General features: G+C 30.0%; 4 protein-coding genes and 1 long non-coding RNA gene across 5 annotated transcripts; 3 read left to right on the plus strand and 2 right to left on the minus strand.

Moving 5' to 3' along the window:
• Positions 1–28,918: 28,918 nt before the first annotated feature.
• Positions 28,919–31,106, minus strand: LOC130951804 (uncharacterized). Its single transcript, XM_057880541.1, has 2 exons — positions 30,987–31,106; positions 28,919–29,911 (listed from the first exon to the last, which is right to left on the minus strand). The coding sequence occupies exons 1-2, from the start codon at positions 31,039–31,041 to the stop codon at positions 29,457–29,459; spliced, it is 510 nt and encodes a 169-aa protein (XP_057736524.1). The 5' UTR covers positions 31,042–31,106; the 3' UTR covers positions 28,919–29,456.
• Positions 31,107–33,552: 2,446 nt separating this feature from the next.
• LOC130948366 (putative disease resistance protein RGA4) lies at positions 33,553–36,591 on the plus strand. The gene has a single exon (XM_057877084.1). It carries the CDS (start codon positions 33,553–33,555, stop codon positions 36,589–36,591), a length of 3,039 nt encoding a protein of 1,012 aa, XP_057733067.1.
• Positions 36,592–44,437: 7,846 nt separating this feature from the next.
• LOC130951115 (putative disease resistance protein RGA4) lies at positions 44,438–47,816 on the plus strand. The gene has a single exon (XM_057879732.1). The coding sequence runs from the start codon at positions 44,622–44,624 to the stop codon at positions 47,673–47,675; it is 3,054 nt and encodes a 1,017-aa protein (XP_057735715.1). The 5' UTR covers positions 44,438–44,621; the 3' UTR covers positions 47,676–47,816.
• A 642-nt stretch (positions 47,817–48,458) lies between these two features.
• LOC130948251 (uncharacterized) lies at positions 48,459–51,508 on the minus strand. The gene is made up of 4 exons (XR_009072989.1): positions 51,070–51,508; positions 50,920–50,989; positions 50,700–50,805; positions 48,459–48,723 (listed from the first exon to the last, which is right to left on the minus strand). It is a non-coding gene; the product is annotated as an uncharacterized LOC130948251 (long non-coding RNA).
• Positions 51,509–66,258: 14,750 nt separating this feature from the next.
• LOC130947959 (putative disease resistance protein RGA1) lies at positions 66,259–69,581 on the plus strand. Its single transcript, XM_057876674.1, has one exon. It carries the CDS (start codon positions 66,401–66,403, stop codon positions 69,440–69,442), a length of 3,042 nt encoding a protein of 1,013 aa, XP_057732657.1. The 5' UTR covers positions 66,259–66,400; the 3' UTR covers positions 69,443–69,581.
• Positions 69,582–72,089: the final 2,508 nt, after the last annotated feature.

The raw sequence follows: 72,089 nt of genomic DNA on the forward strand, positions 1-72,089 counted from the left end.
ACAAATAAGAAAATGTTTCCCAAAGATAGCTTAGACATCTTTCTAACAAGTTTGTGTGAATGAATATAATTCTTATTCTTGGTTTTCTTTTGTCTGTGCAAATCTAAGGAGCGAGCGAGGTATACATATAATAAGTGGCAGAGATTATTCATTTAAGTCTAAATTAAGAGAATTTTAAATTAATTATGATACTTTATTTATAAGAATACTGTGTGTATACTAAAATTAATCACTAAAATTTGTCATTCACCAATATATTTGTAAATAAATAAATAAATATGTATAATTTAATTATTTTTAATATATTTATATTTTAATATATATTTTATAGTGATAAATAATTTTAGTGTATACGTAATATAATTATTATTTTATTATATTTCTTAACGGGGTCCATACACACAACGCATTTAATGGACAAGAATTTTTAAATTAAATTATTCAGAAGTTATACATATATAATCAATTGAAAAATTTACATATATAATTTTGTAGAGTAATTATAACAGTTGAATTAATACTTCGGCCTCAAATAAGTGCCTAGTTATAATTACACACATAAATTAAACGCATAATTACAATTTCGGATAAATAATTAAAACTAAGTGTACGATATTACCCTTGTGAAATCATCTTTTTATACACGGGGTAATGTTTAAATTCGTCCCTGAAAGATCACGCGATCTTCATTTTCGTCCCCGAATGATTTTTTTAATCAAATTAGTCCCTGAAAGATAAACTGTTAGTCAAATTAGTCCTTCCGTCAATTGGATGATGACGTGTCACGTTAAGTGCCACGTGGCATGATGACGTGACACGCCACGTGACAGGTCAATGACACGTGACACGCCACGTGACAGGTCAGTGACACGTAGCATGCCACGTGTCACTTGACATGTAAAAAAGTTTTTTATTAGTCAAAATAATCCTTGAAAGTCCAAACGTAAGTCATTTTCATCCCTCAAATTTTAAAAATTAGTCAAACTAGTCCTTGTATAACTTTTTTTTATTTTTTCTTCATAATATTATATTTAAAATATTTTTTGATACTACTAATTTTAATAGAAATGTAATTGACAAACAAAACATTAATAATTGTATCTTTTCTTCTTAAAAATTTTTTCAATAAAATTATCTCTCTCCTTTAATTCTTCTCAAAATCTCTCTTATTCTTTTCTATTCTAAAACCTTTTTCTTACATTATTACATTTTGCTGGAATTATATATATATATATATATATATATATATATATATATATATATATATATATATATATATATATACTCAAAATTAAAATGTATGTATTTATTAACCTAAACAAAGTTATATGCTCAAAATCAAAATTTATGTATGTTAACCTAAACAAAGTTATACCACTATTTTTTTTCTACTACATCTTTTTTTTTCATTACAGTATTACTTACATATAAGATGTAATGGTAGTAATATTTAGAGTCAAAATTCAAGAAGATCCACAAATTTTGCTTCAATTCCAAACTTTACAAAATATTGAAAATTTGTTGCTTAATTATTATTATTATTATTATTATTATTATTATTATTATTATTATTATTATTATTATTATAAACGAATTGCTTCTTAAGCGTAATACGTGCAAAGATCATAATAAATTTTTGTGTGTTTCATATATTTGAGATAGATTATATAATTTTTCTTTTAATTTCACAAATTAATGAGATAAAATGAAATAGGAAACATTATACCTATGCATAACACAGGCTACTCCGTATTAGTACATTATTTAAATAGATATGCTTCGTATTAAAATAAAATTCCTTTTGTTTTAAATGAAATATTTAAAAAATTATATTAAAATATTAAGATTCAAAGAAGTGATTCCATAAATCAGTTTTTCAATTATTGAGTTTTACTATATAAATTAAATAATAATAAAAATTATAATTTAAAATTTAAAATAATTACTATATTATTTAGTAAATTTTAAAATATTAAATTTTTAAATATATAATCAACAATAATTTGATAAACTCATTTAAATAAAAAAAAATCACATAAAAAATTATAATTTAAAAATATAAAATTTTAAAATGCAAATGACAGAATAACTTTATAAAATTTAATTATTTTTATTATTTTATGTAAAGAGAATTTTGTTTATTAAGGTTTAAAAAATAATATTAAAATTAGTAGTATAAAAAATATTATAAATTTAATATTATAAAAAAATTATATAAGGACTAGTTTGACTAATTTTTAAAATTTGAGGGATGAAAATGACTTACTCTAGACTTTCAAGGACTATTTTGACTAATAAGGCGTGTCGCGTCATCATGCCACGTGGCATTTAACATGACACGTCATCATCCAATTGACGGAAGGACTAATTTAACTAACAATTTATCTTTCAGAGACTAATTTGATTAAAAAAATCATTCGGAGACGAAAATAAAGATCGCGTGATCTTTTAGGGACGAATTTGAACATTAACTCTTTTATACACTTATTCAAACAACATTTTTCTTTATTTTTGCCTTACTTTTGAACTAACATCATTAATTAATTCTCCTATTTTTTTTTAGTCAAAAAACTTTCACCCCTAACATTTATCTATTAATTTTCCCTTTCAAGTTACACACACTCTCTCTCCTCCCGATTCTATACGGATATTGATGGAAATAATTAATATTTTTTAAATTTCTAAAACAACCCTTATTCGAGACCAAAAGTAACAATAACAATATAGCATCCTCCTATTAAAATAAATAAATAATCATCTACTTGAAAAAAAAAGTAGATTTGTTTCGGTATATATAGTTGTTTTTAATAATTCGGTTTATATACCAAATTTTATTTTTAATAATAAATATTTTAAAATTAATATTTTTTAAAAATAAATTCACACAATATAAGTACAAAATTGAATATCTGATTATAAAAATATGAAAATTGAAGTTTTTTAATTAATATATCATTTATTCAGATAAAGCGTTATTTAAATACCAAAATATGGTCAAAAGTTTTTATTTATGAACTGTTACGAAAAGGTATATACCACTTAGTATTTATGAAAAGTTAATTTTTACGAAGCAATATATGCTTATGTTACAACTTACCAAAACACACAAGTTAACGTTAAGTTAAATAAATACTCAACTAACAATGAATTCTAGTGTTTATGAAAGGCTATAAAATTTTAAAGGTTTTTAGAGTGCAAGCTTGTGGGAGAAGAACCTATGCAAGAAAAACGAGGGCAGAGAGTGTAGAATAACTAAAATCAATATTGAATTGCAACACTAGCACATAATAAAAGATATTAAAATTACATACATAATTAAAGAAAAATATATTATTTTGATAGAAAAATTAATTTTGTAAAATGTAAAACAACTAGGTGTAAGTAGAGACAAATCATTAAAGATAAATTTGAAAAAAAAAAAACAGCGAATTGCTTAATAATTAGCATTATTATAATATCAAAAGACAGTTATGTTATTCATGAGTATGTTATAAATATACTATAATACAATTCTCTACATTGTTATTAGTATCACAATTTAGAGCTATGCTAGATTAAACTTATTTATTATTCATCTTTTCTTAAGAGACATTTCTTATATATTTAGCTTTAAACAATAATATAATATAAATAAAATAGTAAAATATCGTTTTTATTTTTAATATTTGGGTGAAATTTTAAAGTTATTTTTAATATTTTAAACATGTTATTTAATTTTCTAATATTTTAAAATTGTTACAATGCGACACATTACACATTATACAATTTGGTAAGTGTTAGAGATATAATCATTAATGTTGTCTTCTTCTATCTGTAACATCCTCACTATTAGAATGTCGCGCTTCTAACTGCGCTATTCTGATAGCAAGAAGTATTACGACTAACTGCATATACTTAATATTAAAATAGGAGCATTTGACTCGATACCGTATCGCTGACTTCATTGAAAACCGGAAATAAATACTTTACAAAAAAAAAAACAAACAGGCATAGGTTCATATACAAGAATTCTTACATAATAGCTTCTAACATAATATACATCATACAACTCCTATCCCTCTTACAAAATTGTAATAAGAAAGACTAAGGAAGAAAATTTATCTAATTATCACAACATCATATAAACCAATACGCGGTATAACTCTCCATAATGCTCCTTCCTCCGATTCCTAAAAAGGTAAAGCTGTAGGGGATGAGAACCTAACCACACAGTCTCAACACGGAGTTTCAGAATTGTCATAAGAAGATATTTAATAAGAGAACAATTTTCAAACTCAGTGATTATCATTGCCTTATGAATCCTTTTAAAAAACCAATAGCTAATCGTTCAAAACCTTTTCAAAGAAACAATGTTTAATCTTTCAGAAACCCAAAACCTTTCTTTTCTTATAAGAAAATCTCAATCAGAAACCAACCACGCAATCAATCAACACATTCCTCAATTCAGCACCAAAGTTCATTCTCAAAAATAGCACACCAGATCAAACACAGGTAAAACAGACAAGGAAAGCACAGGTTTAGGTAGTAGTTACAGCAAATAGTTCAGGTAGCAGTTAAGAATAGTTCAACAATTAGGCAAACCAAAACAGAATTCAAACCCAAGCAAATCATACAAATGCATATGATGCATGCATGTCCTATGGCTAACGATAAGCTCATCTGTTGGTTATCCAGCCAACCCGACAATGCAAGTCCAAAAACCTTAGACTGTCCCCCGACGTGCAATCCCCTGAGTTTATGCATAGTTTTTTCTCATAAGTATATATCAAATCGCTCAATGGAGGTACCATTCCCAGAAATTTATAGTGTCCGGTCACCCTTACGTCGTAGGGTCAATAAAGTATTGAGTTTCAACCTGGAGCAAGTGGTGGCAAGCCACAACATCTACCCAAGGAAACTTGTGTCTCAGATAATTCAAATTCATAAGCCATATGAATAATTCATTCATCATTCATCAATATCTAAGCCATTCTCAATATCATCATCGTTCGTCAATCCATATCTCATTTCCAAAATTCATTCAAAAATCACATTTCAAAGTCGATCCTTATCATCCTTCTTTCCATTCCATTAAACAGCAATCCCAATCCAAACCATAATTCTTTCCTTTCTAAATAAATCAATCTTAAAACATATAATGTTTAAAAACCAAATCCTTTTAAATAAATACTCCAAATGAAACTTCCAATTTTATAAAATTTCTTTTCGGGTCCCATCCAAACATTTCTCAAACCTTTTCTCAACCATTTCCAAATCTCAATCATTTTCTAAAATTCAACTATTTTCAATATCAAATTATTTTCAAATTTAACCAATTCGAATAATAAAACTCTTTAAAATCAAACCAGCTCAAATATTAAATCATTTATAAAATCAGACTAACTCAAAAATCAAATTGCTTCGAGAATCAATTTATTTTCATATCTCAAATCATTTCCAAAAAAATCGACTCATTTACATTACCAAATAAATTCCAAAACCAAGAAAATCCACTTTTCATAATAATCAAGTAAATAACATTTCAAACCAATTTCTTTTCAACAACCATACACCACTTACGCAATCAAGCAACCAATAATTTAGTCTAACAAACCATCACATCCACAAGACAAATATAATCACAGAAACATATCTTTTTGTATCAATATCTATTTATAACAATTCTATAATATAAAATAGATTTTAAGAAAAATCCCTACCTCAATTAGTTGCAAGTTGCATAATTAAACCCATTAAATCTTTATTCTCATGTTAATCGACAGCAATCGTAGAAATTCCCAAGAAACCACAGGGATCATGGCAAAAACCACATATCTGACATAATTTAGAATTAACATGGAATTGATATTGAGCGATATTAGAACATAATTGATAATAGAGTATTGCGATAAACAAGAATGGAATCAAATAATCTTACCATGATAAACAGAATAGAACAACACAATAACAGCTTCCAAATTGACCAGACAGCAGCTCCGATAGCGGCCAAAAACTCTGATGGTTCAGCAACAACCTCAATTTTTGACATGCAACCCCATAAAATTAACCTTACAACATCTATACATCAGAATCCTTAACTGCAGATAACTAGAACGATTACAATACGAGCTTCAGAGCACAGACAGCTTACTGTGAAAGGAAGAATGACGGAAGTGGAGCAGCAGCTCTGACGACAATCTCCTACAGCAACAGCACCATTTCCCGGCAGCGAGAGGCACGGCGGCGCTTTTCTTCCTCGGTGCATCCCTGAGTCGCACATCTTCTCTCCCTTCCCTGGACGGCAATGCACAGCAATGACAGAACCATCGACGGCGACGACAAGGCTCAGCGACGGTGGCGCGCACGGCGACGCGGTGGTGACGCAAACAGCTCGCCTCCTTCCTCGCATCACACCGTCTCTGTCTCTCTCAATCTCGGCATTGCTCTCCCTTTCTCCTTCAAGCTTGACGGCATCGAACCCACGGCGGCGGCGGCGGCAGCGACAACGAGGATGAACACGCAACCACAGTAGTAACGGCGCTCCTTTCTCTCCTCTCCTTCTCTCCTTCAGCTCCCCACTCCTCTCCGTCTTCCCTTTTCTCTTTCTTTTTTCTTTTTCCTTTTCTTTCTTTCCTCTATCCGTATGTGTTGTGGGTGTGTCTGTGTTAGAGAAAGGGAAAGGGGAAAATGGCGGCTAATTTAGGGAAAATTAGGGTTAGGATTTTTGTTTTAGCAATTTAGGGTTTAATTTAGATTTTGGTTATTTTTAATTAAATTATGGTATAGAGTGTTAATTTGAAATCTAATTTAATCTTTAAAATTATTTTAAAATATTATTTATTGTATTAAAATACTAATTGGTTTAAAATCAAATTCTCTAATTAGATTTATAAGATAATAAGATTAATTTTTTTTATTCCTAAAACTTGAAGTATTAAATCATAAAAATATTAATTATTTGAATTAAGTCACATAAATATTCTTGTCATTCCATAACTACTAATTTTGTAATTTAAATATAGAAAATAATTCAATAATTATAAAATTAGGTAAAATCAATTATCAAAACCTTATTTAATTTTTTATTTAATTAGCTTTAATAAAATAATTTCTGAAAATAAAATTTTCTAATGAATAAATGAATTGAAATTAATTCATAATAAGATTTATTTGAAAATTTTGGGTCTTACACTATCAGTTTAAACTTTTGAGATGAGTGGTTTCATAACATGGTATTAAAGCTCTATGTCTGAATAGTTAAGAGTTCAATCCTTGGTAAATCCCAAAAGTAAAAAAATAGCATAAAAAAAATAAAAGAAAAAAATAATGTCTAAATAAAAAATCAAGCAAACCTAAAAGAAAGGCTCTTACTTGAGAGAAAGTGTTAGAGATATAACCATTTATATTGCCTGCTCTTATCAATTTAACTTTTTGGATTGAGTAATTTCATAACAGTAAAAATAATGCTTTACAACCAAGTTAATTACCCCAACCAAATCCAACAAAGTTCATATAACCTAATTGACATCCACACACCACTATCTTTAGTTGTCTTTTGACGGCTTCTTTTTTTGTAGAATTCTTTTTTTTTATAGATTCTTCTGTATTCTTCCTCTTCTTTTCACCCCTAATACTGCTGCTGCTGCTTCTTTTTTTTTCTCCTCTTCCTCCTCCTCTTTTTTCTTCATTTTTCTCTTTTATTATCGTCATTGTGCAGCGCTACCTTTTCTCATTTGAATTTCTTCCATCTCGTCTTTCTTTTTCTTCCTCCTCTTCCATCATCATTATTATCATCATCATTGTTATCGTTATTATCATTATTGTCGTCTTCTTTTTATATGTATAATAGTTCAAATCCAAAATGTACCGAAATTCCATAATGATGATGACACACAAACAAATTCAATTCAAAATAAATTCAAACCATAATGTACCAAAATTAAATCCAAAATATACTGAAATTATTTAATGATAATCCAAAACTCCTCTTCCTCCCATCCTCCTTCTCCATTATCATCATCTTCTTCTTTTCCTCCTTTTCTCCTCCTCATCTTTTTTCTTATCTTTCTCCTTCGTTATTGTCGTCGTCACCACCACCTCTATCTCTTCCTCCTCTTTTTTTTTTTCATTTGAATTTTTTCGATCTCTTCCGTCTTTTTTTTCCTCTTGCTCTTTTATCATCATCATTATTGTATCATTATTATCATTATTATTGTCTTCTTTTATATATATAACAATTTAAATTTAGAATGCACCGAAATTTTTTAACATAACAATACACAAATAAAATCAGTACGTACTTATGAACTTTATAAATATAGATAATTCATTACATCTAATAAAATGGAGAGATTCTCATTACCAATATATTACCATAATATAAAATATCTAAGTTTCAATTCTTTTGCTTTTTTCAACAGCAAAGATGCTTCTTTATTGATTAATAACTTTATTTATCACTAGGGTTTTTATTTGTTTTTTAATTTTTAATTTTTTTAATAAACAAAGGATAGAGGAAGAAACTTGAAGCTTTAAACTTCAGAAACCAACCCTTTTCAAGTGAGTTTCCAAAGAATTATTTTTCAACAATTATATATTCATATAATAATATTTTTATGTAAAAATAATAGCCGAGAAATATTTAAAGAAATAATATAATTGATTTACTTACTTAACAACATAACAAATATCGAAATCTCAGCAATTATTTTTACATAAATAGCCACCTCATTATGACTTTTAATAAGTTTTAACATATATGCTTGCATGCACAAAAGGATTGATGTTTTAAGCAAGCTCCACCGTAGCTATAAGGACCATATTTTTCTTCACAATTGATGCGACAATTACTAAAAGGGTTGCCTCTCTTGCAATCTTCGTCAACCCAAATCTCTGTGCACGTCTTCACTTCTTCTTGTGCGGCCACTATACTTATCATCCACACAACTACAAAACATATATTAATTAAAGGAGAACAAGGAGTTAATTCTTAATACTTTTAATGTAAAAAAGATTAGTTACAATTAGTTTAAAACTAACAAAAATAAAAAAAAATGTGTTGATCACCTTATTTTTCTTAATTAATAGATTATATATTGTTTTAAATTGATCTAATTGTTATAAAATTATTTATTTCAAAAACTTAAATTAATAAAAAGAGACAATATAAATAGTTACATATTTAACATTTTCTTCCAATAAAAAGTTCTCTTGAATTTGTTGGATTTTTTGTATATATATATTTTTTATTTGTCTTATATTATTTTTTTAATTTTTAGCACTCATCAAAGATTTAAATATAAAATTTTAATATTATATTATAAAATTACTCATCTCACAAATTTAGACTTATAAAAAAACGTAACATAAATAATGTATATAATTATTTATATTATTTTCTTTTATCATTTTAAACTTTGAAATATGTATATAGTTTTATGAAAATAGTAATACAGCTTTATTTTTTAGTAAACAGCAGACGGTACTCAATGATTGGGTATGTTTAAAACTCCAAAACTATATCTGGAATTGAATTTATAATTTAAATTATAATCAAAATTTTGTCCATATTTTTTTATTTTATTTTTTTGTCATTGAAGTAAATGACGCGTGGAACGTTAATCCGTTGAAAAAAATTAATCGCAACTTTAAAATAGTAATACAGCTTTATCTCTTAAGGCCTTAACATTAGAATTTTTTAAAAGATCATGATAAGGATTTAAATATGTATGCACCGAATGGAGCTTTCAACAAGGTTAAATTTCATATTTTATAGTTATTTATATATGTTTTAAATTATTTAAAGATTAAAAAATATTTATATTTTTCAGTATACACTATATAGCATTTTTGGAATGTAATATATAAATTAATTTTAAAAATAAAATTAATATAATTTATTATAATTTTGATTATATTGATTTTATTTTATTTTTCAATCTAATAAAATTTGATTCAAATGATAAAAACTTACATTATATTAATTTAAATTTATTTTTTTATTTATTCGGATTCTAATAATTATTATTTGGATTGGATCAATTTATTTTGGTTTGAAAAAATTTAATAATTTAAAAATTTTAAATTACAATAATTTTTAAATTTAAAATTTGGATAAGATGCAATTTAAATTGAAAAAATTTTAAAATTTAAAACCTGAATGAAAAAAATTAATATTCAAATTTTGGACAGACATAATAATAAAAATTCAAAGACAAGCAAAATATTAGATATATTAGTATAATAAAATAAAAAGATAACCTAAATTAGTTTGTAATTTTATTTAAAAAGTACCAATTTTATTCACTTTTTATAAAAATAATATGATAAAATAATTATATTATCTAAAATTTGACAATAAAAAAATTAATTTGTCCTCTTATATTATTTAAAATTGATTTATCTAATTTTATAAAATATATAGCATGAACTATTATGTTAGTATTTATTTATTAAGTATTAATTTACTTGAAACAAATTAAAAATTAATTTGGAGTATTATTATTGCATGTTCATCCGTTAGTTAAAATAAAATAAATTTAGTTAACATTAAAGTAATGTTTTTTTTGTCAATTACTTTTTTAAGTTGTTCAAACTAATTTAACAATGCTTTAATTATTTTTTAAAAAGATATATTAAATTTATGTGTGTAATATTCTAAAAATATAATAATATTCTAATAATAAATCTTATTTTTTAAATACAATAAAAAATAAATTTTAACATTAAAAGGATTAAAAAAATATGAAAAGTGTATCTAATATCTTTTTCTCTTTTATATACATACCATCTTTAAGAATGAATTTCATTCGTGTTGTTTTATATTTCTTTTTTTTTCCTTCATAAAAACAACATTTCATAATTAAAGTGTATTAATTAACTATAATTGCACCTTTTCTTTCTTACCGTTATCTTAGAGATTTACAAACACTTCAGCTACGTGCGTGTTACTTTGCTTGTGAATAAAATAGAATATCTAAAAATTTATATCTATATCTTATAATTCACCCACTAGAAAATTTTTTTAAGGAACACAAAATACATAGAATCCACTTTAATTTGTTTTACTAAGGTTTGGCGAATTGCATTTTTGTAATATCCTTTTTAGTCATTTGTTTATAGTTTTCTTTCTTATAACTTTTTTATTCTTACTGATTTATTCATTTTGAATATATCAAGCACAAGTATTGAGCGAAAGAAAACTTATATATTTTAGCATTTCAAATAAGAAATAATGTACCTGAAACCAGAAACACAAATAAGAAAATGTTTCCCAAAGATAGCTTAGACATCTTTCTAACAAATTAGTGTGAATCAATATAGTTCTTATTCTTTATATATATATATAAGTGGCAGAGATTATTCACTTTAAGTCTAAATTAAGAGAATTTTAAATTAATTATGATACTTTATTTTATAAAAATATTATTTGTACATTAAAATTTGTCATTTATCAATATATTTATATATAAATATATATGTATAATTTAATTTATTTTTAATATATATTTATATTTTAATATATATTTTATATTAATAGATAATTTTAGTGCATACATAATATAATTATTATTTTATTATATTTCTTAACGGAGGCCATACACACAACACTTAGTGGACAAGAATTTTTAAATGAGTTAATAATTAAATTCGTCCTTAAAAGATTACCATTCTTTAAATTAATCCTCAAATAATTTTTTTAGTCATATTAGTTCTTGAAAAATAAAACGTAAGTTAAATTGATACTTCTATTAATTAGAGGATGACATGTCACGTTAATTCTACGTGTCACTAGATGATTGATTGACGTGTCAGATTAGTGACACTTAGCATGTCACATGTCACTTGCCATATAAAAAAGTTATTTATAATCAAAATAGTCTTTAAAAGTTCAGACGTAAGTCATTTTTATCCCTAAAATTTTAAAAATTAATCAAATTAGTCCTTATATAATTTTTTTATTTTTTCATAATATTAAATTTAAAATATTTTTTGATAATACTAATTTTAATATTATTTTTAGATCTTAATAAACAAATTTTTTTTTACGTAAAATAATAAAAATAATTAAATTATTATAAAATTATTTTGTCATTTGTATTTTAAAATTTTACCGTTTTAAATTGTAATTTTTTTTTATAGTAAATGTAAACAAATTTATCAAATTATTATTGATTATATTATTTAAAAATTTAATATTTTAAATCTCACTAAATAATATAATAGTTATTTTAAAATTTAAATCTTTTAAATTTTTAAAATTATAATTATTATTATTATTTAATTTATATGGTAGAACTCAATAATTAAAAAATCGATTTGTCAAATCACTTGTTGAATCTTAATATTTTAATATAAAATATTTATATGATAGAACTCAAATTATTGTTGAATCTTAATAACTAGTATAAAACTAGTATATACTAAAAGTTTTAATATTTTGTATTTCACTAAATAAATATAGTAGTTATTTTAAATATTTTAATCTTTTATTCAGCAAGTGATCCCATAAATCGATTTTTAAATTATTGAGTTCTATCGTATAAATTAAACAATAATATAAATTATAATTTAAAAAAGTTTAAAAAATTTAAATTTTAAAATAATTACTATATTATTTAGTGAGATTTAAAATATTAAACTTTTAAATATATAATCAACAATAATTTGATAAACTCATTTAAATAAAAAAATTTCACTATAAAAAAATTTACAATTAAAAAATATAAAACTTTAAAATACAAATGACAAAATAATTTTATAATAATTTAATTATTTTTATTATTTTATGTAAAGAGAATTTTATTTATTAAGGTCTAAAAATAATATTAAAATTAGTACTATCAAATAATATTTTAAATTTAATATTATGAAAAATCATAAAAAATTATATAAGGACTAATTTAATTAATTTTTAAAATTTTATAGATGAAAATGACTTATATTTGGACTTTTATGGACTATTTTAATTATAAATAACATTTTTACATGTCAAGTGACACGTGACATGCTAGGTGTTACTGACCTAACACATCAACCAATCATTTGGTGACAAGTAGCACTAAACGTGACACGTCATCATCTAACTAATGGAATGACCAATTTGACTTACGTTTTATCTTTCAAGAACTAATATGACTAAAAAAATTATTTGAGTACTAATTTAAAGAATGAGTGATCTTTCAAGAATCAATTTGACTATTAACCCATTTTTAAATTAAATTATTCAGAAGTTATACATAATCAATTGAAAAATTTACATATATAATTTTGTAGAGTAATTATAACAATTGAATTAATACTTCGGCCTCAAATAAGTGCCTAGTTATAATTAACTTAAACGCATAATTACAATTTCGGATAAATAATTAAAACTAATTGTACGATATTACCCTTGTGAAATAATCTTTTTTTACACTTATGCAAACAACAATTTTCTTTATTTTTACCTTGCTTTTGAACTAACATCGTTAATTAATTCTCCTGTTTTTTTAGTCTAAAAACTTTCACCCCTAACATTTCTCTATTAATTTTCCCTTTCAAGTTACACACACTCTCTCTTCTCGATTCTATACGAATATTGCTGATGGAAATAATTAATATTATTTAAATTTCTAAAACAACCCTTATTTGAGACCGAAAGTAACAATAATAATATAGCATCTTCCTATTAAAATAACCATCTACTTGAAAAAGGTGGATTTGTTTCGGGATATATATAGTTGTTTTTAATAATTCGGTATATATACCAAATTATTTTTAATAACAAATATTTTAAAATAAATATTTTTTAAAAATAAATTCACACAATATGAGTACAAAATTGAATATCTGATTATAAAAATATGAAAATTGAAAATTTTTAATTAATATATTATTTATTTAGATAAAGCGTTATTTAAATACCAAAAAATGGTAAAAAGTTTTTATTTATGAACTGTTACGAAAAGGTATATACCACTTAGTATTTATGAAAGGTTAATTTTTAGGTAGCTTTATATGCTTATGTTACAACTTACCAAAATACACAAGTTAACGTTAAGTTAAATAAATACTCAACTACAATGAATTCTAGTATTTATGAAAGGCTATTAAATTTTAAAGGTTTTTAGAGTGCAAGCTTGTGGGAGAAGAACCTATGCAAGAACAAAAATGATGAGGGCAGAGAGTGTAGAATAACTAAAATCAATATTGAATTGCAACACTAGCACATAATAAAAGATATTAAAATTACATACATAATTAAAGAAAAATATATTATTTTGATAGAAAAATTAATTTTGTAAAATGTAAAACAACTAAGTGTAAGTAGAGAGAAATATTAAAGTAAAGATAAAATTGAAAAAAAGAACAGCTAATTGCTTAATAATTAGCATTATAATATCAAAAGACAGTTATGTTATTCATGGATGAGGTATCATTTTACATATGGAATTGCCAACCTTTACAATTTCATGAGGATGTTATTAGTATACTATAATACAATTCTCTACATTGTTATTAGTATCACAATTTAGAGCTACGCTAGATTAAACTTATTTGTTATTCATCTTTTCTTAAGAGAGATTTTTTTATATATTTAGCTTTAAAGAATAATATAATATAAATAAAAGAATAAAATATTATTTTTATTTCTAACGTTTAGGTCAAATTTTAAAGTTATTTTTAATATTTTAAATATGTTATTTAAGTTTCTAATATTTTAAAATTGTTACAATGTGATGATGCATTACACAATTTGATAAATATTAGCTAGAGATATAATTATTAATGTTGTATTCTTCTATCCGTTTAAGTTTTTGAAATGAGTGGTTTTATAACATGGTATCAGAGTTCTATATCCGAATAGTTAAGAATTCGGTTCTTGGTGAACCCCAAAAATAAAAAAATAACATAAGACAAATAAAAGAAAAAAAAAATAATGTCTATATAAAAAATAAGCAAACCTAACAAAAAAAACTCTTACTTAAAAGTGAGTGTTAAAGATATAATCATTTATGTTGACTTCTTCTATCAATTTAAATTTTTGGGATGAGTAATTTTATATTAGTAAAAATAATGCTTTACAACCAAGTTAATTATCCAACCAAATCCAACAAAATTCATATATCCTAATTGACATCTACACACCATTATCTCTAATTATCTTTTGGCGGCTTCTTTCTCTATAGAATTCTTTTTTTTTAGATTCTTCTGTCTTCTTCTTCCCACCTCTAATGCTGCTACTTCTTCTCCTCTTCCTCCTCCGTTTTTTTTCTCTTTTATTATTGCCGTTGTCACGACTACCTTTTCTCATTTGAATTTTTTCCATCTCCTCTTTCCTTTTCTTCCTTCTCCATCATCATTATTATCATTATCATTGTTATCGTTATTATCATTATAGTTGTCTTTTTTTATTTGTATAACAGTTCAAATTCAAAATGCACCAAAATTTCATAATGATGATGACACACAAATAAATTCAATTCAAAATAAACTTAGACCATATATAATGTATCAAAATTAAATCTAGAATATACCAAAATTATTTAAAGATAACTCATCAAAACTCCTCCTCATCCTCCTTCTTCTACATTATCATCATCATCATCTCTTCCTCCTCTTCCTACTCCTCCTCTTCTTTTCTCATCTTTTTCATTCGTTATTGTCGTCGTCACCACCACCTCTATTTCCCTCTCCTCCTTTTTTTCTCATTTGAATTTTTTTGATCTCCTCCTTCTTTTTCTTTTTCTTTTTCTCCTCCTCCTCCTCTATCATCATTATTATCATCATCGTTGTCTTCTTTTTTTATATGTATAACAATTTAAATCCAGAATGTACCAAAATTTCTTAATGATGACGATACATAAACAAACTCAGTTTAAAATAAGTTCAAACTAGAATGCACCGAACTCAAAACTCTTCCTCCTCCTCTTTCTTCTTCTTCATCATTATCATTATCATCTTTTTTTTTGTTTGTCTTCTTTTTCATATTTTATCTTCTCATTATTCTTCTAATTTTACTCTCTTAACAAGAATAAAAACAAAAAAAATAAATAAAGAAAAAGAAATGCATAATACTGCAAAATCACTAGGAAGAGGAGGAAGAAAAAAATACAGCAACAACAACAGCAATAAAAGAACGACGGTGAGAAAGAAACACGCGAAGAAAAAGAAGAATGAGAAATACGAAGAAGAAGAAGAAGGAGAAGAAGAAGAAGGAAGAGGATAGAAAAAAGGACGCAGAAATATTCACGTAGTTAGAGCATGTATTCACCCTCTCACTAATAAAATTGATTTTTATTGAATTTAGACTAATTTAGTTGGATTTAGTTCTCAAAATAAAAGATTTAGATATATAACATAATTCATTTGATAAACATAATACAAATTACACACAAATGTACATATACTATTTATTTAATTTAAATATAAAATTCTATCATAACGAGACCATATATAAATAATAAATCTCTGACGAGATTTTTTTTTGGCTGAACTTTTATTAAATTCATCTTTTTTTTTGGTTTAAAAGAAATTATTATGCCAAACTTGACCATGCATGGATTTTGGGAAATAATCACATACCCCTACACTTCATAATAACTAGTCTTAGGAAAATTCTCCACGTCATCAATATAATTACCACCAGGGAATTTTTTTTTTCATTTTTGATAAACAAATTAAAGGTTAATAGGTTATATATCAGGACACTCAAACATGCATGCACAACGGGATCGTCGTTCTTCACAATGTGCAGAATAGGCCATAGAACCATATTTCTCTGCGCATTCTTTGAGACAATTTTCAGACATGTCTTTTTTGCAATCTTCGTCATCCCAATCTATTACACAGAGGCTCAATACTTCTTCATCATCATCATCGGCCACTATACTTTTCATCCACACAACTACAAAATATTGAAACAAACCTAATTAAAGTAAATTTCGCTATGTATGTGTATATTTTTTATAATAAAAATTATTTTCATCCGTTTTTTCTTAAAATAACCAATAAGTTTTTTTATTAATTAAAAAATAATTTAAATACGTAATTATTAATTAATAATCATATTTTTATAGTTATATCAAGAGTGTTTAGTACATATGTACTATTCTGATTAATAATAAAACGTTATATGTATTTTATAAGTAGGAAGCATAGAGTATAGAACATGACAATGAAAATATACTCTTTAATATTTGGGTGTGTTTAAAACTCCAAAATTATATATGAAATTGAGTTAATTTGAATTAAAATTAAATGAACCGATGAATTATACATAAAAAAGATATCATGTATGTTTATTGGAATTAAACATGTAAAATTCAGAGATCTCTCTATCATCATCATTTGCCGTGTGTGTCACTTTTTTTTTAATCTCTTGTTTGTAAAATCTTTTTTTTGACTAAAGTATCGTTTTTGTCCTTAACATTTGGGGTAAGTTCTAAAGTTGTCCCTAACGTTTCAATCATCCTATTTAATCCCCTAACGTTTAAAATTGACTCAATGTTGTCCTGCCGTTATGGATCCATTAACAGAATTGACTGCAGGACAAAATTGAGACGATTTTGAACGTTAGGGACTTAAATAGAACGAAAACGTTGGGGACAAAAACGATACATAAAAATAAATTTTAATTTTATTTTATTCTTCAATAATATCAATTTTTTACTGCATATAGTATTCAATTATTTTTTAATCACATTACTTTCATTTTAAATAAATTTATTTTTTTATAATTTTAAAAAATTTTGATACATTAGAGACAAAAAGTATAATTTATATTTTATTTAGAATGAAAGTAATGTGATTAAGTGTAATTTACTTAAATGTGATTAAAAAAATAATTGAATACTATGTATAGTAAAAAATTGATATTATTGAATGATAAAATAAAATTAAAATTTATTATTTTTATGTATCGTTTTTGTCCTCAATATTTTCGTCCTATTTAAGTCCCTAACGTTTTAAAATTGTCTCAATTTTGTCTCGCCGTCAATTCTATTAACGGATCTCTAACGGCAGGACAACATTGAGTCAATTTTAAAACGTTAGAGACTTAAATAGAACGATTGAAACGTTAGAGACAATTTTAAAATTTACCCCAAATATTAGGGACAAAAATGATACTTTACTCTTTTTCTTTTTAAACACAGTCAAAAGAGGAGAAAATTACGAGATATGAAAAAATAATAATGAACCTGAAACCAGAAGTACAAGTACGAGAATGTTTCCCAAAGATAACTTGGCCATCTTATATTTTTAACAAGTTAGCGGAATACATATAATTATATATTCTTCTTTATGTTTTTTGTGAATGCAAATCCAATAGAAGTGAGAGAGGTATATACAAGTGGAGATTCATTTCAAGTCTAAACTAAAAGAATTTGAAAGTATATGTTATTTTATATTTTAATTTGGGCCCATACATATATATGTTGACTAAATTTTTAAAGTAGTCTTTAAAATTTATATTGTACACCAATTTTGTCCCTAAAATTTTAGTTCCACTGTATATCAAGAAAAAACTACAATTGTCAAAATAGTAATTTTTTTGGTGACTTAAAAAAAATATCAGTAATTAATTATCTGTCGCTATTTTCTATTTTATTAATAATAAATATTAATGATCGGACACTATCACTATAACAATATAGATTATTTTTTAGGGTTATATGTGTAAAAAAAGAATTAAAATTTGTCAAAAAAATAAATTTTGACACTATTTTAACTATGAAAATATGTTAATAAAAGTTTTGTCAAAAATAGTATTTTTAACATATAAGTAATTGTGAAAAAAATTTAAATCTTATTTTGATAAATATTGGCTGTCAAAAATAATTTGTTAGAAAAATTTGAGAATATATTTTCTGTGATACTTGTTAATCGTCAAAAATATTATTTATTGCAATACTTATTGATCATAAAATATTCTCAACAAAAATTTTTAATAAAGAATGAGATGAGATCCTGAAACTGAAGAATAAATTGAGATTTTGAAGATAAAGAATGAGTAGTATGATCCCAAACTGAGAGCAGTGTGATGTCAAAATTGACAGAGTCCAAAGAAGAAGAGAAATAGTGGAATAAATTAAAAACAAATGAATGTCAAAATTGAGAAGTAATTTTCTACGCGGTCAAATTATTCAACAAGAAAACATAGAGAATTTGACATTTGTGATATTTGTCAAAAATATATATTAATTTTGACATTTAATTATGGTGTTAAAAAATAAAATGTTAAAATAACTCTCTTTTCTTGTAGTGTATAGTGATCTTTCGATTTTTTTTTATTAAAGATAGGAGACTCGAATCTGTAACCTCTTAATTAAGTATAAAGAAATTATGCCATTTGAGCTATAACTCATTGACTTAATTTATTATATATTTGAGACCAAACATTAACAATATAATATCTTTATATTTCGCTGTTAATAATAATTGATTACTATTCGTGGTTTTTCGTAGTGAGCTATTCACTTGGATAAATTAAAGTAGTGGATTTGTCTCTGCATATTGGATTTGTTAAGGGGTGTTTTGAAAATACTTATTAAAAATGTAAAATAAAATCTTTTAATTGAAAGACTTATTTTTTTTGTGTGTATTTAATAGCATAATAATATTATCTTTAGTATAAAATTTCAACTAGCTATAAAACCCGTTTTCAATATATCTCTTATTCAAATAATCAGTTACATATTTAAGAAACCAAAGAGGTAAAAACTTCATATTTATGAAAGGCTACGAAAGTATGTATCGCTTAGTATTTATTAAATTTTAATTAACAAAGCTAGCTATTAATAATAATGATTCTTAGTATTTATGAAAGGTTATAATGATGAAGCTATAGAGGTGTACATGAATAACGTAAAATCGGATTTGATTTAATTTAGATTCATCTTAAAATATATAACGGATTTATTTGTTAAATTTTAATTCGATTTTAAATTCGATAAAAACTAAAAATCTTCACGTCATAAGTGTATCGGGTGAAAATTAGACTGTTAATAATAATTTTATATAATAAAATTTATTTAAAAAAATATAATAATAACTAATTATTCTCTAAAATTAAAACATAACCACAATTAATATTAATATTGTCTAATAACACCAAATATTTAAGTCAATATAAATAACACAAAATATTATGCATTAGTCTAAAATATTATATTTTTTAAATATAAAACATAAACTTATAGTCTTATAATGACTAATAGCACAAAATGTTAATGTTTACATATTTAAATTCTACGAAAGAATAGCTATCATCCATTAATTGCCCTTAATATTGTCAACTTGTTCCTTGTGATGTAGATGTATTAGTGAAACCTACAAAACATATAAAATTACTCATTTTTCATATAAAAGATTATTATTTGAAATAAATAAGTCACAAATAATAATAAATATATCATAAATATATATTCAATCTTTTGACTGCTATCAAATTGATCAAACTCTTGATCTTCACCTCTTTGTTTAGAAGGGAACAACCAATAACTTTGAGTGCATATCAAAGTTTCAGCCATTAACAATGACAAATTAATAGTTGCAAAAGATATCAAGCACACATCCACTGGTGCTAAAGCACAATTCAGAAGCAACAGTTGAAATCGAAATACCTAAGATATCATGGACTATGAAAGAAAGAATCCTGCATTTTAATTTGAAGTATTCACTTTTCACCAAATCAATATATCAAAATTTTCATATTCCACAATATCATCTGCTAGATATCTCTCCACATCTGACTTGCTATCTACATTAGTCTTCTCTCTCTTTTTTATTTTTTTTACATATTCACTCTATTTTCAGAAATGCTCGTAGCATCAACTGAGACTTTAATATTGTCATCTAAAACATTTCTAAATGAAACTCCATCATCTTCCCTTCCTTTATCGTCTGCAACCCCTCTTTTCATAAAACTTATACAAAGTATTTAATGTGAGTTTAATAAAATTAATCATGCTAGCTAGTAGACACTTTATTGTTATAAACATCCTACAGATACCAACAGAGATAATCTAATTTGTACCGAAGATCCAATAAAACAGCAACAAGTAATAATAGATTAAATTTGTCAACTGGTCCTCAATATTTATCATATTTATTTTCATAAAACATCCATAGGTTCTAACAATTTAGAATGATTTTGGTTCCAAGATGTTAATTGAGAAGTAACAGATGCAATTTCATAAAAATATTTGTTTGATGTAATATGTAAGGAAGATGAGAAATTCAAAGTTATCTCGTAGAAGATTCTCAGAAACTCAATGAATAATCTAGCATGTTGCCAATCAAGTGGTGTAAGTAGACCAATTTTTTTTTTCTCACTATCCTCTCCAAACCATCTAAAAAAATTAAATTCTTGATCATAAAGTCGTCTATCAAAAGCTTTTTCAAATTTCTCAACATATTCCAACATTAGATATGTAAAATTCCACCTAATTGAAACATCCAAGCACACAAAACTTTTTAAATTCAATCAACTCAACTTTAATATAGTCTTTAAATTTTTTAGTTCTTTGAAGAAAAGACTTAATATACCTGACAGTATTTTTAATGCTTTTAATTGAAGTCTGTTGTTCTTTAATTCCTTCATTTACTATCAAATTAAGAATATAAGTACAATATCTCACATGCATATATTTTTTTTCATACATTAACCTACTTCAGACACCTAATTTCTTTTGAAGATAAGTAATAATTCTATCATTTGAACTTGCATTATTTAATATTCAGATGTTCCAACATTAAAATTCCTAATTAGAAGAATAATTATTTACCTAAGTGTGCCTTAGAATGTTTAGCCTCTGATAATATGAATCACTAAGTCAGATCCGAATGACTCGAGCCATGGTCCAGTCTGAATTTAAATTTTTTACCAGATTTTATTTCTTTTTTTTTTAGGTCAGCCCTGGACTTACCTGGTCCAAATTGCTTTGAACTCGGACCGAATTTTTAAGCTGATCCAGACAATGTACACCCATAAATAATGAAGCTACGCTGTTTAGTGTTTACAAAAGGCTAATAACAGTAGACATTATTGTTACTCCTTTAATTTATAAAAAAATATTGTATTTAAAAAATATTTATTAATATAGATAATATAAAAACAAAAATATTTGGTTAAAAAATAATTAGTCAAAAATTGTTTATTTTTTATTTTATTTAATATATTCTACAATAAATAAATACTAATAAGATAAATTTATGTTATTTTTTTATTTTTTTAATATTACGTACTGATATAAAAAATAGGATACTGTTAACAAAATTTTTAAGTGTACTTATTATATATGTAGAATTTTTTAACCATAATTTTAAAAAGACAAAAAATAATTTAAATTTATTTTATTTAATATTTATTAATTATAGTGACAATTAATAAATATTAACTAAAATAAATTTAAATTAATTTGTTTGATTTTTTATTGTCTCTTAAATATGATTATTTTTTAGATTTATTTATTTTATATTTTAAGAGCATATATTAAATTTACAAAATTAAAAAAATTTAATTGAAAATATAAAAAAAATAATTTTTCAATAATACATTTATTTTATATTTATTAAATAAAAATATTTAAATTTTTTTACTAATAATAAATTTTATGATAGACTCATGTTAGCTAAATCTTTTTTTTTTTTACCGACTGAAATAATTTTCCACTTGTGTATTTTTATTAAGTACCGTTAGGATATTTGTTGACAAAAATATTAAAATTATTTGACGTTTTCGTATCTGATCTTTAATTTATACATAACTCTTAAAAAATGGCCTTTAAATCTTGACCTATAATACAAATAATCTATGATCATTATGGAACTAATTAAATTATACTGCTCATCATCTATAGTTATATATACGTAGAAGAAAAAGATAAAAATATCAATTTATTCATTTTAAGATTCTCTTACGCGCTAAAATGAATATCTATAGTTATATATACCACCTTTCATCCTCTCAAATGGCACTCACAAAAGATATTGAGCTTAATTGAGAATAATCCAAACTTGTTAGAAAGATGACCAAGTTAATTTTGGCAAATATTTTCTTGCTTATTCTTATGACTTCAGGTTAATCATTATTTTCTTATCTCAACCATTTTATACCTATGTTTTATCTTTGTTTTATCATCCATATATAATAATATTTATGAGAGAATAAAAATTATTTTAAATTTAAATATGTCTTATTTAATATTTAAAATTAATAAATATTAAATAAAATAAATTTATATTATTTGAACTAATTTTTTATTATTTCTTTAGTATTATCGTTTCAGACCTGCTAGCAAAAATTCTATCTAATTAATTAAAAATTTAATTTTTAAAATTAAAATTAACTTTTTTTAACTTATTATTTATGTTGTTCACAAAAAAAAAAAAACTATTTCCTATACTTTCTCAAACAACAAATAAGCAAAATTAATTTTATATATCTCCAAGAACCTACTAACAAGAATCGAAGAATAAAACATCAATTAATTCTAACTACTTCACCAGCGAGATCAGATTGAGAATTCAGAATTTCTCAAACTAATGGTTTAAAATAAGTTAATTTTAGTAATCAAAATTTTCTCCATCAATCACTTTGCAATTTGTGATTTGAAGTTCCTTGTTCTTTCTTATCCCATGCATGTTCATGTCTTTGTTTTAAATCTACATATTGAAAGCTTAATCCTTAATGTTCTATATCATAAAATATCCTTATTTAACTTTTTGCTTCAATATTTTGCAGTTGTATTAATGACAAGTGAAGAAACTAATAAAGAGACGACAACGATGTGTAAAGAAATTTGGTTTGATTATTTTGATTGCACCAAAAAAAGCTGTCAAAAGGAATGCAGTGACAAGCATGATGATGATCCTCACGCCATTGGAGAGTGCATTGCGTATCCCCATTGTTTATGTACCTATGCATGTTGATAGGGTCAATGGTAAAAATATTTATTAAGAATATATAAATAGAAAATTTTAATTGAAAAACTATCATTTTATGTTTTTTTTTTTTAAATTAGAAGTGAGATTCAAATTTAAAATCTTTGAGTGACACGGAGAGATGCCAATTGAGTTATATATAGCTTGTTGGCATTCTTTTATGTATTTAATATTAATAAAAAATGTATATTATCATATATTATCTTTACCGTAAAATCACTAGCTCACTGTGAAAACAATTTTTAATATATCTCATTTTATTCAAATAAACAGTTATTTGAAACGAACTAATTATATAAAACTTGGCATTTATGAAAGGCTATCTGGCTATGAGAATGAGAGTATGTATATATCACTTAGTATTTATGAAAGGTTAATTATCGAAGCTATATAAGTATATTTATTGTTATGTTCAACAACTACACCGATAATGAGTCCTAGTATTTATGAAAGGTTATGGCGGTGAAAAGTATATTTATGAAGAATTATCTTTAAAATAATTATCAGTACAAATAATTAAAAACAGATTTAGCTATTTTGTATTTTAAGAATATAATAATAAAATTTTTTTAATAAAATATTCTCTTTTATAGTCTTCTTAAAATGCATTTTTATTAGGACACAAAATAGTAAGGCCTTTTTCAATAATAATAAACATATATAATATATTTTTCTACGAAATATTTTTATTTTTTTTAACAAGTGTCCTAAGATTATTTTTTCATTTTTTGCAAAATCCTAAAAATTATTATAACTATATGTATATAGTTATTGATGTTAATCTTTTCATATTTGTATATATGTAACTATTTAAAAAATGTCCTTTAAATCTTGACCATTTATGATAAAATATATGAATAGGATGATTATGGAGCTAAACTGTACTGTTCAAATACAATAAGTGTACGTGTGTTTGGGCACAATAAAAAATATATAGAAGAATAGATGATATATTAATTTATTAATTCCCAAAATCTTTTATGTCTGGCTATATATATCACCATTCATCTCCTCAAATGGCATATACTGAACATGAGAGAATTATTCATACTTGTTAGAAAGATGACGAAATTGAATGCGGCAAACATTTTCTCCGTTCTTTTGGTTTCAGGTTAATCATTTTATTTTTCATATCTCAATGCCCATTTTTTATGTCTATATATTTGCAAATTTAATTCTTTTATGTATATATATAGTCATTTCACTATATCTCTGTTATAGTTGCTATAATATTTTAAAAAATATTTTTAAAATTAAAATGATTTTTTTTATTATTAACAATATTTTTTTAAAAAATTACTAAAAGAAAATATTATCAAAATATAAAAAAATATTATTTTAATTTTAACAACAGTTGTATAACTATTGAGTTATCATAAACATGCTAGAATTTAATATATATATATATATATATATATATATATATATATATATATATATATATATATATTCACAATTTAATTGTTTAAAATAATTAAACATTTTCGCACTTGTGTATTTATGATTTCAAGTTCGTTATTTTTCTATCCCATGCATCTTGTCCTCATTTAAATCTATTGAAAGCTTAATGTTGTATAGAAATATAGATCATAAAATATGCTTTATTTTAACTTTTTGTTAATATATACATATTTTGCAGTTGTGTTGATGACAAGTCATGTGACTGAAGCTGTAAAGTTGTGTAATGAAATGTGGGCTGATTATTTTAATTGCAACAAAAAAAATTGTCAAAAGGAATGCAATCGCAAGCATGATCCTTATGCCGTTGGAGTTTGCATTGAGTATCCCCATTGTTTATGCACCTATGCATGCTGACATATAGTTTACAGTAATCAATAAGATTGACCAACGAAATATAATTGATAGAAGCCAAAGGAAGAATTACCCAAAAAAAAAAACCTAAAATTGTAAAATTATTAAGGAATTTCCCTCCTTTAAGAACTCATCGTTTCTCTTAATACTCTTGTTACCGCAGTTACGGAAAAAAATAAAATAAAATAGCATTTATATTATGACAATTTTAAAGAACCGTCATAATATTTAGATATTATGGTATTTTTTGTTACTACTGTATGTAAATAATTTTATATTTAATGACAATTTTAGTGATTATGACAATTTTAAACCGTCATTATCACATATATATAAAGAAAAAAATTAAATTTTCTAATTGAAACACTATGCATATACATATGACGGCTCGCTCGATTGATCTTCCTTCTATCTCTCCCTCGTCATTCTTCTGTATCCGTTACTACTATTTTCACTCTCTACCGCCGTTGCCTCTTTAACGGATTTGAAAGTTCCAAACCACACACGCACTTTTTTTCTCATAGTCGCTTTTCTATTAGAGCAATGTTAGGGGGTCAGCAATTTTTGTGATTGTTAGCCATCAATTAGTCATCAATGATGATTTGATGGTGTGAGATTGGTGTGAGATTTCATCCAATGGCTCACATTCCTCTGCTGGTTACATGCTGGCCAAAATTCAACAAAACTGCTAGTCCCCTAAACTTTTCCTTTCTATTATCGAAGTTGTTTTTCTATAGTTGCTATCCCTGCGATGATCTCGGATCCTCTTTTATTTTCTGATGACAATTTTTTCCAGTGACATCTCCTCCGACGACCTCTTTGGGCAACATCTCCTCCCGCAGTAATCTTCTTCGATGACGTCTCCTCTAACTTCTTCAACGTTTGGTGGAGTGGAAGAAAGAATCCCGGCAAGCATCTTCTATCATATAAATTCACTTAGACCAAATTATATATATTACATCCCCGCCGTGGCAGAAAAAATTATAATTTTTCTTTCTTTTTTTATTGTACTGTAATGTTTTGTTGAAATTAGAATAAAAAAAAAATGTATGCGAAAAGAAAGATAAAAGTCTGAGTATAATTAAAAAAAATCATGTTTATATTAGATACTTTATTTATATAGAGGTTATTATTTTTTATTTTTAATACTAAAAAATTATATATTATATTTAATATTTTGTTTATGTAATATTTTGTTTATGGATATTGATTTTTTATTATTGTAAAATTTTAATAAAAGAATTATTTGTTTATCGCGATAAAAACGATGGTAAAGACGGTCTTTTTAAATGATAAAAAAATGTCATTTTTATTTAGTAAAAATAGCAGTATGTAATTTATCATTTTAAATAACATAAAATGTCCTTTTAATCCGTTAAAAATGTCATTATCAGAGTAAAAATGATGATTCAAAAATATTGTTTTAACTAACAAAAATTGTTGTTTTAATCCAGTAAAAACAACAGTTTTAAACGCTGTTTTAACCAACCAAAACACCACTATATTAGGGTAAAAATGGTTCATAAATGTTATTTTAACCAATCAAAAAAGTCATTTTATTTGAAAATAATGGTAATTTGAACCGCCGTTTTAATCTATAAAAAAACTGTCGTTTTAACCCAAAAAATTGTGTCGATTTTTTAAAACTTTCATAATAATTAGAATGACACCCAAAATTATGTTGCTTTGTAAACCACCGTTTTTAGTAATAATGACAATTTAAACTACTGTAAATACTGAAAAATCACCATTTTTATCAGATTTTTTTTTTTTTAAAATGGCCTATGGTGTATTGTGTTAAATTTAATTTGTTGATCAATGTTCAATTATTCATGATGAATTTCATATTTTAATAACATGTTTTTTTCTGTTTTTTACCTAAATAAGTATTATTTCAGATTTTATTATTATTTTTTTAAGCTTGGACCTTTTGAATGAATATTACAAATAGCAACGGAATTTATTCTCATAAATTATAATTATTGTTAGAATATATTTTAAATAATTATAATAAATACTAATTGATACTAATATATTCTAACAGTTATAATATACTACTAAATAAATATATCATATACGTACATACGTGTAAACATATCATGTATATATGTATATACTTGTTTTATGATATTTTATGTGAATATAATTTAATCGATTTGAGTTGGTCGAGTAATCAGCTCATTCGTCCGCTTAAATAAATATTGGGGTTCAAATTCTACTTTGTGTATGCAGCAACTCATTGACTAATGATAAATTTTTAAAATGAAGCTAAGATCTGCAATAAATTAGTCATTGACCAATTAAAAAAATACTGTAGACAAAAGAAAAAACTATATCCATTTAGATTTCTTTTATGAAAATTGTTGGGAGCATGATCGCCTATATATTATTTAGATTATCTTTTTTGAAGACAAAAATATTTTTAGATTTTTTTTTTTTTTGTTTTCTACGGTATCTCCCAGTCCGGCAGGCTAAGGACTAATCCGCCGCGGTACTGAGCTCCATTTAAGGGTTTGCCGCTGGCCAATGAGTCACTGCATGCACAAGGCGGGATACTTTTAGATTTTTATTCAAACATAAGTTATTTTTTCTAATGAAAAGAATTATGTAACTAAAATAAGGAAGTTCGGGTGAGTCATGTGCCAGAATCAATACAAGTTGCTGATGTTTTAACTAAAGCTTTAACTACTAAGAGTTTTTTGGAGTTTCGAAGCAAACTGAATATAGCTAATGTAAAGATGCTTCTCAGCAAGGATGAAGATAGATTCAACAGGAAAGAAATTGAGAAGAAGTTAGAAGAACCAAAGAGTAGAGAGCATAAAAGTGTGTCTAAAGAGCCAACAAATAAATAAAGAAAGAAAGTCAGAAAGCAGAGATTATGATAGAGGTTATGAGAAGATAGAGCTAGTTGAATTAGTTAACACTCAATAGTTAATATATGGTAGAATATTTTGCTAATTATTCATCTTTAATTTTTTTTCTAATGAACTTTTTATTATGCCAAATTAAATTTAGTATTTATGATGAATATATAATATTTGTTTAGATATCACGCAAGAATTATAAAACTATAATACTATGAATACATGTATAGTTTATTTATTTTTAATATATATCTTGTATTTCAATATGTATAAATAATTGATATTATATACACATATATATATTGGACTAACTTAATTTATTGGGATAATAATTCATTCCAATATTTATATTAGATAGAGATATTTTCATTACAATTGAGGAGATTTTGGGAAGGAATCAAGTGAGAGAACATAAGATGAGAAGACACCACATCCAACTCAAAACTTTAAAGTGTTAAGTTAATGAGTCTCTCATCTTATAAATTCCTCACTCTTCCTTGTTTTTTTTGATGTGGGATTAACTTCAACACTCCTCACACTTGCAACACTAACAATGCTAGCATCACAATTAACTTTAAATTTTGAAATATAATTATTAAAAGGTGACTACTATAAAAAAAAATTTCTGGACCATTGAATCTCAAAACTTCTCATCCTCATCCTCATCACCCTTCTTTATTTATTAATAACTTTAAGTGTGCTTGAATTTCGGAAAATAATTGTATAATTAATAGTCTCATACTTCTGCACTTCATAATAAGTAGTCTTAGGCATTATTACTGAATTCCAACATATAATAATATATTGAGAATTTAAATTTTATTTATATAATTTTTATTTCTTTTCTAAAAAAGTGTGTTAGCCAAATCCTTATTAATTATCACTAGGTTTTTGATGTTCTCCTTCACCTTCAGTAGGTTTTTGATGTTCTCCTTCACTAGGTTGTTTATGTTCTCCTTCAGTAGGTTTTTGATGTTCTCCTTCTTTAGGTTGTTTATGTTCTCCTTCAATAGGTTGTTTATGTTCTCCTTCAATAGGTTTTTGTTTTTCAATCTCCCTCGGTTTATGAAGGGGAGGTTTTTTCTTCATTTTATCCTTAAATCTTTGAAAGAAAGGTTTTTTTGGAGGACATTTATACAAGCATTGACAAATCTCTGATCCCCAAAATCGTCTAACGCACTGTCCTGTAATATATTTGCGACCATATTTTTCTCTGCATCTCTCGCTACAACTCAGATATAAACCTTTTTTGCAATCTTCGTCATCATACGAAATATTATCTTTACATACATCGGTATCAGTATTCACTGCGCTTGCCTTCCACACAACTACAAAAAATATATATAATATAATCTTTAACCAAGCTAATTAATTATTGAAAGATTACATATTATTTTGAATTTATCTAATAAAAAAAGTTATATTCTAGTGTGTAGTACACTATAGATTATAGAACGTAAAAATGAAAATATAATGTTTAATTTGGGTCTGTTGGAAACTCCAAAATTGGAATTAAATGAATTGAAGAAATCAAATATCAAGGTTAGAATTAAACCTGTAATTTAAAATTAAAATATCTTTCTCTTGTGGTGTGTGTTACATTGAGTAAAGTAAATGGTCAAATTAATTTTAAATTAAAAGATCATCTGCTTTTTAAATTAGTTTTCGAATTCGTCTTTTAAATATTTTAACTTAGTCATGTTAGTTTTTTTATCACTTTTATTTCTAACGATATCAAAATTTGCTAATGTGACATATTAATTCTGAAAATAATATAAAATATATAATCTTCAATTCTTTCATTTTTTTCTTTTAAACGGCAAAGCATTTCTTTTAATTGGGTTTAACTAACATGTAATTTTAAAATATATATATTAGAATTATTATTAATAAAAATTAAAACTTTTTCATATATATAATAAATATGTTGAGAACTTAAATTTTATTTATATAAATTTTATTTTTTTAATTTATAATTTTAACGTATACTCTCTAAAAAATATGTTGCCTACATCCTTATTAATTTCATTTTTATTTCTATTCTTAAGATTTTGACAAAGAGAAGATAGAATAATGATTATTTGAAAAAGTGACACGCCTTTAGTTTAGATTTTTTTTTATAATTTTTCAGTATTTTCTTCTAACTTTTTTTTTACCAAAAATAAAAAGATTTAAACTCGCAGCTTCTTAAGTGAGTATGAAAAGACTATGCCATTTGAATTATAACTCATTGGTATTACTTTCTTCTGCTTACTACTATATTTATTTATTTGAAAATAGAAAGAAAAAAAAATATCCTTTTTAAATTTCTAGCATTTCAAATACATACACTCAAAAGAGATAAAAAAAGGGGAAAGGGGGGGGGGGGTGTTTAAATAATTGAGAAATGGAGAAATAATGAACCTGAAACCAGAAGCACGAGTAAGAAAATAATGTTTCCCAAATAAAAGTTGGCCATGTTTCTAACAAGTTTGCGTCAGTTTCTTATTCTTGTTATCTTTCGTGCTTGCAAATACAATAAGTGAAAGGGCTACTGTATATATATAAGTGGAGAGTCATTTATTTTATGTCTAAATTAAAAGAATTTGAAAATAGTGAAAACTCCAATATTATTAATTTAGTGCTAAGAAATATTCGATGAAAACAGTGTAAAAAATTTTCAATGTCTCACTTTATTAAATAGTCAGTCATTTATTAAGAATGAAAGAATTATAAAACTTGGCATTTATGAAAGGTTATGAAAGTATGTATCAATTAGTATCTATGAAAGGGTAATTAACGAAGCTATGCAATTTGTTATGTTCAACAACCACAACCTAATAGTTATGAAAGGTTATAACAATGAATTTGTCCCGCTTGGTATTTATAAAAGGTTAGTATTAAATAGTAAAATTCTGATGATTAGTCTTTTTAATATTTATTAGTCTGCACAGTAAAAAAAAAAGAAGGATTTTGCTAATATACTATTTAAGAGCACTTTTTAAAAATAGTAAAATGAGAGTTTTTATTTAAAAAGTAAGATTTTAAAATTTTCAATAATATTAAATACATATTATGCTTTAACCTTTTCATATCTTTTAAACAACTCTTTTAAAAATGTCCTTTTCATATCTCATGCATTTATATGTCTATGATTTATCATTCATTGCAAACTTAGTTTCTTGAACTAAATTTTTGTCATTTATTTTTCTTACCGTACAAAAAGTTTACGTACAAGAATAAATGGTAGAAATTAAAAGATGATCTACTAACTTTTGTTAGACTTTTCCTTTCTTTTAACACTGGCTGCACTGCACTTTGCATTACAATTTACAAATAATTCCTTTCCTACAGCCATCTTCACTGGTCAAAGCAAAACCAATCTCTAATCTTTGTCTTTCTTTCTTCGAATTTTATGCACAAAATCTTCCAAGTTTTATGCCGTTGAGGTATTTAGGACTTTGTGATCTAAATATAAAGACCATTCCTGATTCTATTCCTGATATACACATATTCCCCATGTATATTTGTGTCCTTAGTTTATACACTGCTTACTGATTTCTTTTTCTTTTTTTATGTTGTGTATTTACATAATAGTCAAGTTATTTCTCAATATTAGTAGAAGGGCATAATGGAGAAAATAAATGTATCCAAAGATGAGTTCTTTTTTTTTTTTTTGTCTCAACTCCTTTATTAGTAATATAAAAGTAGAGATGATCTAATCTCTACCAAAATGTTTACAAATGATTATTTATTCATTTTTTATTTGTGTGTTCTAAGTTATACTTTTGTTAGTATTGAACTGTAAGTAGCAATATGATTATCAAAATGAAATATTTTAGCCATTAGCACCCTCTATTTCCATATGATAACATAAAATGAGAATGTATTGTTTTGGCCATGCAGAAAAAGAAAATGATGGAATAATAGATTTGTCCCTTTTAGTAGTCCTTTTTGTGAAATTATCACTTACCAGCATTTTTGTTGGTAGTGCTAAAAATTTGTGTCCTTGATTGATCTTATGTTAATTGGTTTTCTAAGGAAAACTTCTAAAACAATGATTTTTTAAATTTCAAAATTTTTATTATACGTTGCTAATTGTCCATATTATTCTTGATGCTTCCCGGTTCAATTCACAGTTAGAGCTCATCAGAGTAAACTAGGTCTCCAAAAATGTTCAAGTTTTATACGAAGAAAACTTTGGTGTATACCTGGGAATATAGTTTATCTAATTAAAATACAAACATGCAGTTAGGGATGAGAAATCTTCTATAAAATTTCAGACAATGCCAAAAAAACATGACAGACATAAAATGATACCTATAACTATACTCGATAACTGCATATAGGTTGAAGTGTTTAGTAAAGTTGGTGCATACATGAAAATATATTTATAATCTCCTTACACAGAAATGGATGTCACTCCTGAAAATTCGTGTTCTCTTTTCCCAACAAATTGTTCAGACAATAAAGAAGAACATCCAAATTGGAATAAATGATTAAACTTTCCAATTTTTTTTTTCTAAAATTTAATTCTAATTCAGCATTAAGAAAAGCTCGTGAAGATTACTTAATTGCAATTCTCTAGTGTTCAATAATTGAAGTGTTCTTATCCCTGTTAGGATGCGTGGGACCTCCAAACGTTATCAATATACTGTGGAAATTATTGATTTGAGACACAATAATTTCAGTAAATTAAAGTAACCCAAAAAGACAAGCACAAACATAATCGTTTCTTTCTTTTGACTGGACACCAGGACAATTATTGAAAGCAAGTATTGTGGAATAATGAATTATCTCATTGAATAAATGGTAGAAAACATGGTCCACTAATTTTTCTTGGAGTTTTTTTTTCAACACGGACACCATTTTACATTACAAGTCATTTCCTATTCACAATTCATTTGTTTCCTACAGCCATCTGCACTCATCAAAGCAAAACCAATCTCTGATTTTTGCCTCCCTTTCTTCGTTTGTTGCATTTCTGAAAATGGCTGAGGCCTTGCTTGGAGTTGTGGTGGAGAAATTGACCCCTTTGATCCTGAGTGAATTTGCAGCCTTCTTTGGAATCAAGAAAAAGGCTGAAGAGCTATCACGCACTTTGGAACTAATCAAAGCTGTTCTTGATGATGCTGAGGAGAAACAATGGTCAAATCGTCCTCTGAAGGTGTGGCTGCAGCAGCTTAAAGATGCAATGTATGTGCTGGAAGGTATCCTTGATCAGTTGCCTACTGAATCCTCTCAACTTGGGTGCTTATCATCTTTGAATCCAAAGAACATGATCCATCAGTGTCAGCTTGGGCACAAATTGAATGAGATAATAGGGAGATTGGATCGAATTGCTCAAGCAAGAAGCAACTTTGATCTGAGAGAAGGTGCGAGGGAAAGGCCAAGTGAAGTAGCTGAATGGCGCCAAACAAGCTCAACTATCGCCGTTCCTCAAGTGTACGGGAGAGATGAAGATAAAAAGCAAGTTGTGGAGTTTCTTCTTAGCCCATTGCGAAGCTCGGAGTTCCTTTCCGTCTATCCCATTGTTGGCTTAGGTGGTATGGGGAAAACAACGCTTGTCCAGCTGGTTTACAACGATCCAGAAGTAGGTAACAATTTTGATTTGAAGATTTGGGTGTGTGTTTCTGAGAATTTCACTATCAAGAGTATTTTGCGTTCCATTTTAGAAGCTATCAAAAAGGATAAGTCTGAGGTAATGGATTTAGAAGTAATGGAGGAAAAAGTGAAAGAATTGCTTCAAACTAAAAAGTATTTACTGGTTGTAGATGATGTATGGAAAAGAAGCCAAGAAATGGAACTGGGATTAACCCAAGACAAATGGGATAAGTTAAGGTCCGTATTGTCTTGTGGATCTAAAGGCTCATCCATTGTAGTATCCACTCGCGATAAGCATGTTGCAACAATTATGGGAACATGCCAACCTCATCATTTGGACCGCCTATCTGATGATGACTGTTGGTCGTTGTTTAAACTCCGTGCATTTGGACCTGACAGAGAAGAGAGTTCAGAACTTGTTGCAATAGGCAAGGAGATCATCAAGAAATGTGGAGGATCGCCTCTTGCAGCATTGGCATTAGGAGGTGCGATGCATTCTAGAAGCACTGAAAAAGAGTGGGTTGAAGTTCAGAGAAGTGATCTTTGGAGTTTACCAGAAGAGAATGATATTATGCCTGTCTTGAGATTAAGCTACTCTTGTTTATCGCCAACTCTAAAGCAGTGTTTTGCTTTTTGTGCCATATTTCCCAAAGATAAAGTAATCATGAAGCAGGATTTGATTCATCTTTGGATGGCTAATGGGTTTATTTCATCACGGCTAAATTTGGAGGTGGAGGAGGTTGGCGACATGGTTTGGAATGAATTGTGCCAAAAATCATTCTTCCAATATGTGAGGAGTGATGATTCTTCTGGTAACATTTATTTCAAGATGCATGATTTAGTCCATGATCTTGCTCAATCAGTTTCAGAGAAAGAGTGTATATACTTGGAGTCGGAGAAACAAAGCCTAGGTGATTTTTCAAGAAACCTCCATCACATTGGTTTTGACTTACATAGAAGTCAATTCAAGAAGAGAGACTTTGAGAAAGTTGAATCCTTGAGAACATTGTATCAATTGAATATAGATCAACCGACTCCAACAAATCATTGTCTTCGGGTTTTGTGTATATCTGGTAGTAAGTTGCCATCTTTTGGGAGTTTAACTTGCTTGAGGTATTTGGAACTTTGTGATTTGGCTAATATAAAGAGCTTGCCTCCTAGTATTTGCAATTTGCGTAAACTGGAAATCCTGAAACTAATAGCTTTGTGGAGACTTCACGATCTACCGAAACAGTTGACTAAGATGCAAAATCTCCGACATCTTATCATTAAAGCATGTAATTCTCTATCTAGTATGTTTCCTGACGCTCACAAATTACGTGATCTGAGAACACTAAGTGAATACATTGTGAAATCAGAGAAAGGGCATAGTTTGACGGAGTTACGTGATTTGAATCTGGGAGGAAGGCTAAACATCGAAGGCCTAGGAAATGTTGGGAGTATATCTGAAGCTGAAGATGCCAACTTGAAGGGTAAACAAGACCTTCGAGAATTGATTTTGTCATGGAGCAATAGTGGTTGGAGGAAGTCGGTAGTGGGAGCAAAAGAAGTACTTGAAGCGCTTCAACCTCACTCCACACTCAAGCAGTTGACGATACACGCCTATCAGGGATTACATTGGCCAACTTGGATGGGAAACAATTCTGCAACCAACAATTTAATTTCTCTTCACTTTTACGATTGTCAAAACTGCCATTTACCTCCAGTAGGCAAACTTCCATGTCTGAAGAAGCTTGTAGTATCAGGCATGGATGATGTGCAGTACATTGATGAAGATGAAAGTTATGATAATGTGGAAGCAACCCCATTATTCCGATCTTTGGAGGAATTGGAGGTCCACGAATTGCCAAACATGGAGCGGTTGTTGAAACGGGAAACAACACACATGTTGCTCTCTCTTTCTTACCTCTACATCAATAACTGCCCTAAACTGCAATTGCCATGCCTTCCAAGTGTTAAAAAACTCGATGTTTGGAAATGTAGCAATGAGCAACTGAAGTCAATTTCTAATCTCAACGGTCTTAATAACCTTTATCTTCATGGAAGTGATCAAGTGTTGTGCTTCCCAGAGGGAATGAGGGACAACATGACCTCTCTTGCAACTCTGCATATACATTCTTTCAGAGAATTGAAGGAACTGCCATCTGACATCACAAAACTCACTGCTTTGTCTCATCTATACATTTCGGATTGTAATAAGCTGGAGTGTTTACCAGAACAGGGTTGGGAAGGCTTATCTTCACTTCGAGAACTGTCAATTCATAACTGTAAGAGTTTGGGATCCTTGCCTGATGGTGTCCGGCACTTAACTTCACTTGAACATTTGAGTATTGGTGTCTGCCGAATGTTGAAAGAGCGGTGTAAGGAAGGAACAGGGGAGGATTGGCACAAGATAGCACATGTTCCCCATGTACGTTTGCTGTAATCATTGTATCTGTTTATTGTATCTTAGTTTATACACAGCTTATTCATTATTTTCTTTTCTTTTCATTTTGTTGTGTGTTTGCATAATCATGGTTTCAGTATCTTGTATTCTATTTTATCTTCATTTCTAGCGCTCTTTCAAATTACATAACCCAAAAAAAAAAATATTGTATTTGCTTTTCAATTTTCAGGAAATGAAACTCACTTCAAGTTCTCTATTGGAATTTGTAACTCATTAGTTTGAATTTTGAAATACCGCAGGATATGAAATTCTTTTGCTTCTCCCTCGTCTTTTTTTTTTCTCGGCATGAAGGATTTTAGTTTTTCACATGGCAGTAGATTTTAAATTTGACGATGGGCTTTTATCCAATTTCAAGTTATATATTCATTGATCTTTTAGCCATTAGCACCCTCTATTTTCCTTAAGCCACAAAAAATGAGTGTCTATTATTTCGGCCATGCAGAAAAAGAAAATAAATTATCAAATTAGAGAAGTTAAAGTTGGCCCTTTTAGTAATTTTTTCGTGAAACTTTCACTTAACCATTATTTCTGTTGGTAGTGTTGAATTTGTGTCCTTGATTGATCTTATGCTACTTTGTTTTTTTATGGAAGACTTCAAAAATAATGATTTTTTTTTAATTTCAAATTTTCTATTATTATCACTCGCTAATTGTCCATATTATTCTGTCCCTTGAAGTTACAACTGAGTCATCCTTTTTTCTTCATGCAAAATGATATTGTGGTTTATTACTAATACAACAGAATCACTTTTTTTTTTAAATCTGGAATTTCAAGAAGTTGGGATGTTCTGGTTATTTTTTCTTGTCCTAACAAAAAAAGTTCAATTCATCGGTAGCTCGGTAATAGCAGAGATGCGAGGACTTTCATTTAAATAAGATACGTCGTATTCAAATAAAATATACAATAAATTTAGTTCCTACACAAATTTAATATATAAAAAGTTAGACATATTACATGTTAACGCTTGAGAAAGAAAATTTACTTTCTAATTTTTGGTCGAAGGATTAAGGATCAATTGTCTACTCAGTCAACAAATAATAAATGGAAGTGAATTTTAGAAAAACAAATTACCCGAGTGAGAATAATTAAAAAATCTAATATTCTGTTTTTTTTTTAATTGAATATAATTAAATGCTTATTTCTTTGAGAAGTAGCTTCTATTGTGTATAGGATTTTTTTTTTCAAAAGTAGAATATAATATTATTAATTGAAAGATTAAGTAACAAATAGAGTTAGTCCAATTTTGGACAGCACAATAAAAAATCAAAAGAGGACATTTCCACCTTACTTATTTTAAAACAATAGAGACTAAGAATTCAATAGTTACTTCATCAATGTAATATTTTTGCAGCAATTTTTTTTTCTATTTTATCTGCTATGGAGAAAACTTCAAAAGGAGAGAAGCTCTTATCTTCGAAGATCTTCGTCTTACGCACTTTCTAGATTTGCCAGAAGGTGAAGACTGCATTTACTATTTTTTTGTTTTTTCACTCTTCTCTTATCATCCTTCCACTCACATGCACCCACCATTTCCAAAATATGTTGTCATATTCGGTCATTTCTGATGGTTGGATCCTTACCAAACACCATACCTATCATGATTGAGAGCAAAAGGCCAAGCAGTGAGTCATCGATTCAGAAGAATTTGGACATTTAAGACATTGTGACGTAACTGTTGAGAATCGAGGTTCAAATTTCACCATATTAAAAGACCATTGTGAAGAGCACGCCAGAAAAAACTTTTAAACCAACTGGCTTTACATATATCTTTTAAACAACTCTTTTAAAAATGTCCTTTTTATATCTCATGCATTTTTATATCTATGATTTATCATTCATTGCAAACTTAATTTATTAAACTAAAATTTTGTGATTTATTTTTCTTACCATACAAAAAGTTTATACGTGTGCATCATGATATAGAATAAAGAAACAAAATATCAACTAAATTCTAAAATTACTTTGTCCGTGAAATGAGTTTATAACTTTAGTAAACATTTTCTTCACTCGTGTATTTTTGGTTTTAAGGTTGCTTGTTCTTTCATATCCCATGCATGTTTTGACGATGTTTCTGATAATTAATTTAGAGAATGAATAATTTTTTGGAGATCAATTTGACAATTTACTTTATAACTTTTGTATCACTTAAAGATATTATAATCTTTAAATAGTTTATAAATATACGTAAGATTCGAATGATATATTACATTTATTTTTTTAACATAGTTTAAAGTTCTTAAAATGCACATTTTAATCAATTAATTGTTCTATATATTTATCTATACAATAATTTTGATCCTAAAATTAGTTATGTATAAATTAACTTTATCTAATTTTGCACTTCTTACACGAGCTATATATAGAATAAAATGGAACTAAAATTCAATTCTAATTCAGCATAGAAAGTTCAATTCTTATTGATTTTTAGTTAATAATCCGTGTTAAACAAAAGCTGATGAGGATTATTACTCATTGCAAGTTGCAATTCTAATATTCAATAATAGAAGTGTTCTTGTGGCTATAGAAGGGATCTCCAAAAGAAAAAAAAGGCATCAATAGTGTGGAAATTATTGATTTGAGACAAATTAAAGTATCTCTTTGGATAAAAGTATATGAACAAGAATATGCGGTAGAAATTATTACAAGATGATCCACTAACTTCTGTTGGAGTTTTCTTTCAACACTGACTGCACTTTGCATTACAAATAATTTCTTTCCTACAGCCATCTTCACTGGTCAAAGCAAAACCAATCTCTAATCTTTGTCTTTCTTTCTTCGGGTTTTATGCACAAAATCTTCCAAGTTTTATGCCACTTGAGGTATTTAGGACTTTGTGATCTAGATATAAAGACCATTTTTGATTCTATTCCTGATACAACACATGTTCTTCATGTATATTTGTGTCCTTAGTTTATACACTGCTTACTGATTTCTTTTTCTTTTCTTTATGTTGTGTATTTTGCATAATAGTAGTAAAGTTATTTCTCAATATTAGTGGAAGGGCATAAAGGACAAAATTAACGTAACCAAAGATGGGTTATTCTTTTTTTTTTGGTCTCAACTCCTTTATTAGTAATATAGAAGTAGAGATGATCTAATCTCTACCAAAATGTTTGCAAATGTTTATTTATTCATTTTTACTTGTGTTCTAAGTTATACTTTCGCTAGTATTCACCTGTAAGTAGCAATATAATTATCAAAATGAAATATTTTAGCCATTAGCACCCTCTATTTTCCATATGATAACATAAAATGAGAATGTATTGTTTTGGCCATTCAGAAAAAGAAAATGATCAAATCATAGAAATTGGAATTGACCCTTTTAGTAGTCCTTTTTGTGAAACTTTCAATGCTGGTAGTGCTAAATTTGTGTCCTTGATTGATCTTATGCTAATCAGTTTCCTAAAGAAGACTTCTAAAACAATGATTTTTTTAATTTCAAATTTTCTATTTTAAGTCGCTAGTTGTCTATATTATTCTTGATGCTTAATACTTAATAGTTCAATTCACAGTTAGAGCTCATCAGAGTAAACAAAGCCTCGAAAAATATTCAAGTTCTATACGAAGGAAAATATAGAAGTACAGAACTCTGAAAAGGCTTTGGTGTATACCTGGGAATATAGTTTTAAGACATCTTGTTATAATAAAGGTTATTATTCCTTGTTTAAGTGAATATTTATCATCAATTTCAAACTTTTGTTTCACCCTAATATGTGAATAATTTTCATATGCTTGTTTCTTAGTGCCTTTTATTATAATGCAATTTGCATCAACTAGATGTGTGCATCAATTTTTTAATGTAATTTCTACTATTGCGGGTCAAAGAGTTGACAATAACATAAGAATGTTGATTATGGTTACTGTCTTACAGATATATAACCTACGAAGAAGAACATACTGTATTTGTTTTCTAAAATTTAATTCTAATTCAGCATTAAAAAAAGTTCAATTCTTATTGATTTTTAGTTGATCCTTATCAAACAAAAGCTCACGAGGGTTACTTAATTGTCTAAAATTATTGATTTGAGACACAATAATTTGAGTAACTAATTAAAGTAACACGACAAGACAAGCAGAGACAATAATTTCTTTCTCTTGACTGTGCACCAGGACAATAATTAAGAGCAAGCTAAGTATTATGGAATGAAGAATCTCATTGAATAAAAGCATATGAATAAATGGTAGAAAGGATGGTCCACTAATTTTTCTTAAAAGAGTTTTCTTTCAATACTGATTGCATTTTATTTGCATGACGAACCAATTATTTTAGAATTTACACATTTTATTTTTTAACATTAACAGCTATAGACAGGAACTCCGAAAGAAAAAGATATCAATATACTGTAAGAAATGATTGATTTGAGACAAATTAAAGTAACAACACAAGGACAATAATTTCTCTCCTCTGAGCACCAGGACAATGATTGCAGGCTCCGGAATCAATGGTAAAAATTAAAGGATGGTTTCACTGACTTTACTTGGATTTTACTTCCAACACCAACAGCATTTTGCTATTCACAATTCAGCCATCTGCACTCATCAAAGCAAAACCAATCTCTCATCTTTGTCTTCCTTTCTTCATTTGTTTCCCAGAAGGAATAATGAACAACATGACCTCCCTTGCAACTCTGAAGATAGATTCTTGCAGTGAATTAAAGGAACTGCCATCTGACATCACAAAACTCACTGCTTTGTCTGATCTAATTATCCGGGACTGTGAAAAGTTGGAGTGTTTACCAGTAGGGTTTGGAAGGCTTATCTTCACTTCGCCATTTGTCAATTATTGCCTGTCATAGTTTGGCACTTCAATCTTTGAGGATTGCTAGCTGCCCAGTGTTGGAAAAGCTGTGTGAGGAAGGAACAGGAGAGGATTGGCACAAAATAGCACATGTTCCCCATGTATATTTGAAGTAGTCATTGTATCTATTTATTGTATTCTTACTTTATACACTGCTTATTCATTACTTTCTTTTCTTTTTTTTTTTCATTTTGTTGTGTGTTTGCATAATGTTTCAATATCTTGTTCTATTTTATCTTCATTTCTACTGCTCTTTTAAATTTTCATATGCCAGTAGATTTTAAATTTCACGATGGCCTTTTATCCGAGAGGAGTGTTATGGGACAGCAACTTTTGTGATTTGTAGCTATCAATAGTGATTTTAATGGTATGAGATTGGTGCGAGACTTTTCCATTATCCAATTTCAACTTATATATTCATTTATCTTTTAGACATTAGCACCCTCTATTTTCCTTACGGCACAAAAAATGAGTATCTATTATTTTGGCCAACATAAATTATCAAATCATAGAAATTGAAATTGGCCCTTTTAGTAGTTCTTTTCGTCAAACTTTCCCTTCTATTATTGCTGTTGGTAGTGTTGAATTTGTGTCCTTCATTGATCTTATGCTAATTTGTTTTTCTATTGAAGATTTCAGAAATAATTATTTGGAATTACAAGTGTAGCTTCGGAAATTCGAGGATTATCATCAATTTATTAAATCTAAATCACCGCAATGCAATATATAAATGTTCTCTTTAATTTCATCATTTCTTTTATTTTTTATTCTGAGTCCACAGTTGAACTGTCCCTTTTTCTTTTAGCAAATTGACATTATGATTTATCAACAATATAAGAGAATCACTTCTTTTAAATTTGGAATTTCAACAAGCTAGGGATATTTTGATTAATTTTTCTTATCCTACCAAAGAAAGAAATTCAACCCATCGGTAGCTCTATGATAGTAGTAGAGATGCAAGGACTACTATTTAGTATTTAATTTAAATACGATACTTCATATTCAAATAAAATATATAATAAATTTATTTCACGCACATATTTTATATATAAAAAATTTAGACATATTCCATGCTAACGCATCATTAAGAATATTTACTTTTTAATTTTTGGTTGAAGGATTAAGGATCAATTGTGCACTCAGTTAACAAATAATTGTAAAGAATATGAGAATAGCCATGCTCTCTAAAGTTCAAACTTTATTCTTTCAATTTTATTTCTTATTGTCATTCTTCAATTTAGGGTGTGTTAGTGAAGAGATCAGAGTTAAAAACAAATTTAATTGAATAGAAGTGCTTATTATAATTTAAATATATAATATTTCTACTTTAATGAATCACGAAAAAAGTGAGATACAACTTCAAAAGTTTAAAAAGTTACATCTGATGAGTTTGACCTTAATTTATTGGAACGAGACCCTAAAAAACGGCTTTAAATTTGGCAATATCACCCGAGTCAAGAGATGAGATTAGACGAACTTATCTTAAATGGGGTCTATATAAAAAACATTTTGATAATATCTTCTATCTGCTTCCAAAATTTTGTTTAGAGCTCTGCCATTAGGTTATATTATACAAAATGAAAATGATTACATATTCCAATAAGGAAAAAAAAGTTAAGATACTAATAAAGTAACGATGAACCTAAAACCAAAAGAAGAAGAAACAAATTTTTTGCTACAGTTAATTTAGCCATTTTTCTATTATAAGTGCAGTGTGAGCAACTCCAAGGAAATGAAGGGGATATATATAATTGGAAATTCGTTTTAATAAATTAAAATTTTTGAAAGTTTGTGCTTGATGTTAAACAAAATTTAGATATTAAAACAAAATTAAATTATTTAGTTCAAAACGATATTTCTATTATTTAATATTTGATACTTATTAACTAGATTGGTGGTATATTAATAAAATTATTATAATTTCAAAATAATTAACTTTTTCTTAACTTATAAGAAATATTTTTCAGTTTAAAAATATTATTAGCTTATTTTCATTTCTTACGGCAATTGTTATTGATTGAAAATGATAATTAAGAAGTTTCAACGCACCACCTAAGTTTAGTTTGTTGATCTTTCAGTGGAGGAGTTCATCAAGTGATATAATTTTGAACCTAACACATGATTTGATTATAGTGAAAGACGATATCTCTTTTTTAATCCGTGGTTTCGGTTCAAGTTTTGACTATAAAGTAATCAATATTGTTGCGTGAGTCTTATTTCTTATAGAATCTCTAATACTTGATTGCCTCCAAATACTTGTAGTTTAAAAAAGAAAAAAGAGAGAAAAAAAAAACGAGTAATGTAATCACTGCATATATTTGTTGTGTTGATGGGGTGAAGGATATGAGAAAAAAAGATGCTTATTATTTTATGGAGCTTCTCAAGGATGTGATTCTTACTTTGAGCGAAACTATTCTACAATAATCCAGCTTCTTTAGTCTATTCTTTTCCATTTTTATAGATTGATCATCTTTTTGTTGCTAATCAACGTAAATTTTCATATACTTATTTCTTAGGCCTTTTATTATAATGCAATTTGCGTAAACTTACTTCTACTATATGTATTGCGGGTCAAAGAGTTCACAATAACATAAGAATGCTGATTATGGTTACTGTCTTACTGTTACAGATATATAACCTACGAAGAAGAACATACTGTATTTGTTTTCTAAAAATGTAATTCTAATTCAGCATTAAAAAAAGTTCAATTCTTATTGATTTTTAGTTAATCCGTATCAAACAAAAGCTCGTAAGGGTTACTTAATTGCAATTCTCTAGTGTTCAATAATTGAAGTGTTCTTGTGCCTATTTGAGTGCGTGGGACCTCCAAATGTTATCAATATACGGTGAAAATTATTGATTTGAGACATAATGATTTCAGTAAATTATAGTAACCCAAAAAGACAAGCACAGAGACTAATTTCTTTCTTTTGACTTTGCGTCAAGACAATAATTGAGAGCAAATATAGTGGAATGAACAAATGGTACTAGAAAAGATGGTCCACTCATTTTTCTTGGAGTTTTCTTTCAACACTGACTGCATTACTTCTCTTGGAGTTCTCTTTCAACACAACAGCATTTTGCGTTACAAGTCAGTTCCTATTCACAATTTATTTGTTTCCTACGGCCATCTGCACTCATTAAACAAAACCAATCACTAATCTTTGTCTTCCTTTCATTGTTTTTTTCTTCATTTGTGGCATTTTTGAAAATGTCTGAGTTCTTGCTTGGAATTCTGCTGGAGAAGGTGATCCCCTCGGTCAAGGAAAAATTTTCAGCCTTCTCTGGAATCAAGAAAAAGACTGAAGACCTATCAGACACTTTAGGACTGATCAAAGCTGTTCTTGATGATGCTGAGGAGAAACAATGGTCAAACCCCCCTATCAAGTGTTGGCTCCAACAACTTAAAGATGCTGTGTACATACTGGATGACGTCCTTGATCAGTTGCCTATGGAATCTTCTCAAGATGGGTGGTTATCCTCTTTCAAACCGGACAACATCGCGTTTCGCTGTAAGGTTGGACGCAAGCTGAATGCGGTCAAATGGAAATTGGATCGAATTGCTGAAGCTAAGAACAAGTATCTTCTAAAGGAGGGTGTCAGGGAGAGGCCAACTGAAGTGGCTGAATGGCGCCAAACCAGCTCAACTATTGCCAGTCCTCAAGTATTTGGACGAGATGCAGATAAAGAGAAGGTTTTTGAGTTTCTTCTTAGCCCGACACGAAACTCCGAGTTCCTTTCTGTCTATGCCATTGTTGGCTTAGGTGGTCTTGGGAAAACAACACTTGCTCAGTTGGTCTACAATGATGAACAAGTAAGTAGCCATTTTAACTTGAAGATTTGGCTTTGTATTTCTGAGACTTTCAATGTCACAAGTATTTTATGTTCCATTGTACAATCTATCACAAAGGATAAGTGTGAAATTTTGGAGCTATCTGTGATGGAAGAAAAAGTGAAAGGGCTGCTCCAAGGTAAAAAGTTCTTGTTGGTTTTAGATGATGTGTGGATAGAAAACAAACAATTTTTGAAGCTGGGATTAAACGAAGACAAATGGGATCAGTTGAAATCTGTTTTGTGTTGTGGATCCAAAGGTGCCTCTGTTTTGGTGTCCAGTCGTGATAAAGAGGTTGCAACAATCATGGGTGCATACCAAGCTCATGATTTGTCGGGCCTATCTGAAGATGATTGTTGGTCATTGTTCAAACAGCGTGCATTTAGAGCTGACAAAGAGGAGGATGAAGAGCTTGTAAAAATCGGCAAGGAGATAGTGAGCAAGTGTGGGGGATCACCTCTGGCGGCAAAAGCGTTAGGAGGTCTGATGCGCTCTAGAAATACCAAGAAGGAATGGCTTGAGGTTAAGGAAAGTAGCCTATGGAGTTTACCTAATGAGAATCATATTTTGCCTGCATTGAGGTTGAGCTATTTTCACCTAACACCAACATTGAAGCAGTGCTTTGCTTTCTGTGCCATATTCCCCAAAGATACAAGAATCAATAAACAAGAGTTGATTCATCTTTGGATGGCCAACGGGTTTATTTCATCTCGGGAAAATGTAGAGGAGGTTGGCAACAGGAGTTGGGATGAATTGTGCCAAAAGTCATTTTTTCAAGATGTAAAGATTGATGATAATTCAGGTGATGTTTGTTTCAAAATGCATGATCTAGTCCACGATCTTGCTCAGTCAATTGCAGACAAAGAATGTATGTGTTTGGAGAAAGCAAACCTGACTGACTTGCCAAGAAACATACATCATATTGGTTTCGACTGTGATGGAAGATGTGAAAAAACACCATTCAAAAAGGGAGCATGTGAGAAAGTTAAATCTCTGCGGACGTTATATCATTTGAATTGGTGCAATCGGTGGGAGACAACATCTTATCTTCATCCATCAAACAATTCTCTTCGAGTTTTATGCATAATTCCTTCCAAATTTCCGTCACTCGGAAGTTTCACCCAATTGAGATATTTAGGACTTCGTGGTCTGGATATAAAGACTATCCCCGATTCCATTTACAATTTGCGTAAATTGGAAATCTTGAAACTAATCAAGTTTAAAAATCTCTGTTGTCTACCAAAACACTTGACTCGCTTGCTTAATCTCCGACATCTAGTCCTTGAGGGTTGTGATTCACTATCTGAAATGTGTCCAGACATCCACAAACTGTGTGAATTGAGAACACTAAGTGTATACATTGTGAAATCGAAGAAAGGGCATAATTTGTCAGAGTTACATTCTTTGAATCTGGGAGGAGAACTAAGCATCAAAGGCCTAGAAAATGTTAGGAGTAGATCTGAAGCTCAGGATGCCAATTTGAAGGGTAAAGAAGACCTCAAGGTGTTATATTTGCGCTGGAAAAACAGTGGTAAAAAGAAGTCAGTTCCTGTGGAAGATGTACTTGAAGCGCTCCAACCTCACTCAAATCTCAAGCAGTTACAAATATTTGACTACGAGGGATTACGTTTTCCAACTTGGATGGGAAACAATTCAACTCTCAACAATTTAGTTTATTTGGTACTTGACGGATGTCGTAACTGCGGACAACTTCCTCCAATCGGCAAACTTCCATTTCTGAAGAAGCTTGCGATAATGTCCATGAATGAAGTGCGGTACATTGATGAAGATAAAAGTTACGACGGTGTTGAAGCAAAGCCATTCCCATCTTTGGAGGAGTTTCATGTGTTCCGGTTGCCAAACGTGGAGCGGTTGTTGAAATGGGAAACAACAAACATGTTCCCCTCTCTTTCTAACCTGTATATAGTCGGCTGCCCTAATCTGCAATTGCCATGCCTTCCACATGTTAAAAAACTTACTGTTTCGGAATACTGTAGGAATGAGCTACTGCGGTCAATCTCTAATCTCAACGGTCTTAACGAACTTCATCTTGAAAGAGGTGGAGTGCCGTGCTTGCCAGAGGGAATGATGAACAACATGACCTCTCTTGCAACTCTGCAGATATTATCTTTCAGTGAATTGAAGGAACTGCCATCTGACATCACAAAACTAACTGCTTTGTCTGATCTAACCATCTTTGACTGTGATAAGCTGGAGTGTTTACCAGAACAGCATTTCGGAAGCTTATCTTCACTTCGAAAATTGTCAGTTCATAACTGCAAGGGTTTGGGATCCTTGCCTGATGGTGTTCGGCACTTAACTTCACTTGAATTTTTGAGTATTAAAGGCTGCCCAGTGTTGAAAGAGCGGTGTAAGAAGCGAAGAGGGGAGGATTGGCACAAGATAGCACATGTTCCCCGTGTACATTTGTGAAGTAATCAGTGCATCTATTTATTGTATTCTTAGTTTATACACTACTAATTGCCTTTCTCTTTTCTTAGTGTATTTGCATAATCATGGTTTCAATGTGTCAGTAATGTATTTTATCTTCATTTGTAGTGCTCATTCAGATTACAAAACCCCAAAAACAAAAGAGAAAAAAGATCTTGTATCTCTGCTTTTCAATTTTCAGGATATGAAATTCATTACAAGTTCTGTGTCGGCCAGGTGAGCATTCAATAATCATGCATATGCGTCGTTGGAATTTTTAAGTCATTCGTTTAAAATATACAACGAAAGGAACATGTAGAGAATTCTTTTGCTTCTCCCTCTGATTTTTTATTTGGAATGAAGGATTTCAATTTTTCTTACTATGACGGTAGATTTCAAGTCATTCTTAGCATGTACATCCAAAAAAAATAAAAATGAATGACTTGCTTCTCATTGAATCTGACGTTGGTTTATATAGATAGCTGGATGCATAAGTAGTAACTTAACTAATTTTGAAAAATCTAACAAACTTGCTTGAACATCTAAGTGGTTTATTAATTGTACACCTGACATAATTTAGTGAATAAATATCATCCTAATATTAACTTTTGACCCTAATAGTTTGAAATAATATTAGAGAGATAATAATTAAATTTATCTTATTTAACATAATATTTATAATTTTATGTATATAAGTATATAACATTTATAATTACATATTTATTATATTTAAATCAAACAAATTTTCTAATAATAAGTTAATGAAATATAATTCAAATGGCATAATTTCTTTATACTCATCTAGTGGTCACTCTGATAGCTCGGGTATTACGACGACTTTTAAAATATTGAATACTAAAATATGAGCATCTTTAAAACTTAAAACCGAATATTCAAAACTTCTATCCATACGTTACAATACAGATTACAATACTTACAAATAACATATCAAAATTCATATCCCTCTTGCAAAAATTGCTATGTCGAATAAATAGAAAATGAATATAACTCTTCTAAAGCTCTGTCGCTCATATCCTGAAAAGGAAAAAACCTGTAAGGGGGTGAGCACATCGTCTTCGAAAGGGTTCTCACTATAGGGTTACAGAATTGCTATAATAAGATACGAGAATAAAATCGTTTTTAAAGTACAGTGACTAATAATCGCGTTATGCTTCTTTTCAAAACCAAAGATTTAATATTCAAAATCCAAAATCCTTTCTAAAATGGAAAGCTGTTAATTTCTCTGAAATCCAAAAGGCTTTTTAAAAGTTTTTCCTAGACAACATGAATGACCAAATTGTTCCAAGCATAGGTTCATTAAGTCTATGCTGAACCAGTTTAGTTTTTCATACTTTTCTAAACCAAAAACACAAACCAAACACAGCCTTCAGCTCATCTCATAATCAACCACGGCCTTAGACCCAAGCAACACAATCAACAACTAGTTCATCACAATCCAACCAATTTTCAGCCACAAACACAAGTAAAAAGGTTCAAACACAATCAAGAAGTTATATCAAGTAGAGCAATTAGCAATTAAACATAACTATTCACATAGACAAACCAATTACAATATGCACACCCAAACAATGTCATATAAATGCATATGATGCATGTCTGTCCTACTGGCCATGAGCTCACGCGTCGGTTATGTTGCCAGACCCGACTCGGATAAGCGGGATTAAACCACCATCCTTATCCATAGGTTTCACAAGCAAGCGGGACTAAACCACCATCCTTGCCCGGAACACGCAAGCGGGATTAAACCATTGTCCTTACCAATAATTTATCAATATGTGAGCGGGACAAAACCACCATCCTCACTGCAAGCGGGACAAAACCACCATCCCTGCATAACGGTTTACGCACTGAGCAAGCGGGATTACACCACCACATCCTTGCCAGGCCAAAAACCCTCGTCATATTCTCAGTAACACCCACAGTCAATCAGACTCAAAATCTTATTTCAATAATAATCATTCTTGGCTCATTTTCAAATCACAAACGTAGTCAGTTCACATCTTGTCAAGAACCACTTTTCTTAAGTAAATTTTCTTTGAAAAACTTCCCAACAACTTCATAACCAAGCCAAATTCAAAATCTCTCCCAAAAGACTCAAAATCATTCATTTTCAAATCATCCACTCCATCACTTTGAAAACAAGAGTTATTAATTAACAACCTTGGCAAAGACTCAAGACTCTAAGAAAGAATAACCTGACTCATTTTTTAAACTCTTCAGAAACTCTCAGAATCATAGTTACTTAAGTTGAAAATCAATTAAAGTAAAGATTTAAAATCAAAACCAAAGCATGTAAGCTAAGAGTTCCGAACCAATTTCAAAACCAAAATTATTTAAGTCCAAAAATCAATTTCTTTTCATTTAAGTCGGAAACTCTCCCAAAGGCACATAATTGTTTAGTCAAAATTTAAAGAATACTTTAAGAGCAATACGAAATTAATTAATCAAAGTTCAATTTCTTTAAAATTTCGCTAAACTCACCCAAAGGTACTTTTTTAACCAAACTTCAAAACATAGGCCCTTCATATTTAAATCAATCGGAAAATATATACTTTTCTTAAACAGCTTAAACTCGAAATACCAATTTCTTAATAAATCAAGAACCAGTTAATAGAACCTCTCAAATCCTAAATCACGTTTTAAAACAGAATATAAATTTTTGTGAAAATTGGCAGCATCCCCCTTAAAACTTGGACTTTGCCACCCTTTCGGGTCCCAACCAAACCAATCCTCAACCCTTTTCCAATGGGTTCAAGACCAAATCAATTTCCAATAAAATCAAATTCAAACTTTCAAATATTAAAGATTATTTCAAATCAAAATAATCATAAACCTCCGATTAACAAAATCAGTTATTATTTCAATTCAACAAACAACCATATTCATCCAAGACAAATCAGACAATGCACAAGACTTATCCTAATCACCAGAAATACATTTAGCAAGTCATATCTATTTATAACAATTCTAATTTAAAATAAATTAGTTTGTATAAAAAGCTCTTACCTCAATCGCGACTCAATTATGTGACAAAACTCCATTTTTTTTTTGGCCCGCAACGCAGCAGCCGAAATCTCAGCTCCAGACCACTTTCGCAACAACTATAGCAACTCTAATCGCAACATATAATAACCAAAAACTCAATCATATGATAAATAACGCTGCAAAACCTCAGCTAAAATAACAAAACAGCGACAAAAGGACTTTTTAAAATGAAAAGGCTTACCATAAACTAAGAAGGAACCGAACCAAGCAGCAGCAGCTTCAATCGCGACCCGCAATAGCCAGAACTCGACCTTACGTTACCAAAACATCAGGATCTCTAACCAAACATAACAGAATATTAATTTCAAAGGTTTCGGAACGAAATGCTTACCAAGACGACAAGGGTTCTACTGGCGGTCACCAGCAACGGCGGTTATGGTGGCGGTGACGTCAGCAGACAGCCTAACGGTGACAGAAGTCACAACGGTGCGAATCAGAGGCACGAACGGCGGCGATGGTGTCCACGACGATGGCACAGCGGCGGCGCTGGTTCTTCCCAGCTCGTCAAGGTTCAGGCTCGGCCTCTCCTCTCTCGTCTAGGCTCGACAGTGACACGGGCTTCAGGGAACAGCGACACCATGGTGGTTGGGCAGTAACGTGACGACAGCTGGGCGGCGAGTTTGGTGGCGGCTCGGTAGCAGGGCGTAGCCCTCCGTCGCTCTCTCCCTCAACCCCTCTCTCTTTCCTCTGTTTTTTTTTTCTCCATGGAAATGTTTAATGCTGCGGTTGGGTTTGGTCAGAGTAGGGAAACATTAGTGGTGGTTAGGGTTAGGTTAGAAGGGGTTAGGGTTTTGTGTGTTTAATTTTAGAATTAGGGTTTGATTTGGGGTAATTGTAAAATTAGGAATTTTTGGACAATTTGGAATTTGTTAAATTTTAATAAAATTAAGGAATATTGTATTAAAATTGAATTCTAAATTTTTTTGTTTATAAAAATAAAAATATTAAATTCTGAAATATCAATTATTTAAACCAAATCATATAAAATTCTTATTATTTTATATTTGCTAAACTTTATAATTTAAATAAAGAAAATAATTCGATAATTATAAAATCAGATAAAACTTTAAATGGATTCTAAATTCAATTAATCAAAATTCGCTTTAATTTATCTTTTATAAAATAATTTCTGAGATTAAAGTACTTAATGAATAAATAAATCGAAATTAGCTCTTAATAAGATTTTCAAAATTTCTGGGTCTTACACTTATCATCATCTGCATCATCTTTTCTCCTCCACCACCACTAACCCTATCCTCTCTCTCTTCTTCCATTTTCTAAGCTTGTTGCTGCTGCTAGAGTCCGTCAACTCTGCCAACTCTTTCCTCTCTCTACATCTCTCTCTCTCCCCTTCTGTATTTTGCTTCTCTCTCTTCTGCAGCTTCGAATCCTCAACCCAAAAAAGTCTTCTTTTAGAATCAACATACAAGTTAAAATGAGAAGATAAGCACACACACATATAAGAAGGCATAATTGAATGAAGAAAATAATGAAAATAGAAAATTGAAATTATAGGATTGCAGACTTTGCATTGATTGCATTATGAAAAGGGGAAGAAAATAAAAACAGAAAATTCACAGCAGTGAAGGGCGTGAATGAGTTGGGCAACGAATTTAAAACCGTGATGTCTCCTCCGCTGTTTAAAATCACACCGCAATTATAAATTTCTCCCTTCTCAATTTCATAGCATTTACTTCTTATATGGATCTGTCACTATCTTTTTCGTTTTTTCTCTTTAATTTTTCTATTGTTGTTGTTGTTGTTGTTGTTGTATGTAAAAAAGATGATCATGGAACTATAGCGGTGATGGTGGTGATGGTAGTGATGAAGGAAATGAAGTAGTGGTGCCCTTAAACTCAGAGTTTGACTCAGCCGAGGGCGAGACAAGAAAGGAAAGAAGGAGAGGTGGGTGATGATAAGGGTAATTTGAGATTTTTATGTGATTTTTTAGTGTTTGAATAATTTTGTTATGTGAAACTCATATTTTATAGATACAAATAATAATTTTTTTTATGTGTAAATTAGATGTGTCAGTATTTTCAACTTTCATAGATAAAAATGATAATTTACTCAAAAAGTTTCAACGAAATCTTTTACTGGAGGAGTTCACCAAGTAACTAATATAATTTTGAACGTATCGATTCAAGTTTTGACTATAAACTAATCAATATTGTAGCGTCTTTTATTGGAGGAGTTCACCAAGTAACTAATGTAATTTTGAACATAAGGGTTTGATTATAGTAAAAGATATATCTTTTTTAATTTATGATATCGATTCAAGTTTTGACTATAAAGTAATCAATATTGCAGTTAACGAGTTATAATTCAAATGACATAGTTTTTTTATATTTACTTAAAAAATTATGAATTCGAGTCTTTTTATTTTCGGTAAAAAAAAAAATCAATATTGCAGCGTGAGTCTTATAAAATTACAACAAATAAAACACATAATATTACAAAAATTTTAGGAACCAACTTAACCAACATTAATATCATAAAATTTAGATGACATATCATTTTAGAGATTAAAAAAAAAAAGAGACTTGCTACACATACAAATCTTTTTGCCATACAAGTCTATACAACTAAGCCCAAATCTAACAAAAAACAACTCTCAATTCAAAGAGCTAGTAAACACGTGTAAACTTCTTCTTCTTCTTCTTCTTTTGCATTCTTCCATTTTTCTTCGTATTCCTTCTTCTTCTTCTTCTTCTTCTTCTTCTTCGCGTTTTCATCCTCATTGTGGTTCTTTTTATTATTGTTATTGATGCTGCATTTTTTTTCCATATTTCTATTAATTTTGCAATATTACGTATTTTTTTCTTTATTTGATTTTTTTTCTTCCAAAGAGAATTATAGAAAAACGAAATAAGAAGATGAGGAAGAAGAAGCAATAGAAGATGAAGAGGAGAAAGATGAATAGTTTTGAATTATGCAGAACTGATCAAAAGAAAAATACACCCAAATATTTTCGTGTTATATCCAAATTTGCTGCAAATACAGAAAAATGTTTCCTCTAATGCTGCATTTTTTTTCTTTTTTTCCTTATTTCTTTCTTTCTTTTAGTTAAATGAATGTAAGTTCATCATCTTTTCTGAATTGAACCACACCTCAGCCACTTGATTGGATTCAAAACAATAAAAAAAGGAGAAGAAATTTCAATAGAAAAGAAGAAAGAAGAGGAGGAGGAGGAAGAGGTGGTGTTGATGACGACGATAAGGATAAAGAAGAAGAAAAAGAAGAAGAAACAAGAAGAAAAAGAAGAACGTGCAATAACAGCATGAAGCGCGTAAATATAAATGACTTGTAAAAACTTGTATGAAAAAAATGCTTGTATGTAAAGAATAATTCTAAAAAAAAATAAACAAATCCAAAATACATCTTAAAATAAAAAACATACATATAAAAATTAAAAAAATAAAAAATAATAATAAATACACACAAATTAACAACAAATAAAGATTAATTTTGTACAACTTCAATACAAAAAATTTTATATTACAAAATAATTTAAATAAAAAACACATAAAAATTAATTTTAGTTTACATATATTTTAATTAATTTTTAAATAAAAAAAACTTGTATTTGCTTTTCAATTTTCAGGGTATGAAACTCACTGCAAATTCTCCGATGGAATTTTTAAGCCATTAGTTTAAAACTAGAGTGAGACCCACGCAATGCGCGAAGAGGTAGATTATTTATACTATATAGTATATTTAATAAATATTATATTAAAAATATTTTAGAGAACATATTATAAATAGATTTTGAATTTATTTATTTTTAAAAAAGACATACGTTATTTATATTAGAGTTATACAAAACTGCATTTTCTTTTTTTTTTTCATTTTTTGATTTGCATTAATAGCTACACTTTGTCTTTTCTTGCGATTTTTTTGTTTGTAAATAATGAAAAAAATAAATGAATGAGAATGAAAAACATATTAAAATGTTATATTAAATTTAAGAAATTTTTGACAATTAGTATAAGAGATTAAAAAATGAAGAGTAGTAAGAGTCTTAATATGTATAGGTTGTAGAATTTGAATATTTGTAACTGAAATTTTTTATAATTATTATTATTATGAATCATTAATGTATGTTTAATGCATTTAATTAGTACTTGATGTTTTAATTGAATAATAATATATAAGAGTTTTTTGTTTTAATTTTTTTAAAATATTTTACTAAATAGTGATTAGTTGATTTTCATCTAGCAATTTTGGTTATTAACTCTTTCGGTCTGTCATTATCACTGCAAATCCTTCTACAACAAAGAGAATAAGACATGGTCAAAGAATGATAATCCATTCTAAGTAAATTGTGGAAGCAATACTGCACATGTGGAATAACAATTTGAAAAAGAAGAACACGTAAATGGAAATTGTGGAAGAAGTACTCCACATGTAAAATAACAATTTATAATTTGATGATGAAATATTGCAATCGATCGTATATAGGGAGCAATAATTTTAAATGCATATTAATTTTGGTTGTGACTGTTGGACAGAATCGTTTACAAAAGAATAATACATAAACTTGTGCTATTTGCAATGAGTTCACAATTAAAATGTTATTATTTATAATAAATAAATATGGCTATTGAAAATGATATTGAACAATGAGAAGAGTAAACGGCAAAGTTGAAAATCTTTAGGAAGATACCTGAGACAAATTTTCTACGTTGGTGGCGCCGAATGGTGACGATGGTCTGAGATCCAGAATCGAGTTCTGGCAAGAAACCGCAAGAGAAGGAATGGAGTTTACCCTAGTTTCTGCAATTTATGCAATGCGACTCCACCGGAGATGGACATCGCGATGTACAATTTGTTTTGAGGAAAAAACAATGGCTCATGGGACCGGAAGAGGATGGAGGAAATAAAATGGGACCGGAAGAGGATGGAGGAAATATGATCTTAGTACGGAGAGGTGCTAAGAGGGTGAAGGTTTGAGAAAGGTAATAAGCTCTTTGGTTTTGAGAGTTTTTTGTTAGGGTAAATGTTAATTTGTATTTTTGTTGTTTTAGAAATAATGATTGATTTGAAAAAAGTTAATTTATTGGTTTTTATTATATTTTTAGTTGTTTTTTGTGTTTTTTTATGCAAAAATAAAAGTTGATTTGACAAAATTTGAGTGGTGGATTCTAAAATTTTGCCAAGTAAGTGTTAGTGCTGACATGACGTTAATAGAAGAAAAAAAATAACTTAAAAATAATGTGGGTAAACCTATGCACCTACTTTTATATATTAAGAATAGACAGGATATGAAATTCTTTTGCTTCTTCCTCATCTTTTTTTGGCATAAAGAATTTTCATATGGCACATTAGATTTTAAATTTCATGACGGGCTTTTATCCAATTTCAAGTTATATATTCATTTATCTTTTCGCCAATAGCACCTTCTATTTTCCTTAAGGCACAAAAAATGGGTATCTATTATGCAAAAATAATAATAATAATAATAATAATAAATTATCAAATCATAGAAATTGAAATTAGCTCTTTTAGTAGTTCTTTTCGTGAAACTTTCATTTACCATTATTTCTGTTGATAGTGTTGAATTTGTGTTCTTGATTGATCTTATGTTAATTTGTTTTTCTATAGAAAACTTAAAAAATATTGATTTTTTAATTTCAAATTTTCAATTATTATTACTCACTAATTATCCATATTATTCTTGATGCTTCATATAGTTCAATTCATACTATAATTAAGTCAGTAACAAGTCAAGTCATTCTTAGCATGTACAAATGGAATTACAATTGTAACTTTGAAAATTCGTGGAATATCATCAATTTATGAAATCTAAATTACAGCAATGCAATATATAAATATTCTCTTCAATTTCATAATTTCTTTTTTTTATTCTGTCTATTGAAGTCACAACTGAATTGTTCCTTTTTTTTTATGCAAATTGACATTATAATTTATTAATAATACAAGAGAATCACTTCTTTTAAATCTGGAATTTCAACATACTGAGAATGTTCTGATTAATTTTTCTTGTCCTACCAAAAAAAGAAGTTCAAGTCATCGGTACCTTTTCATATCTTTTAAACAATTCTTTTAAAAATGTGATTTTCATATCTCATGCATTTTTATGTCTATGATTTTCATATCTCATGAGGAGTGCGAACAGGTTGAAGAAGGCGTGACCCGGTTGAATGAGTGCGTTCGGAAACCACCGTCTCCCTTAATCTTTCCAGGACGCCAGCGGAGAGAAGAGGCTGCGATACTGTGCGGGCTTGCAGCAGTCGCACATCGTGACTGTGGCGAAGTGCCAGGAGACGCTGGAGAAGAAGGGAGCCAGGGTCAGTATGCCGGTGTCGACGCGGAGGAAGAGCAAGGTGCGGACATGAGGAGCACGAACAGGATGCGGGAGACGCTACAATTGACCACCAATTAGAAATTACCAATAGGAAGAGCAGTAATTCGGAGCAAGTTGAGATGGAAGGAAGAGGGCAGGTTAGTGAGGTACATAGGTTCTATGAGGGTACAGTTGAAATGACAAAAATGGATGCACAAGAAAAGGTAAATAATTTTTAATATTAAAAAGTAAGTAATAATATTAAAGAAATCTAAAAAAGATATTATTATTAATATTTTTTAATTAAATAAAAATTTTTAAATTTCATAAAGTGATTTTTTTTTTGTGATTGTCTTTTTTTATTCATTTGATATTAATTCTCTCTGTTTTAATTACTACAATTAAGAGATCTTTTTCAACTATGAATATTGTGAAAAATAACTTAGAAACAAAATAAAAGATGAATTTTTTGCTAAGTATCTTTTAATTATATTGAAAAGAAAATTACTGAAAAATTTGACACAAATTCCATTATCGGTGAATTTTATGATACGAAGAATCGACTACTTCGTTAGTAAAAAGTATACACATATTTTTTTACTTTAAAATATATTCTCTGTCGATATATTTTTGTAATACATCTTATATTATATAATCTTTTTACATAATTTTTAATATTATATGTGTTATTAGTCCCCCCATAATATCATTTCTGGATCCGTCCCTGCTGAGGACCAAGTAGTGGAAGAGTTTGGCTCAGAGGTGGATATGCACGAAGACACAGCGATGTACAGAAGTAAGCAAATGCAGAGTTAGGAGGAGGAAATAACGGAGAATAAAGAACTCTGAAAACTGGCGGTCGAATCATGAGTAATACCATGCAGTGATGAGGAAGACATCATGGCAATCCTCCAGGAGCAAAATCTGAAGCGAAGACAGTCAAAACAAAAGGAGAAAAATTAGAAGAAGTCGTCCAAAATGCCGTAAGCAGGTGTGTAATAAAATTTATAAATGATTTTAAGCTCTTTAAATGTTAGGGGGTTGAGAGGTGTTTCAAAACTAAACATGATAAAAAAAAACTTAAAAAATAAGTTTAGATTAGATATGTTGGGGTTGATAGAAACAAAAAAAGAAGTGGTGAACAAATATGATGTAGCTAAAATTTGGGGTAATGATAGAGTTTGTTGGGAGTGTGTTAATTCTGTTGGAACTTCCAGAGGTCTACTATTAATTTGGGATGAATTAGCATTTAAATTGATGAATTGCTATAAAGGAGATAGGTGGTTATGTGTAAAAGGAGTGATGACCAAGGATAATTTTCACTGTGCAATTTGTCTGGTGTATCGCCCGCATGTGAGAGACGAAAAACTCTTACTATGGAAGGAACTAAGCTATATTACAGGATTGTGTCAAACCCCATTTTGCTACATCGGAGATTTCAACGAGATTGTGCGTGTAGAAGAAAGAAAAGGGGCGACCAACTTGTCAGCTTCTGCTGAAGATTTCAAAGCATGGCTAAATGATATGGAGTTGGTAGACTTGGCAATCAATGATCACAAGTATACATGGTTTCGAGGCCAGTCCTGCAGTCGTATTGATAGAAGCCTGGTTAGCTTGGAATGGCTAGATGCATACCCGGATACTTGCCTAAGAGGAGGCCCGCGGGGCCTATCAGATTATTGTCCTCTGATAGTAGAAGATAGAAGAATAGCTCAAGGACCAAGACCATTCCGCAGTTTAGATGCATGGTTCACACGTGAAGGCTTTCTAAAGATGATGAAGGAAGAATGGAGGGGATTGGGAGATGTGCAGTTCCTGGATAAATTGAAGGTGCTGACAAAACCACTAGGTAGATGGCACAAGCAGCACTTTAGGAATATACGTGAAAAGATCCAAAGATTTGAGGACGAGATCAAGAAAATGGATGACATGCATGGTTAGCAACGGAGTATATGATGGTACAGTAGAAGCAAGAAGAAAGGCACTGGTGAGATACTATGATGTATGGTATGAGAGGCAAGATATACACTGGAAACAAATGTTTAGGTCTAAGCATGCTAAGGAGATGGATAGGAATACTAGATACTTTCATAATATTGCATCAGCAAGAAGAAGGAATAACCGGATCGAGTCTTTAATGATTAATGAAAGATTGGTAAGAAATCATGCACGGATTAAGGTTGTTATTAGAGATTTCTACAGGAACCTATACCACCAGGACGAGTCACTAAATATCAGTTCTCGAGATGGTTTAGTTAATCGCTTGGAGATGAAGGAAGCTCAAGCACTAGAGGTGTTACCGACGGAGGAGGAAATAAAGGAGGCAGTATGGGACTGTGAATCATCTAAGACTCCGGGTAGTGATGGATACAATATGAATTTTATAAAAAGATGTTGGGAAGAGATTGGAGTGGAATTAACTAAAGCTGTGATGAGCTTCTTTAAGACGGAGAGATTACCAGCAGACTCCAATATTACTTGGGTAGCATTGCTCCAAAGTATGTGGGCGCGAAGGAGATAAAGGACATGAGATCGATCAGTATGGTAAGCTGCATTTACAAGGTCATATCAAAAGTGTTGACAAGAAGAATGAGGAGTGTAATGCCATGGTTAGTTGGAGAATCACAGAGTGCATTTGTCAAGGGCAGGCGAATACATGATGGAGCGTTAATTGAATATGAAACTGTATAGTGGCTAAAACTGAAGAAGAAGGCATCAGCTATCATCAAATTGGACTTCCAGAAAACCTACGATAGAGTCAAATAGAATTTTTTTGATATTGTGTTGGAAAAGATGGGGTTCGAAAGAAGATGGAGGGCATGGATTACAGAGTGCATTAGATCAGCTTCTATATCTCTAATGGTTAATGGAGCTCCATCCAAACCGTTCAAGATGGAAAGAGGGCTTCGACAAGGCGACCCGTTATCACCTTTTCTATTCGTTCTCGTTGTAGATGTGCTGAACACAGGATGATCAGGAAGGCGGTAAGAAATACGAAAATATCTCCTCTCTTAGTTGGCAGAGACAATATAGAGTTATCCCACCTTCAGTTTGCTAATGACACTATACTATTCTTCCCACCAGAGGAGGAGACAGTGAGAAATTACAAGAGACTCCTGAGGTGTTTTAAAGTCATGTCAGGTTTGAGCATCAATTTTGACAAGTCTAGGTTGATACCAGTAAATTGTAGTCAGGAGTGGATTGGTCAAATGTGCAGATTATTAGTATGTCAGGCGGCGAATTTACCAGTGAAGTATCTGGGCCTTAATCTAGGAGCAAACCTGAGGCTAGTAAAAACTTGGAAGCCATTAATAGATAAGGTGGAGGAGAAACTGAGTTTGTGGAAAGTAAAGGTGCTCAGTAAAACGGAAAAGTTGGTTCTCATCAAATCCGTGCTTAATAGTCTGCCTACATGCTATTTGAGCTTGTATAAAATGCCAGTAACGGTGGCCAAAAAATTAATCTCATTGTAAAGAAGATTCTTTTGGGGAAAGGACGATGGACGACCTGGACTGGCTCTTGTAAAATGGGAGATGATACAGGCACCGAAGAAATTAGGGGGACTAGGTGTGGGAGATGCGATGATTCGTAATACTGCGTTGTTGTTTAAGTGGTGGTGGAGATTCTCCAAGGAAGAGTGTCCTCTATGGAAGAAGGTAGTGTGCTCCTGCAATAATCTGAACCCTGGGCAGTTATTGTCTACTCAAGCTATACCAACAAAAGGGAGTCCGTGGAGAGATATTTGTCACTTGCAAATCAAGGAGCAACATGTTAAACAGAGGATGATTGACGGGTTGGTTATAGAAGTAGGCGATGGTAGACTAATCAGATTTTGGGAAGATACATGGCTACAGTTGGGAAAGCTGAAAGACTCCTTTCCAAGACTCTACTTAATTTTAGATAATAAGGGATCCATGATTGGGGACTGTGGATTTTGGGATGGGATAGAGTGGGTTTGGAACTTCTATTGGGGGAGGAAACTCCGTGATGAGCGGATAATTTATACGCTTTTTAGCATTATTTTTAGTATATTTTTAGTATGTTTTAGTTTATTTTTATTAGTTTTTATTTAAAATTCACTTTTCTGGACTTTACTATGAGTTTGTGTGTTTTTCTGTGATTTCAGGTATTTTCTGACTGAAATTGAGAGACCTGAGCAAAAATCTGATTCAGAGGCTAAAAAGTACTGCAGATGCTGTTGGATTCTGACCTCCCTGTACTCGAAGTAGATTTTCTAGAGCTACAGAAGCCCGATTGGCGCGCTCTCAATTGCGTTGGAAAGTAGACATCATGGGCTTTCCAGCAATGTATAATAGTTCATATTTTGCCCGAGATTTGATGGCCCAAACTGGCGTTCCAAATCAGCTCAAGAATTCTGGCATTTAACGCCGGAACTGGCACAAGAATGGGAGTTAAACGCCCAAACTGGCACAAAAGTTGGCGTTTAACTCCAAGAAAAGTATCTACACATGAAAGCTTCAATGCTCAGCCCAAGTACACACCAAGTGGGCCCGAAAGTGGATTTTTATGTCATTTACTCATCTTTGTAAACCCTAAGCTACTAGTTCTCTACAAATAGGACCTTTTGCTATTGTATTAGACATCTTTTGATCACTTTAGATCTTAGGATCATCTTTGGACGTCTAGTTCTTAGATTATGGGAGGCTGGCCATTCGGCCATGCCTAGACCTTGTTCTTATGTATTTTCAACGGTGGAGTTTCTACACACCATAGATTAAGGTGTGGAGCTCTGCTGTACCTCGAGTATTAATGCAATTACTATTGTTCTTCTATTCAATTCGGCTTATTCTTGTTCTAAGATATCACTTGTTCCTCAACTTGATGAATGTGATGATCCGTGACACTCATCATCATTCTCACCTATGAACGTGTGCCTGACAACCACCTCCGTTCTACCTTAGATTGAGTGGATATCTCTTGGATCCCTTAATCGGAATCTTCATGGTATAAGCTAGAATTGATGGCGGCATTCAAGAGAATCCGGAAGGTCTAAACCTTGTCTGTGGTATTCTGAGTAGGATTCAAGGATTGAATGACTGTGACGAGTTTCAAACTCGCGATTGTGTGGCGTTAGTGACAGACGCAAAAGAATCACTGGATTCTATTCCGACATGATCGAGAACCGACAGATGAATAGTCGTGCTGTGACAGAGCGCGTTGAACATTTTCACTGAGAGGACGTGACTGTAGCTATTGACAACGGTGATGCCCAACATACAGCTTGCCATGGAAAGGAGTAAGAAGGATTGGATGAAGACAGTAGGAAAGCAGAGAGACGGAAAGGACAAAGCATCTCCATACGCTTATCTGAAATTCTCACCAATGAATTGCATAAGTATCTCTATCTTTACTTTATGTTTTATTTATCTTTTAATCATTAATCCTCCATAACCATTTGAATCCGCCTGACTGAGATTTACAAGATGACCATAGCTTGCTTCATACCAACAATCTCCGTGGGATCGACCCTTACTCGCGTAAGGTTTATTACTTGGACGACCCAGTGCACTTGCTGGTTAGTTGTGCGGAGTTGTGATAAAGAGTTGAGATTGCAATTGAGCGTACCATGTTGATGGCGCCATTGATGATCACAATTTCGTGCACCACTCCGCCAATGGGAGACTGACAGTTTGAACCAAATGCTTGAGACATTGCAAGCTGTGAGACTGATAGCATACACACAAGATAGAGTAGTGTGAAAATTTGATAAGGAAGGCATTTATACTACTAACTCATTTGTGCAGGTTCTGCAGGTACAGACATTGACATATGATATTCTCAGCTATAAGTTCACAAACAGAATCTAGAAAGGAATTGTCCCGCCTAGGGTAGAGTTGTTTCCGTGGTTTGTGCTTGTAGGCCGAGTTAATACAAAGGATCGCTTGAGCAGATTAGGCATCATCGAACAAAGTGATAACGTTTGTGTTATGTGTAGTAAGGAAATTGAAACTGTACAATATTTGTTTGTTACGTGTGAGTATGCTTGGCAGGTATGGTGCGCATGGATAAGTCATGTGGGTCGTGTTTAGAGCATCCCAGGATCCATAAAAGAACATTTTGAGAGCTGGAGGACGATGACTTTGAGAAAAGATGATGGAAAACATGGTTAGTGGGATTCTTCTCAGTTATATGGAACATCTGGTTGCGTAGAAATGAGATCATTTTTCAGAACAAGACAATAGAAGTAGTAAATTGTGTTGCTAGGACGTTTTCTTGCTCTAAACTCTAAAGAGTGGTGCAAAAGGCAACCCATATTGTTGATCACTATGATGGAGATAACATAGGAGTTGCAAAATTTTATTTTATGTCTTCTTGTATGTTCTACTCATTATGTTGAGCTCATTTTCCTTAAAAAAAAATTATTAAACTAAATTTTTGTGATTTATTTTTCTTACCATACAAAAAGTTTATACGTGTGCATCAAGATATAAAATAAAAACAAAATATCAATTAAATTCTAAAATTACTTTATCCGTGAAATGAGTTGATAACTTTAGTAAACATTTTTTTTTCACTTGTGTATTTTTGGTTTTAAGATTCCTTGTTATTTCCCAATATTAATGGAAGGGCATAAAGGACAAAATCAACGTGACTAAAGATGGGTTCTTTTTATTTTGTCTCAACTCCTTTATTAGTACTATAGAAGTAGAGATGATCTAATCTCTACCAAAATGTTTACAAATAGTTATTTATTCATTTTTTTTTACTTGTGTGTTCTAAGTTATACTTTTGTTAATATTCACCTGTAAGTAGCAATATGATTATCAAAATGAAATATTTTAGCCATTAGCATCCTCTATTTTCCATATGATAACATAAATGAGAATGTATTGTTTTGGCCATGCAGAAAAAGATCAAATCATAGAAATTGGAATTGACCCTTTTAGTAGTCCTTTTTGTGAAACTTTCACTTACCAGCATTTCTGTTGGTACTGCTAAATTTGTATCCTTGATTGATCTTATGCTAATTGATTTTCTAAGGAAGTCTTCTAAAACAATGGTTTTTTTAATTTCAAATTTTCTATTATACGTCGCTAATTGTCCATATTATTCTTGATGCTTCATAGTTCAATTCACAGTTAGAGTTCATCAGAGTAAACTAAGTCTCCAAATATGTTCAAGTTCTATACGAAGAAAAATAGAACTATAGTTTATCTAATTAAAACACAAACATGCAGATAGGGACGAGAAATCTTCTATAAAATTTTAAACAATGCCAAAAAAACATGACAGACATAAAATGATACCTATAACTAAGGAAGAATACTGCATAACTGCATATAGGTTGAAATGTTGTAATAAAGACTGCGCTTACACGAAAATAAATTTATAATCTCCTTACACAGAAATAGATGTCACTCCTTTCCACATTTCAATTCTAGAGTATTCCAAAATTTTCACTCACTTGAAGTATTTAGTGTCAAGGAAAGAGCAATCAATGAGAGAGAAGAGATGAAAAGAAACTGTTAAGAGAGAGTTGTTAGTTAGTTGGTGGTAGTTACGTTCAGTTTAGGCAGTTATACAAGTTTGCCTTCACTGGAGGCTCACCTGATATGAATATTAAAAGGAAGATTAAGAATTGAATTGCTGATCTTTTTCCTCTATCCAGTTCTGATCTTGTCTCTCAGTTTCTTACAAACCAACATATCTCTCAATTTCTCAAGAACTCTGTAATTTAGGACTCTGGTTTGATAATAAAGGTTATCACTGATTCAATATACAGTTTTCATGAACTAAAAAACTTAAAAACTAATCCAGTTGTCTCGCTTACAGAGTTTTAAGACATCTTGTTATAATAAAGATTATTATTCCTTGTTTAAGTGAATATTTATCATCAATTTCAAACTTTTGTTCACCCTAATATGTGAATAATTTTCATATACTTGTTTCTTAGTGCCTTTTATTATAATGCAATTTGCATCAACTAGATGTGTGCATCAATTTTCTAATGTAATTTCTACTATATGTATTGCGGGTCAAAGAGTTCACAATAACATAAGAATGTTGAGCAGACTGTATTTTTTTCTAAAACTTAATTCTAATTCAGCATTAAGAAAAGCTCATGAGGATTATTTAATTGCAATTCTCTAGTGTTCAATAATTGAAGTGTTCTTATCCCTATTAGGGTGCCTGGGACCTCCAAACGTTATCAACATACTGTGAAAAAACTATTGATTTGAGACACAATAATTTCAGTAAATTAAAGTAACCCAAAAAAACAAGCACAAACATAATCATTTCTTCTTTTGACTGGACACCAGGACAATTTTAGTTAGTGACCAACAAATTTATGCTGTAAAAAAAATCTAGAATTTACTGTAGTTTATAAGAAAACAGATCAACAAAAGAAAAGAAAAGAAAATCATATTATGTTAAACTACTTCGCTTGGCCAGAAATTTCTCATTACATAGTAACGTGAGGCTATAGAGAGGACCTCCAAACAGGAGTGAGCACGGGTCGGGATGATTTAGGTTTAGAACCGAATCAATTAAATTATAATTGGTTCGGTTTGATTCGGATTTATGTTTTTTTGTGTATGTATCCGAACCAACTCAAACCGATCAAGAATGGATTGATTCGATTCGGACAATTGGGTACCGGATGAAATAGAAATTTATAAAAAAAATAAAAAACGAAATTTTTATCTTAAAAATTTTGTAAATACAATAAATATGTAAAATTAATAGAAATAATCCAAACATGTTAAATACTAAAAATCATTAAACGCTAAATAAATTAAACACCAAATATATTAAAAACTAAACATATTAAAAAAATATATATATTTTTTAATTTTTTTTATTTAATTAATATATGGTCGAATTCACGGGTTGGTTTAAATTTCGCACCCCAGAACCATTACTCGAACCAATTAGTAGAAAGAACCATTAATTTGGTTCGAATTGGACCCAATTATCCGTTAATTTTAAAACCAAATTAATTGGTTCGATTCGGATTTGGACGGATAATCGGGTTTCACTACCGCGCTCACCCCTACCTCCAAAAGAAAAAGACATCAGCATACTGTGGAAATTATTGATTTGAGACAAATTAAAGGAACAACATAAGGACAATAATTTCTTTTGTTTGTCTGGGCACGAGAACAGTAATTGTAGGCAAGTATTGTGAAAATCTCTCTTAAGAATAAATGGTAGAAATTAAAAGATGGTCCACTCACTTTTCTTGGAGTATTCTTTCAACACTGACACCATTTTGCTATTCACAATTCATTTGCATCCTAGAGCCATCTGCACTCATCAAAGCAAAACCAATCTCGGATCTTTGCCTTCCTTTCTTTCTTTTTTTTTTTCTTCATTTGTAGCATTTCTGAAAATGGCTGAGGCCTTGCTTGGAATTGTGCTGGAAAACATGATCCCTTTCGTCCAGAGTGAATTTGCAGCCTTCTTTGGAATCAAGGAAAAGGCTGAAGAGCTATCACGCACTTTAGAACTAATCAAAGCTGTTCTTGATGATGCTGAGGAGAAACAATGGTCAAATCGTCCTCTCAAGGTGTGGCTGCAGCAGCTTAAAGATGCAATGTACGTGCTGGATGATATCCTTGATCAGTTGCCTACTCAATCCTCTCAACTTGGGTGCTTATCATCTTTGAATCCAAAGAAGGTGATTCATTGTCGTGAGCTTGGACAGAAGTTGAATGAGATAATAGGGAGGTTGGATCGAATTGCTCAAGCTAGGACCAACTTCGATCTTAGACAAGTTGTGAGGGAAAGACCAAGTGAAGTTGCTGAATGGCGCCAAACTAGCTCAACTATCGCCCTTCCTCGAGTGTACGGGAGAGATGAAGATAAAGGGAGAGTTGTGGAGTTTCTTCTTAGCCCATCACGAAGCTTCGAGTTCCTTTCTGTATATCCCATTGTTGGCTTAGGTGGTCTTGGAAAAACAACACTTGTTCAGCTGGTCTACAACGATCCAAAAGTAGGTAACAATTTTGATTTGAAGATTTGGGTGTGTGTTTCTGAGAATTTCACTATCAAGAGTATTTTGCGGTCCATTTTAGAAGCTATCAGAAAGGATAAGTCTGAGGTCATGGATTTAGAAGTAATGGAGGAAAAAGTGAAAGAATTGCTACAAAGTAAAAAGTATTTATTGGTTTTAGATGATGTATGGAAAAGAAGCCAAGAAATGGAATTGGGATTAACCCAAGACAAATGGGATAAGTTAAGATCTGTATTGTCTTGTGGATCTAAAGGCTCTTCCATTTTAGTGTCCACTCGCGACAACCATGTTGCAACAATTATGGGCACATGCCAAGCACATCGTTTGTCCCGTCTATCCGATGATGATTGTTGGTTGTTGTTTAAACTGCGCGCATTTGGAGCTGACAAAGGAGAGCGTGAAGAGCTTGTTGCAATAGGCAAGAAGATAGTCAAGAAATGTGGAGGATCACCTCTTGCAGCACTGGCATTAGGAGGTGTGATGCAATCCAGAAGCACGGTAAAAGAATGGGTTGAAGTTCAGAAAAGTGAGGTTTGGAGTTTACCAGATGAGAATGATATTATGCCTGTCTTGAGGTTAAGCTACTCTTGTTTAACACCAACTCTAAAGCAGTGTTTTGCTTTCTGTGCCATATTTCCCAAAGATAAAGAAATTAAGAAGCAAGAACTGATTTATCTTTGGATGGCTAATGGATTTATTTCATCCCGGCCGAACTTGGAGGTAGAGGACGTTGGCAACATGGTTTGGAATGAATTATACCAAAAATCATTCTTCCAAGATGGGGTGAGTGATTACTTTTCTGGCGAGATTTATTTTAAGATGCATGATTTAGTCCATGATCTTGCTCAATCAATTTCAGGGCAAGAGTGTGTATGCTTGGAGAAACAAAACCTTAATGATTCTTCAAGAAACCCCCATCATATTGGTTTTCACTCCTTGGATGCAAATCAATTCAAGAAGAGCCCCTTTGAGAAAGTTGAATCCTTGAGAACATTGTATCAACTGTATTTAAATGGATTTGAAAAATATCATTCTCTTCGGGTTTTGTGTATATCTGGTAGTAAGTTGGCATCTTTTAGGAGTTTAACTTGCTTGAGGTATTTGGAACTTTGTTATTTGGATATAAAGAGGTTGCCTGCTAGTATTTGCAATTTGCATAGATTGGAAATCTTGAAACTAATAGGGTTGTTTAATCTTAGCCGTCTACCGAAACGCTTGACTAGGATGCAAAATCTCCGACATCTTGTCATTGATGGTTGTCATGGGCTATCCGGTATGTTTCCTGACGCTCACAAATTACGTCATCTGAGAACACTAAGTGTATACATTGTGAAATCAGAGAAAGGGCATAGTTTGGCAGAGATACGGCATTTGAATCTGGGAGGAGAGCTATGCATCGAAGGCCTAGAAAATGTTGGGAGTATATCTGAAGCTAAAAATGCAAACTTGAAGGGTAAACAAGACCTTCGACAATTGATTTTGTCATGGCGCAAAAGTGGTAAGAGCAAGTCCGTATTGGGAGCAGAAGAAGTACTTGAAGCGCTTCAACCTCACTCCACACTCAAGCTGTTGACGATACAAGAGTATGAGGGATTACGTTGGCCAACTTGGATGCAAAACAATTCTGCTACCCATAATTTAGTTTCTCTTCGACTTGAGGAATGTCGAAAGTGCCAGCATCTTCCTCCAGTGGAAAAACTTCCATTTCTGAAGGAGCTTGTGGTAAGAGGCATGGATGAAGTGCAGTACATTGAGGAAGATGAAAGTTATGATGGTGTTGAAGCAATGCCATTCCCATCTTTGGAGAAATTGGAAGTGGAGAGATTGCCAAACGTGGAGCGGTTGATGAAACGGGAAACAACACACATGTTCCCCTCTCTTTCTACCTTAATAGTCTGCGATTGCCCTAAACTGCAATTGCCGTGCCTTCCACGTGTTAGAATTCTTAGTGTTAGGGGATGTAGCGTTGAGCAACTGAAGTCAATCTCTAATCTCAACGGTCTTTATGGACTATATCTTTATTATAGTGTCCAAGTATCGTGCTTTCCGGAAAGAATGTTGCACAACATGACCTCTCTTGCAACTCTGCAGATAAATTCTTTCAGTGAATTGAAGGAACTGCCATCTGACATCACAAAACTCACTACTTTGTTTGATCTAAGCATCAAAGAATGTGGTAAGCTGGAGTGTTTACCAGAACAGGGTTGGGAAGGCTTATCTTCACTTCGAAAACTGTCCATTGATAACTGTAAGAGTTTGGGATCCTTGCCTGATGGTGTTCGCCACTTAACTTCACTTCAATCTTTGACTATTGGAAACTGCCCAGTGTTGAAAAAGCGGTGTGAGAAAGGAACAGGGGAGGATTGGCACAAGATAGCACATGTTCCCCATGTAAAGTTTTTCATCGTTTTAAGCTGATACACTGCTTATTGATTTTTTTTTATTGTTGTGTATTTACATAATCATGGTTTTTAATTTGTATTGTATTTTATCTTCATTTGTAGTGTTCTTTCAAATTACAGAACCAATCTATTTATATTATTATTATATAAAAATTAATGCCAATTTTTTATACAATAAGTTTAAACCATGTTTCTTTTTTTAACAATGCCACGTTATCAATTTTAATTATTTGATAAAAATTAAAAATTAACCAATCAACTTTTAATAAAATATTTTAAAAAAAATAAAAATTAAAACCATAACTCTCATAATTAATTAAGTTGTTACATATTATTATTCAATAGAAATATAAAATATGAATTAAATATAATAAATATTTACATTAAAAATATCATAATAATAATATTATCATAATAAATTTTAAGTTACAAAATATTCAAATTTTATATTATTTGACCTAGTTATATAGCATATATAAAATTCTACCATTATTACTTTATTTCAGAAATTCGTGGTTTGTTGATAAAAAATTGATGGTTTCAGTGGCTAAGAGAAGGGGGGGTTGAATCTTAGCCCCCTTTTTCGAAGCTAACACTTGCTGACCTTCAGAAGAGACTTTTCTGTTTTGCTCGTCACTGGATACGAGCAACTCGGTTTGTCTCGTCCCTTGCCACGAGACTTTTTGTTTTGTCTCGTCACTTGACACGAGATAATTCTGGCTTTTGCTCCTGAGTAGTAGAAAACAGAAATGAAGTAGAAGGAGAAGAAGATTGCACCAAGATATATCCTGGTTCGGCTGCTAAGTGCAGTGCAGCCTACATCCAGTCTCCATCACAAATATGATGGAATTTCACTATAATCAATCTGATTACAACTTGTAAAGTGCTAACCCAACTTACAAGGGGATTCCCACAGAATCATGATACACAACATAGATGAACAAAGGACCTCTAAGACATCTATGGCTTTTCTTTCAATTTTGCACTCTCTGCCTTTTTCCGCTCTATGGCTTTTTCATTACAAACCTCACTGTTTGCCTTTTACCATGAGACTCAAGACATGACAAAATTAAACAGAAAATACTAAACAGAATACATTGAAGGAGAAGAGAAATACTGTTAGCTCAGGTAGCTCTGAGAACTCTGTGCCTTGCACTCTCAAATTTTCTCCTTGCTTCAAACAGTGGTTGTTCCCCCTTTTTAAAGAAGAGGAAAGCCTCCACACTTGAAGCCAAAACCGAACCAACTTCTTCCTCCTTCAACAATCACAGAACCGGTTCGGCCACTCAGAGAGAGAAGAGATAACCATGCATTAACCAACATGCAATTACCTCTAGTCCTTTCTTGATCATCACCCTTCATCAATCCGGGCTCTCCATCCTTGGCTTCCTCTCCAAGATGGATTTCTGGCCCTTGATGCCTCATGATGATGATCTTCATCTGCTTCAATCTCTGCCTCCAACCATCACTTCGCCACTCTAGCTACTCCCTGTGGTGGTTGATCAGAATCGAAGACAAGCCATGCTTCAAGAATCTCTCCTCTTGGCCGAATCTTCTTCTTTCCTTTTTGAGCATGAAAGGCTCAAGATAGCTTCACCAAATCTAACCACATTTGGTAAGCATCTTAGCCACAGCTCATCTTTCTTTTGGTATGTTTTCTTGCCATCATTAGCTTGATGGTCTTGATGCATGCAACTCTTTCTTTTTCTTCGTTGAAGAGCACGGCGTCCATGGTTTACTGGACAAAGACCAAAGAGAGAAGAAGAAAGAGATGAGAGAGAAATAAAGAATCTGAAAGAAAAGCAATGTAGAGTGGTTAAAACATTAATTTGTAATAGCTTGCTTTTACTTCCCTATAGAGTGGCGTGTTTGACATAATAGCCATCAATCAATTCAGCTGACTTTTCTCTCTCATGTTCCCCATGCATTAATTAACAATGTAATAGATTTTGAAATCCATCACATGGTTAACACTTGGTTCCGTTGGAAGCACTTGGCTTTCATTTCTCTTTGGTTTCGGACCAAGCTTGAAAACATTCATCATTTGTGAGACTTGGGCTTGTAGTAATGAGATAAAAGCTGGCCCAATTGATAAGCATTTGCTTTCCTGATGAGTTGTGTAGCGGACCAAGCATAGGAAGCAAACAATAAAGCATTTGTTTGGGCTTGCAACATTAATATTTATTCTGGCCCATTAATATAAAATTTCAGCCTCATAATATAAAGCATGCAACAAGGCTAATTGTTGGGCTTAAGTCAGAAACTCATTCCTCGGCCCATCATGAAACCTGCAACAAAATTATTAATCAAAATATGTTAAATGAAAATCAGATTAATAATTTTGTAATTAATTATTTTTAATAATATTTAGTCATCACAAATATTAATTTAGAGTTTTCCAAGCTCATCAAAAATATTTACACCAACAAATAAATAGGAGTCTATCTACTTAAAAATAATTTATTAGATTATTAGAATATTTAATCCATTTTTATAACAAATTTACAAAAAAAACACTCTTATTCCTTTACTATTTATATTTTTATTATTTTATAATATTTTACAAATAATTATATTTAAGATCCTTATAATTATACCTTATAATTAAACTTATTTTAATATGCTATTGGTTATTGTTTTTGTAATACTAAACAAATTAAATA

This window comes from Arachis stenosperma, chromosome 9 (genome assembly GCF_014773155.1).
Source record: "Arachis stenosperma cultivar V10309 chromosome 9, arast.V10309.gnm1.PFL2, whole genome shotgun sequence".
Taxonomy (NCBI): domain Eukaryota; kingdom Viridiplantae; phylum Streptophyta; class Magnoliopsida; order Fabales; family Fabaceae; genus Arachis; species Arachis stenosperma.

What these genes read in the sequence shown, in the direction of transcription:
- LOC130951804 (XM_057880541.1), bottom strand. Translation starts at nt 31,041, where the DNA reads ATGGCCAACTTTTATTTGGGAAACATTATTTTCTTACTCGTGCTTCTG. An exon ending in ACTCGTGCTTCTGGTTTCAG is followed by an intron (nt 29,912 to 30,986) that starts GTTCATTATTTC and finishes TATTTTTTGTAG; the next exon opens with TTGTGTGGAAGGCAAGCGCA.
- LOC130948366 (XM_057877084.1), top strand. Translation starts at nt 33,553, where the DNA reads ATGGCTGAGGCCTTGCTTGGAGTTGTGGTGGAGAAATTGACCCCTTTG.
- LOC130951115 (XM_057879732.1), top strand. Translation starts at nt 44,622, where the DNA reads ATGTCTGAGTTCTTGCTTGGAATTCTGCTGGAGAAGGTGATCCCCTCG.
- LOC130947959 (XM_057876674.1), top strand. Translation starts at nt 66,401, where the DNA reads ATGGCTGAGGCCTTGCTTGGAATTGTGCTGGAAAACATGATCCCTTTC.